Consider the following 64,026-nt stretch of genomic DNA (forward strand, 5'->3'; position numbering starts at 1 on the left):
TGAAGTGTGCCTTTCAGAGAGGCCCGGTGGAGATGGCTGGGCTCCCTTATTCTGGGCATGTTCAGGGAGCCATGTGGGAGCTATGATCTTGTAAATGGGTCCCTTTAAAAATATCTCCTGGGAGGCCTGGGTGGAGGGGGCAACGTTGGGGGGGATGCTCATCAAGGAACCTGAGGAAGCTCATCCCCTGACCATCTCAGCTGTGTCCCAGACACCAGGGGACAGGTAAGGACAGAGCCGTGGTGATCGCCGCGTGGGTGGGGACAATGGCCATTCCCCGCGCTGACCGCTTTGCTGGGCTGATCCTGAGTCATTTTGCGTCAATTAACCCCCTTAGCTACCAAGAGCCCAGGAAGGAAGGTAAGAGTATTCTCCCCATTTGACACAAGAGGGAACTGAGCCCATGGCTCAAGATCACATGTAGCCATGTTCTGCCATCTCACCTGGACATCTAGGTGCTGCGGATGCAGCCCTGGCTGGCCCACCATCCCAGAAGGAACACCTCATCTTCCCTTCCCCCATCTGCCTCTTTGCACCCTCACTGCAGTCCCGGGAGTTGGGGCTTCTCCCCCACCCCAGGCTCTCGCCCATCTGCTCCACTTTCTCCATGGGTTCTGTTCCCAGTCCCTTCCCCTCCGCTCCCTTCAGCAACCCAGCAGGCTGGGGTCCTCTGGAGGCTGCAGAAATCACTCCCCTCCCCCATGTCTCTTCACCACCAGACATCTTGAAAGGGCAGAGGGGCAGCATGAGCCTTGTGCTTCCTCTCCATCTCCTGTGTTTTTACAGGACCCTCTGGCTCCTGCAGCCGCCACTCTGTGGGCCCCTCCCCAACTGTCCCCTCCCTGTCCCTTCTTGTCCTTCCTTAGCACGTGTCCTGAGCTCCAGTCCTGGGGTCCTACCTGCTTAGGAGCCATCTCTGACCTTGTTAAAACTCAAGTTCATTACTTCCTTCCTCCATGGGTTGGTGCCCCTCCACGCCGGCTCCCAGCATAGCCTTTGTTGCTGAAAGCCCTACTCGAAATCTCTCGCAAAACCTTCACACCATCCAGCCTCTAGTGAAGCTGCCCAGGAGGAGAGGCCAGCGTCGTTCTTTCTCTTACTCATCGCGTCCAGCAGTGGATGTAGCGCCTAGGGCTCTGGTTTGCAAATGTCTCTCTGGATTCCACCCACAGCCTCTACTCTGTGTCCACTGTCCCTCTCTGACCATCACTGCTTCTAGCCTGCCCTATCAGCCCATGCCGCCCGCCACCAGCTCATCATCTGATGCATCCTCCACAACAACCTCAACTCCCCCCAGTCTGCCCTTGTCACCTCCTTCATCCTTCCAGGGCTTTCCTGTCTCCTGCAGAATGAAATCCAGACTCTCAGCCTGGCTTACGAGGCCCCTCGTGACCTGATGACTCTAGTTCCTGGGCTCTGTTTTCTGAATTGCAAAGTATCTAATGCTTACCTGAAATGTCCATTCTCCCTGCCTCTCTGCCTGGAGGGTTTGCCTCTTGTCCTTCAAGAGCCAGCCTAGACACCCCTCTGGGAAGCCTGCCAGCTCCCTGTCCTGCTCTGGACTTCTTCAACTCCTTAGAAGTGGCTCTCACCCAGACCCCTGGCCCCAGACCCATGCCCTCGGCGACATGAGCCCCATGACGACAGGGGTCTGCCATGTCCATCTCTGTGCTCCTGTGGCCCAACTCAAGGTCTAGAACATAATGGCCTTCCAGGGCCTGCTTGTTCAACCAAGCAATGCAGACTTCATGAAGGATGCAGGAATAAATCTCAGACCATCCCCAGTGATTGCAAATTCCAGATGAGAGGAGTCTGGAATCCAAATTCATGAGGCTTTTAAAAAATTTTAGAATGTCCTTTGAAGCAAAAGCCCATTCAATTAGTCATCAAAAGTTTTTTTTTAAATGACGTCTTTAGGGTCTACAGAGGTCACAGATATGGTAAGGCACAGTAGCTAGGGGTCAGCCGGGAGGGAGGAAGGGTTGAGCAAGACCCCACCACTGGCAGGATGTCCCTCAAAGACAGTGGGCTGGCAAGTCCAAGACCTGCCATGCCCCCCTCCCACCTGCCATCACCACAAACCATCCTGTTCCATTCCCGTCATTCAGAGACTCAAACAGACCAGCAGCTCCAGCAGAAAGTTCCCTTTAGGATGTTTCCAGCCAATGATCTGTAACTTTAAAGGCAAGAATTATCTGTAAATCGAGTCAGAAACAAGCACATTTTTCTTGCTCAATGTGGCCACCCAAATTGCTGTTCTTGGGTCAGAAGGTGTTGCTCTCCATAGGCTAGGAAGCAAAGCAAGTGGTTCTGTGAACTTAATTACCTGCTGGAAAAGACTACTCAATAGAGAAATTGTGAGCAATCGAAGTTTTTTTTTGCCTTTTTTTTCCCCCCAAATCACATTTTTTTTAATGCATCTGGGGAGTGTGTATTCAATAGAAAACTTTGTGGCTGAGCACTCTGGGAAAGTGGAAAATTGCTCCCAGTATAGAGTTTGGGGAAATGCAGTTATTTTTTACCTACTGGCTTTTCTCAAGGCCCAGACACACCTGCCCATCCAGGGCCATGGGGCTAGACTCACAGCAAGGTAACTCCCTCCCTCTAGGCTGCCCCTAGAAGACCAGCTAGAGCAGTCGGACAGGTCCTACCAGAGCCCTGGTGAAGCTAACCTTCGCCTTGCCCAGGCTGCCGAGGCCAAGTCTGAGGGTCTGTGCTATCTTGTGATTGTTCTCAACCACACGCTCTCGGCCTCCGTCTTCTGCATGGCTCTCCCTATCCTGTCTTTCCTGTGGGCCATGCTTTCTGTCCCCAGGCCCTCCAAACGATTCTGGATGGCAGCAATCTATTACACAGAGGTAGGTGCCAATGGGGCACCCTGGCAGACCCAGCCCCTGCCAATGGATGGACACCCCACCTGCTGCAATTGTCACCCCATATGTCTTTTTTTTTTTTTTTTTTAATTTGAGTGTATTTATTTGGCTGCTCTGAGTTTTAGTTGCACATGTGGGATCTAGTTCCCTGACCAGGGATCGAACCCAGGCTGCCTGCCTTTGGAGCACAGAGTCTCAGCCACTGGATAACAAGGAAAGTCCCCATCTCACACACTTTTGATGCAGCCTTGGGGGCAACACATCGAGTGCTGGTATCAAGTGAGTGAGGGGGCTGGGGGAACAGATGGAACCCCTAATGTTCCGCTCCGGCACTCACACCACCCCCCCAAGAGCACCGTAGCTTTCAAGAGTCGGATGCGGCTATGAACAGTGCTCCCAGGCACCGTACATGTACTAGGCACACAGTAAGCACGTGTGGATTTATCCCATTGGGCTCCATCAATGCATGTTTATATTATTTTAATTTTTTGACATCTTGGACATAATTTACCACCAGCCTTGCTCTCTGCTGCACTTTCTGACTCAGATGCAACATTTGTAAACTTGAAGACAGCCTGTCTGTGAAATTAATTAGTGCAAAAGTTAAGTACCTGTCATTAGATTGTTTCTCCCATCACATCATTTTTATCAGCCTAGGAGGGGTGTGAATTATGGCTCCCTTGCCTCCTAGAGTCCTGGACAGGGAGGGAGGAGAGCCTCCTGGCTCTGGGTTCCCCCTACAGAGTCACTGAAAACACCCCAAGGGGAGGCAGCCACCAGCCTCGGTTCTGTCTGCTAGGTCCCCTTAAGCTCTGCCACCCTAACATTTCTGAGCTAGGAAGAAAGCTTTTGGTTTTAAAAAAAAACCAATAAACACTCTTATAAAGAATGTTTTAATCCCCTGGAAGGAATACGCTTTTAAAAGTCCATGGTACATTTTGTGTATATAAGAAGATCCTCCTAATTACAAATGAAGCTGATCTCTTTGGATTTACTGCTTGTAACTGAGTCCAATAAAATTTAATCTCCCTAAAAGTCTTCTGACAATTCTGACTTTCAGTTAATACCATCTTGCACTTGAAAGGCTTAGTCTGGATAATCTACACGTTCCACTGTGGTCTCTGTGTTGGGTGTTTGTAAGGCAAGCCAGGCCTCGTCTCTGATTGTAGAGAGAGGGGCCGCCAGGCAGAGGGTGACAGGCCTGAGGTCACTGACCATCCCCCCACCTGCCTCCACGCTTCTGGGCGTCTGCTCTCTAGCAGGAAAGGACCACACTCTTTAACGTGCACGTGCCCTTTTCCTAATCCACCCGGGTAGGGCGGTCTCCCCCGTGATGCCCCTTTACTGCCCCAGATTTACCTTTCCCTCCTAGGAATCTGACGTGGTCCTCAGGGTGCAACCCAGTCGCTCCTGTCCTGGCTCTCGGAAGCACCAGCTCTTATCTGCAGGGCAGAGTCTCTGATGGCATTTCAACACAGGGTACTTGACAGAAAGATAGTCAATGGATACCAGCGTCTAATCCTGACCCCACAATGAACTGTCCAGGGGTTTCATCCGCCTAGAATTGGCTGTGGATGCTACATGGGCGCCCTTACCCACAGGACTAATTCCACCGCCCTCTTCAGATGGACTGACAAAAAAATGTGTTCCTACTTAAGGAACTATCGAGGGCCAAACTAGAAAGTGCCCAAAAGATGCTCTAGACTGGCTCCTTAATTTTACAGATGAGGAAACCAAGAGGACATTGGATCCCAGATAGCATGTTGGACCCCCTTTTCTACACTGAACGTGGAGGTGGAGGTCCTTCATCCATGGTTCTGCCACTGGCTGCCAGCAATCCTGGGACAGAAGAACAGCGGCCGATCCCTGTCCATCCCCTGAGGACAGAAGGTACCTCTCCACTTCCTCCCGTTTCCAAACAGAAACATCACTGCTCAACCCCTGAGGAGGCCCTAGGAGGCCCAAGACTGTTTTCCTGGCCGAAAAGACTGACTTTTAGAAGTCTGTGAAACAGAAACATTGGAGAGATTCTGCATGCAAAGCGACTTTCGAGCACTTGCAGCATAAAAAGACAATCTCTTAAAATCCTCTGCTACTGGCCTGCGAGAAGAGGCAGGCTGGGAGAGCCATCTTAATCTGCCTGCATGCCTAGGTGCTAAATCGCTTGTCGTGTTTGACTCTTTGCAACACCATGGACTGTAGTTCATCAGGCTCCTCTGTCCACGGGATTCTCCAGGCAAGAATACTGGAGGGGGTTATCATGGCCTTCTCTAGGGGATCTTCCTGACCCAGGGATCGATCCCGCATCTCCTGTACTGCAGGCGAATTCTTTACTTCTGAGCCACCAGGAAGCTCCTTAATCTGCCTACCATGCATCAGATTGGTTTAATAGTCAACAAATGCCAGGAGAAATTAGAAAGGGAAATTAGAAAGGGAGTAATAACTCAAAGAAATTAAAAAAAAGCTGACCAGGCTTCAGCAGGGGCACATGGGGCCACCTTATGTATTCACGGCAGTTTCTGCTTTTTTAATTTCCTTTTAATCTCAAGCCTCTGCTGATGACTAGCCAGTTCCTTACATTTGTGAAGCCTGGAAGCTTTCCTGGGTATTCACTGGTTTTATGGTGTTTGTGTGAATGGTGTGTGTTTTCAGGTCAGTCACAATGACCTCTCTCTCCTTCCCTTCTTTAGGCCACTGTTGTGGTCAAATACTTTTCACAGTTTGGACTTTTTCCATGGACCACAAAGCGCTACACTGGCATCAACAGGGAAAAGCCGTTTTCTCTGCCCAACATCCTCAGGGTGGGGAAGCGAGACGGCTTTATGTTGGGCGACCTTGTGCAGCTGCTGGCCCTGTTCTTCCATCGCTCTACCATGCAGGTGTGTCCTCCTCCTTCTCCGAGGGGCTGTAACCTTTGGCTCCACTCCCCATGAGTCCTCACTTGCTAATCACCACTGTGAGATCAGCAGGGTACCCATTCCCCTCTCCAGAACAGGAAAGGGAGCCCCCTGACCCGGACATCTCAGCTGCAGAGACTGATGATTAAATTTTGGATGCCCAGCTCAGCCTCCGGACATACTGCTGCTCTGTTCCCCATTGGAGGGTGTTTTCTTTTCCATGACTTTAAATCATTTGATTTGAGATTTTCCTGTTCCCAGTAACCCTCCCCCAACAGGAGCTGACTCTGCACCCTGGCTGCACCCTCAGGCCCTTCTCTCCTTAACCCCCACCCCCTGGACCCTCAGAGCCCCTTGCCCCTTCCCATTCTCTCCCCATCTGGCCCCGCACTGCAGAGACTTCTCCCTGACACCTTCCTGGCCTTCCTTAGAAACCTCCTTCTGCACCCTTCCCATCCCCCTGGCCTCCAGCTGGTTTTGGGTGTGTGAGTGTGTGTGTGTGTGTAGTGGTGGTGGTGCAAACTCCTCATGCCCATCTTGTCCTCCAGGGTTTGGGGCTGTGGGACCAGCCACCATGGGACCAGGCTCATTGCAAGGGGGAGAGAAAGAGCAGGAGGCAGAGAAGAAATGCCAGTGGAGAGGCTTCAGGCGGTGGGCACCTCCAGAGATGGGCCGACCTGGATCCCTCCTCCCAGGAGCTGCCATTGTCCCCGCCAGCCCCACACTGGGCCTTCTGGAGGCATTGGTGGGCCATGGGACACAGAGGTAGGCTGCATCCCACTTGCCCTGGGCCCGAAGGCCTCCAAGGTCTGGCCCAAGGAGGAATCCTCATTGGTCTCAACACAGAGACCAGTGCAGAGCCTGGGAAAGTGTAGGCCACTGGAATCCCCAAATCTGGGCCAGGAAAGGGTCTGGGGTTAGTTCTTCCTCACCCAGTGCCCGGGCCACCCTGCCAGCTTCCTCACCCCACTAGGCTTTCCTTTCTGCAGCCTGGGGTCCAGACCAGGTCCCCCAGGATCAGGGAGGCAATAGTGTGAGCCCATGCCCTGGATTCAAAGGCTGGTGGCAACCACATGGCACCTGGTTCCTTCCCTCCCAGCCCTGGGGTGGTGGGGAGCAGGGTGGTCCCAGCCAAGACAGCTTCCAGAGGAAAAGCTGAAGGGAAAGGCCTGTGTCTCTGTGTCTTGCCAGGGAGTCCCCAAGACCCAGGATCCAAGAAGAAATGGAGCCTCCTTAGGAAGCAGTCACTCAGACAAAAGCAACTCAACAGAAGCTTGTTGGAGACACTGGAGGAAACCCGGAAGCTGGATGTTAGGAGGTGATCAGGGGAGCTCTTCTGGGAGCTGGGGGCCAGCTGAGTCCTAGGAGCTCCTGTTATTCCCCCCGTCCCCACAATGAAAGCTTCCCTGCAGGCAGATCTGCCATGAAGACCTCATGGTTATTGTGGAGCCTGGTGCCTCTGAGTGAGGACCGGGGCCTGCATCTTCCTGGGCCACGGGAAAAACACCACGTGCGAGTCAGATCCCAGACTTGCATCTGGGAACGTTGCAGCATACTTTCCCACTTGCTGGTCTGTCTGTAGGACTACAACAAAGCTGTTACCATCCTTGCTTTTTGTCCAGGCATTTCTCAGTTCACACTTTGGTCTCTCCTTCTACCTGTCTGTCCCATCATCCATCCATTTACCCATCTTTCCACCTTTCTTCCTTCCATTGATCTATTGTCTCTGGATGCAAACACTCTTCCTTCCTCTTTTCCATTCATTCAACCGTCTCTCCATTTGCCCGTCCGTTGACCCACCCACCTGCCTCCCGCTTACCCATTCATCCCTCTATCCATCCACCTATCCATCCACCCACCCACTCATCCATCCATCCATTTACTCATCTGTCCATCCACACATCCACCCACTCTGCATCCATCCACCCTCTCACCCAGAGTCACCTCACTGCCCTCCTTTTGCTCATCTGTAGGACTCCCTGTACATCACAGGTAATCACACATGGACACTGTACTCTCTCTCATTCTTAGAACTGTTTCACACCGACTCCAACATTTTACCCCCACAGCCACCCCATGGCATAGTTGGGCCACGGCTTATCATCCCCACTTGGCTGATGAGGAGCCTGAAACTCAGCAGTAGAGCCCTTGCCTCATGTCACAGAGGGAGGACTTGGTGGAGAGAGGGTCCACCACCCCAAGCCCTTCTCCAGGCTGCATCTGGCTGGCCTCTGGGCAATATCCTTGAGAGCCTATGATTGGGTTAGTGATGAGGTTGGACCTCAAGCAACCAGCCTTCATGGAATTGGAGGAATTGGAGATGAAGAGAGTACAGGTGTTGGGAAAATGAACCTGTGCGTGGTCCCCAGCCTCCACATCTCCCAGCCACAACCTCCTTCCAGAACTTTCCGGCCAGTCCTGAGTGTGGTCAACCAGGAGGGCAGGCTTCAGCATCACCCTGTCTCCTGCAGGTCCCTCTGGATCTATCACTCCATCTACCGGTTCTTCTCCAACCTCCACCAGCCTCCAGCCAGCCCTGTGCGCGACGTGTACACCCTGGCTTTCCTGGTGGAGGTGCTCAACTTGGTTATCGTCCTCTTTGGCTACTGGGCCTTTGGGGGTGAGCCTGCGAGTCCCAGGCCCATACAGACTTCCAGACTGCCTGGCTGAGCCCTTGGCTTTCCTGGGAGCCTCTGCCCAGACCCCTGGGTTCTTGGGGCTGCAGTGTCCCTCCACAGTTGTGGGGGGTGGGGTGGGGTGGGTGACCGTTAGTTCCTTAATAACTGGGCAGATGACTGGCTTTCTTAATAGCAGAGGTGGTCTGTCTCCCTCTCCCCAACTCTCTCCTCTCCCTCCGTCTATTTAGAACAGCAACTCCACCAACACCATTACTGAAATCTCTAGTCTTCCGTGGCTTGTCCAGCTTATTGTTGTCTTATTGCTTCTCTGAAAAGCTTGTACTAATTAAGGTGAAAGCTGGATACTAATGGGGCAGGGGCTTCAATGGGAACACAGGGCCTCCCCCGTGTTGATGGCTCCCTTCTCTGGTCCAGAGCCTCTGTCCTCATTCCCCATCCCCAGAATTCATCAAGGGCCAGATGCAGGGTGGCCCTGGGCCTGGGGCTCCAGGCCTAGGTTTCAAGCAGCAGAGACCTGAAACCTCTCATGGACCCCAGAGCCCAGCTCTAAACTTTTCTCTCTAATAGACATTCACAGCAGCCTTGCTGGGGCTCATTTCTCCTCATTCTGTCAAGAAGCACATAAGGAGCTTGCGGAGGCCCCCTCTGATTAGATTGTCTCTGTTGGCCTGACGAGAGGATTTAAGGATTATCTTAATGATAAATCAGCAGCAGCCAGGGGTGTGGTTCTGACAGGGCAGTTGTGGCCCGGCTCTTCCATCCAGAGGCGACGAAGGGGGAATAGAAACTCACCTTTTCCAGGAAAAGTACAGGGAGCCCAAGTGTCCCCAGGGGCCACCTGCAAATCAAATCATTTGAGGAAAAACAGTTTTTGCTTTTTCTTTGTTTCTCCCCCAACTAAAAATTATTCTTGAAATAATAGTCCCAGATCTCTTGGGTTTGATGAGTCCAGAGCACAGTGTGGGTCCCTGAGGGTCCAAGACTTCTGAGGAGAGAGGCCCATGCACAGCCAGGATAACCTGCTTTTCTGGGCATTTGCAGGCGGTTTACCCTCAACCACGTGGCTCAGACCAGGTACCTAGTGAAGTGCGTCTACTTTGGCCTGTCCGCCTACCAGATCAGGCATGGCTACCCAAACTGTATCCTCGGCAACTGCCTGACCAAAAACTTCAGCCTCATCAACCTCATCTTGTTCAAAGGATGAGTGAGACATTTCAGATACACCCGGCGGGGGCCCACGGGGGACTCTTAGGACCCACCGAGGACAAATTCTGGGCCCACATCTGGGAAGACCGGGTCTCTCCAATCTGGCCACGGGCCGACAGAGGTGTCCCAGGACCTGCATGCAGCCTGAACCAGGGCAAGAGGGAACCGGCTGTGTTTGTGCACCTGTGTTTATCTCTCTTGTTTACCCACACAAGCTAGATACTTAGCGTAAGGCTGGGTAATGTGTAAGATTATTTGCTGAAAGGATGGAGAATACTTGGGGGTGCTGGGATGGAGTGGGATGAGATGGGAAGACACAGGAAAGGATGGATGAGATGGTGGATGGCACTGAACAGATGGATAGGGTAGGGAAAAGGATAGGGATTAGATAGCATCACACAGACAGGTGGGATGGATGGAAGGGCAGGACAGCTAGACAGACCAGCACCCTCCAGCTTCCCCTGGTCTTCCCTGCTCCCAGGTTCCGCGTAGTACCTTTCCTCTTAGAGCTGAGGGCTGTCATAGACTGGATGTGGACTAACACTTCCCTCAGCCCAGCTGGACATGCCTGGAGGACCTGTACGCCAACATCTGCATCATGAAATGCTACCAGGAGTCTGAGAAGGTGGGCATGCTGCAAGTTTCCTGCTCTTAACCTTATCTTCCTGGAGCAATGAGGGTCCTGCCATGAACAGCAGGCAAGGTGCTCACCTCACGGCATGGCCCTGGCCCAGCTCCACTTGGGACTCGCGAGTTTGTAGTTAAATCCTCAATAAAATGGCAGACCTTGTGCTAAGCTCTGCTACCATCACCTCATGAGTGCTCCACTCCCTGATGGAACAGGTACCATTTTATTCCCATTTCACAGAGACAGGCCGTTCAGCGTGCCTTTTTGCTCAAGGTAACGTAGCTGGGAAAATGTGGGGTCTGCACTTGGGTCCAACTCTCTCTGAGCCCAGCACTGTGGACCACTGGACATTCCCTGAATTGACCACCTTCCCTCAATTTTCAGGGGAGTTATTCACCAACCTGCCTCCCTTGAGTCCACATCTACCCGGCCCTGACCTGCCACCCTCCGCTCCTGTAGAAATACCCCCAGCCTCCTGGGTGGCTGCAGAAGAGGGCCGTGAAGTATGGGCTTGGAGGCATCACCACATTTGCTTTGGTCTTCCTCATGTGGTTCCCCCTGGTTTTCATGTCCCTGGTGAAGACGGTGGGTGGCGTGACCAACCATCCCCTGCAAGTGTCGGTCAAGATCACCATCAATGGTTATGAGGTGTCTGGAGGGGAGGGCAGGGAGACGGTGCCTGTGCTTGGATGGAGGAAGGGAATGGGCTGGCACCTGCTTCCTTGTTCCCCAAGCTGTGGTCCTGGGTGTGGGTTCAGAACTCAGACCCCAGCTTCTGACCTTCGTCCTGGTTCTTTTCCCCCTTGTGTACCCTTCCCATCTTCTCCTCCTGCTGGTTTCACAAGAGAAGAGATCTGAATCTCTTCCCCAAGTCTGACCTCTTGGCACCTTTGCTCATTGCACCTCATGTGCTTAGTTCTGACGCCCATTACCCCAGGGAGGACAGAGGTTCTTTGAGCACAACTCGGCGGTTTTGCCCCCATTTGCATCACTAGCACGGCCAGCTTTCTGAAGCCCACCTACTTCACCCTCCTCTTCTCTGCCAGGCCCTATTCTCCATGAGTGCTCAGCAGCACAACCTGGTCCCTTTGTCGGATGCAGACGACGACTGGCTGACCCAGCAATATGCTCTCTATCCCGTGAGTGTCTCGCAAGTCCAGAGGAGCCCCCAGACCCCCAGGCCCCACCCGTGCATTTCCTTCTCTCACATCCCAACCAGATATTGACACTTCATGATGCTCCAGCTATTAAAATGCAATGGACCTGGTAGGGGAAAGAGGAGGCAAGTCAACTCAACAAGCACGCAGAGATGAACCCAAATGATGGATGACCCTAGAGGTGCACTGCCTCCCGATACACGCTCCCCTTCTTCCTTTGCCCCCAGTCTGCCATACAGTTTTTAGCAGACTACAGACCCCAGGACATTGTTCTTGCCAAGATCAAAAGTCATGCCAGTCTGCTGTGGGACGTCAGCCCCACCGACCGATCAGCCATGGTCCAGGAGCTTGCCAGCACCACCGCCATCTGCATCACCACCTCCTAGGCTATTCAGAGGTAACTTGGCACCACGTAAACCCAGACCCCCATCTTAATTCTCCTCCCCAGCTGTTTGTGAGATCTTACAGATAAACCTTAGGAAAGTAATAGTCATGATGACTGACCTTGAATGAGGACCACACGAATGTCAGGCACAATGTCCTTCCTTCTTTCCTGTCTCTCTGACTCTTTGCTCTTTTCTCTTTCAAAAAAGAACCCACCCCAATTTCTACTTTAAATTTACTCATCTCTGGCCAGTCTTTCACTATGGTTAACTTTTAAGGGTTAATTTGTTTCTGTTTTTAATTTTATACAAGTACAATTGAGAAACACTGAGAAAAGTGGATGCATATATATGTACATGACCGTATATGATAAGCGCAAAGTTTGATGAATTGTTACACCGTGAATACACATGTGTAATCAGCACCCAGATCAAGAAACAGAACCTCGCCACCCCTTAGGAAGCCTGCCTCGTGCTTCCCTCTGTTGTACCCTCTTTCAAGGGAAGCCACCACCCTGACTTCTAACAATGCAGATTAGGTGTGCTTGGCTTAAAAAATCAGTCACTGTATTTTGCTTTTATTTTGTGATACAGAATACCAGAATAAAACAAAAACTATTTGTTTTATTTTTAATTGTATGGTTAGAAAGACATGTTTTTATTTTTTTGACATTGTGTTTCTTTTTCCTTTTAGCAAGTTAGCTTTTCTTTATTTTATTTGTTTTGGCCGCACGGTATGCACGTGGAACCTTAGTTTCTCAACCAGAGAAGGAAGCAGTGCCCCTGCATTGAGAGCACAGAGTCTTAACCACTGGACCACCAGAACCCAAGAACATGGTTTTAAAATGGACTTTCTAAGGGACAAACAATATGCTACTTGTCCCCCAAATATTTTGATGTGTTAATAGACTGTTTATTATCGCTTATCTTTATGGTCTCTTTTGTGTTTTGTTGTAGGTTTTTTGAGGAAGGAATTTGGAACTTTTGGGGGTATAACAACATATAACAAGGCTGAACAACAATGTATATTCATGGCCACTGCTTCACTGAGGCAAAAATTGCATACAGTAAATTCACAGATAAGAGTACAATTTGATGAGTTTTGAGTAATGCAGATGCCATGTCACCATCACCCCAGTCAGAAGACAGCATCTCTACTGGCCCAGAAAGTTCCGTCATGGTTCTTTTAGTCCATGCACCCTGCAAACCCTACTCTAGTTTCTATCACTGTTAGATGAGTTTTCCCTGTTCATGAACTCCATATACACATAATCATAGAATATGTGCTCATTTGTACAACATAATGCTTTTGAGAGTCATCTCTTTCGCTGCATGTATCAGCTGTTTATTCTTCTTTCACATGCTGAGTAATGCCTCATTGTGTGCATATATACAACAATCTAACCACTTATTCTTCTATTAGCAGACATTTGGGTTGTATCCACTTTTATAGACATATGTTCTCTTTTCTCCTGAGTGAACACTCAGGGGAGGGCAGTTGTTTTATGATGGGATGGTTATATGCTTAACCTTTAAAAAACTTAGGAACAGTTTCCGAAAAGTGTAGACTGTCTTATACTCCCACCAGCAATGCAAGTGAGTCCTCATTACTCCACATCCTTACCAACCCCAGAGAGCATCAAGCTTTTGAAACTGACCATTCTGACAAATGTAAGTGATATCTCATTGTGCTTTCAACTTGTGTTTCCCTGATTGCTAACGATATTGAGTAATTTTACATGTTCTTATTGTCCATTTGCATATCTTCTTTGTGTTTACTCAGCCTTGTTCTTTGTGTCTGTTTGATTTTTGAATTGTAGGGAATTCTTTAAATATTCTGGATATAATCCCTTTGTCAGATGTATGTATTTCAAATATTTTCTCTCAGTCTGTGATTTGCATTTTTGTATTCTCAGTGTGGAGTTTTAATGAACAGAGGTTTTCAGTTTTGAAGTCCAGTTTGTCTATATTTCCTTTTATGGTTGTGTTTTCATGAGTCCTTTCTAAGAAATCTTTGCTGGTCTCAAGTTCATGAAGATATTCTTATACTATGTATTATGCCAGGAACTTTATAGTTCTAGTTTTTGTGTCTAGATCTCCTGTCTAGCTCAAACTAATTTTAATGTGTGATGTGAAGTAAAGGACAAGGGTTATTTTTTTTTTTCTGTGCTTTTTCCTAGTTTTTGCAGCCCATTTGCTGAAAAGATGTTTCTTTCTCATTGAAGGTGCCATTGCCTTGATACCTTTGTAAAAAATCAATTGACTGAATATGGATAGATCTATCTCGGGATTTTTCATTATGATCCATTGATCTATTTCTCTGGGATACCTTCTTGATCACTGTAGCTTTTGACACACTTTGAAATCAGGATGTGTGAGTTCTCCCACTAGGCTGTTTATTTTGAAAACTGGCTATTTTAGCTACTCTGTATTTCTGTTTAAATCTTAGAAACAACTTGTCAGTTCTGAAAAAAAAAAAGTCTTGTTGATATTTAGGTTGGAATTGTGTTGAAACTATAAACATTCGTAGTTCAACCTGGAGAGAATTTGCTTTGTAACAATATTTAGTCCAAGCCATGAACATGGTTTATTTATTCATTTAGTTCTTTAATTTCTCTTCACATTACTTTCTACTTTCTATTCATTTATTTTTGGCAATGATTTTTTGGGAAACATTTAATTTCATATAGCCAGTTAACAAACAATCTTGTGGTAGTTTCAGGTGAACAGTGAAGGGATTCAGCCATACATAGACATGTACCCATTCTCCCCCAAGCTCCCCTCCCATCCAGGCTGCCACATAACATCAAGCAGAGTTCCATGTGCTAGGCAGCAGGTCCTTGTTGGTTACACATTTTAAATATAGCAGTGAACTTACTTGTAAAAACAGGAAGAGACTCACAGACTTAGAGAACAAACTTATGGTTGCCGGGGGGAAAGGATGAGGGAAAAGGATAGTTAGGAAGTTTGGGATAAACACATACATTCTACTTTCTAAGATACAGGTCTTGTACACATTTAGTTATCTTTAAATATTTCATGTTTTTTATACTATTATCAATGAAATTGTTTAGAAATTCATTTCCAACTATTTGCTGCTAGAATTGATTTTACATATTGACTTTGTATCCTATGATCTTATTAAAGGTATTTATGAGTCCCAGTAGTTATTTTCATATAAAACAATCTTCACATAAATAATCATCAACTCTTTGAGACCCTATTAACTATACAGTCCATGGAATTCTCCAGGCCAGAATACTGGAGTGGTAGCCTTTCCCTCTCCATGGGATCTTCCCAACCCAGTGATGGAACCCAGGTCTCCCACATTGCAGGCGGATTCTTTACCAGCTGAGCCGCAAGGGAAGCCCTTACATAAATAATCATGGCATCTGTAAGTTTAGGGAGTCTCGTTCTTTCTTTCTATGCAACTTTTTCTTTTCCTTGCTCTATTATACTAGCCAGGAATTTTAGTACAGTGGAGAAGGCGATGGCACCCCGCTCCAGCACTCTTGCCTGGAAAATCCCATGGACGGAGGAGGCTGGTGGGCTGCAGTCCATGGGGTTGCTGGGAGTCAGACACGACTGAGTGACTTCACTTTCACTTTTCATTTTCATGCATTGGAGAGGGAAATGGCAACCCACTCCAGTATTCTTGCCTGGAGAATCCCAGGGACGGGGGAGCCTGGTGGGCTGCCTTCTATGGGGTCACACAGAGTCGGACACGACTGAAGTGACTTAGCAGCAGTGAAGAAGAAAGGTGAAGGCAGACATTCTTGCCTAGTTCGCAGTCTCAGGAGAAAAGCCTTCAATGTTTCGGCAATAAATATGGCGTTAACTAGCATTTTCAGTTTTCTCTTCTCAGATTCGGAGAAGGCAATTGGACCCCACTCCAGTACTCTTGCCTAGAAAATCCCATGGATGGAGGAGCCTGGTAGGCTGCAGTCCATGGGGTCCCTGAGGGTCGGACACGACTGAGCAACTTCACTTTCACTTTTCACTTTCATGCATTGGAGAAGGAAATGGCAACCCACTCCAGCGTTCTTGCCTAGAGAATCCCAGGGACAGGGGAGCCTGGTGGGCTGCCGTCTATGGGGTCACACAGAGTTGGAATACGACTGAAGTGACTTAGCATCTTAGCAGCTTCTCGCATTGAAAAGGTGCTCTTCTCATTCAAGTTTTCTGGCAGTTTTGGTCACAAATGGGCACTGAGTTTTGTCAGATCTTTTGAAATGATCATATTATTTTACCCACTTATTTTGTCAATATGGTCAGTTATGTTGGCTGATTTTTAAATGTTATACCATCTTTGCGTTCCTTGGGAAAACTCTACTTAATTATGAGGTATTATCATTTTATATATCACTGGATTTCATTTGTTAGTATTATATTAGGGATTTTTGCATCTATTTCATGAGGAATATTGGTCTGTACTTTTGTTTTTTAACAATACTTCTGTCAGGTTTTGGTTTCAGGATTATGCTGACTTCCTAAGATAATTTGAGAAACATTTTCTTCTCAGTTTTTGGAAAGAGTTTGTGTAAGAGTTGTATTATTTCTTCTTCGTGTGTTTAATAATACCTCCCCCCTGCAGAAAAGCACTCTGGGCCTGGAAATTCTTTTCATGGAAACAATAACCAACTCAGTTGTATTAATAGATATTGGACCATTCAGAGCATCTGTTTCAAGCTGTATCAGTTTTGATACGTTTCTTTTTCAAGGAATTTGTTCACTTCATGTATGTAGCTGAGTTTATTGGCATAGAGTCTCATAAAATTTCCTTTTTTGTTTTTTGGTGTCTGTAGGATCTGTAACAATATCCTCTCTTTTATTTCTGATCCTGATTATCTGCGACTTTTCCTCTTTTCTCTCACTCAGCTCTGCTAGGGATTTTAAAAGATTTATTGAGGTAAAAAAAAAAAAGATTTATTGAGGTATAATGGACATAATAAAATGAACAAATTTAAAGTATATGATTGGATGAGTACTGACATTCATGTACATCTGTGAAATGAATAGCACAATCAAGGGTGGGAGGAACTGGGAGACACATATACACTATTGATACTATGTATAAAATAGATAACTAATGAGAACCTACTGTATAGTACAGAGAACTCTGCTTAATGAAATGTGGTGATCTGAATGGGAAGGAAGTCCAAAAGGGGAAGGATATATGTTTATGTAAAGCTGATTCATTTTGCTGTACAGTAGAAACTAGCACAATATTGTAAAGCAACTATTCTCCAATAAAAATCAATTTAAAAGACCCTCACAATCAAGATAATGAGCACTTCCATTGCCCACAAAAGTCTACTCATGACTCAGCTCAACTCCTCTCTCCCTCCATTCTCATCTCTAGGCAACCATTGATTTGCTCTCTGTAACTAGGGATTAGTTTGCATGTTCTAGGAGTTTCTATGTTTTCATACACGAGCTTTAAGAGTTCCTTCTGCATTTTGGAGAACAATCTTTCATCAAATATGCCTTTTGCATATATTTTCTCTTGGTCTGTGGCTTGACTTTTTATTCTCTTGATGGTGTCTTTCACAGAGCAGAATTTTTTTAATTTTAATAACATACAGCCTGTCAGTTCTTTCTTTTCATGGATTGTGCCTTTGGTGAGCTTTGCACATGCTCTGAATTTCCCCTGACTCCTTAAGTGGGCCAGGATGGCTGTTGTGGACTGGGGTTGTGTATTTCTTGTCCCCCAGGTCAGCTGCTGCTAAGTCACTTTAGTCGTGTCCGACTCTGTGCGACCCCAAAGATGGCAGCCCACCAGGCTCCCCCGTCCCTGGGATTCTCCAGGCAAGAACACTGGAGTGGGTTGCCATTTCCTTCTCCAATGCATGAAAGTGAAAAGTCAAAGTGAAGTCGCTCAGTCGAGTCCGACCCTCAGGGACCCCATGGACTGCAGCCTACCAGGCTTCTCCATCCATGGGATTTTCCAGGCAAGAGTCCTGGAGTGGGGTGCCTTTGCCTTCTCCCCTGCCCAAGTCAGTTAGGCTCTGGTAAAAGCCCACCAGGTTAAGCTCTGGTTAACTAGTTTCTTCGGAGGTTGTTGTTAGTTACTAGGTCCAGTCCTACTCTTCTGTGACCCCATGGACTGTATCCATCTAGGCTCCTCTGTCCATGGGATCTCCCAGTCAAGAATACTGGAGTGGGTTGCCATTTCCTCCTCCAGGGGATCTCCCAATCCAGGGATCAAACCCGCGTCTCCTGCATTGGCAGATGGGTTCTTTACAATCTGAGCCACCTGGGAAGCCCCGGCAAACTGCCCCCTCTGTTACAAGCAGCATGCTCTTTCATATTTCAGAACAATTCCTTTTCCCTTATTCCTGCCAAGAGCACAAGGTGGGGTTTTCTCCATTTGCTGTGAGGACCTGGTCTACCTCCAGGACGTAAAAGCCACATAAGTGTGGGTCCCCTTGGCATTTCTGTCCTTGAGACTTGTCCCCACTGAGCCTTCCATAGTTCGTCATTTACAGCCCAGCTTTCCTTACTTTATCACTGATTCCCACCAGGTTTGTGCTTGTGGATTTCAACTCCAGTAAGCTGTGATTCTCTGTATTTGCCTCTTGGTCTTTGCAGTTTTGAGGGGCCATAGTTTGCCCTGTGACCTCACCTCTCTGACAGGTCTAAGACGACTTATTGGTTTTTCAGTATGCTCATCTTTGTACTTGTTTAAGTACAAAGAGCGACCAGTTCCAGCTTCTCACATGCCAGACTGGAAACTGGAAGTCCACATTGTTTTTCAAATGTTGGTTCCCTATGTTCATTGCCGGCATATACAGATGTGGTCAAAGTTTGCATGCCAGTCTTGCAACATTGCTAAATTCATTTATGACTACTAGGAGGGTTATTTGAAGATGCCTTTGGATTTTATATGTAGATAATCATGTCATGTGCAAATGCAGTTTTATTTCATTTATTTCATTCTTTCTAATCTCTATGCCTTTAATTTCTTTTCCTTCCTGATTTTTATGTTTTTGCCTTGTTTTTTGTTTTTGGCTTGCAGGATCTTCGTTCCCCAACCATGGCCTGAACTTGGGCCCTTGGCAGTGAAAGAGAGAAGTCCTAACCACTGGACCACCAGGGAATTTCCTTTTTCTTGTCTTATTAAAGTAGCTGGAACTTTTAGTTCTATGGTAGCAGCGGTGAGTTGGACATTCTTGCTTTGCTCTCAATCTTAAGAAGAAAGCATTCCTTCCCATGAATTATGTTAGCTAAAGATTTTTGAAACATTTATTAAAGGTTTAACATCTCTTCTATTCCTAGTTTGCTGAGAGTTTTTATTGTGAGTGGATACTGAATTTTGTTAAAGGTGAGATGATCCTACACCTACACCTGGTGAGATGATCCTTTGCTTCTCTTCTATGGTCTGCAGACAGAAATTACATTGATTTATTTCCCAATGTTAAACCAGTCTTAGTTCCAGGATAAACTCCCACTTCACGAGTATGAGTATTATACATATGTGTATATATCGTTGGATGCAACTGGGAAGTATTCTGTCTAGGAATTTTGCATTTGTGCTTATGAGGGATACTGTGCTATAGCTCTCCATCCCTATGTTAATCTCAGAGTAATGCTGGTTTCTTAAAATGAGTCTGGAAGTGTACTCTCCGGTTTTCTGGAATTTTGCATAGAATTTGTATTCTTTCTTCCTTAAATATTTTGTAGAAGTCACCAGCACAGCCATTTTGGCCTGGAGTTGTCTTTGCAAGTTTTATCTCAGTTGAATTTATTGACAAATCGTTATATTCACTTAATATCCTTTTCTTGCCTATAGGCTCTTTAATGATGTCTCTAATTCTGCTGTGGTAATTTATATCTTCTTTCTATTCCCCCCTGATAAATCTGACCAGGAGTTTATAAATTTTATTGACATTTTTAATGAGTTTTTTGCTTTCATTGATTTTACTATATTGTTTTTCAGTTTTCTCTTATACTTTGGGCTTATTTTACCTTCATTTATTTATTTTTTATTTTTATGGTGGAACTTTAGGTCTTTTGAGTTTTTCCCTACTTTCCTGATATAAGCATTTAATGCTTGAGATTTCCCTTAAAGCATTAACTGCATCCCATATGTTTTAAGTCATGTTTTAATTTTGATTCAATTCAAATATTTTGTTATTTTTATTTAGATTTCTTATTTAACCCATGGGTTATTTAAAAGTATATACTTTAGTTTCAAAATCTGTAATTTTTCAGATATTCCGATACTGATTTCTAGTTTAATTCCGTTGTGGTGAGAGAATATTATTTGTGGAATTTTTAGTCTTTTTAAATTTATTGAGTTATTTTAGGGTCCATAATATGACCTATCTTAATGAATGTTTCATCTGTCCTTGGTAAGAATTGTGTTCTGCCATTGTTCTTGATAGTATTGTTAATTCTCTATCTTTACTGATTTTCCATCTACCTATTTTTATCAATTATTGAGAGAAGGCCATCAAAAACTGTAATTAACTCTGGATTTGTCTGTTTCTCCTTTGAAATCTGTCAGTTTTTGCTTCATATATTTTGAATTTCTATTACTTGGTGAATAAATACTTAGTACGATTAGGTCATTTTGATGAACTGTCCCCTTTATTGTTATGAAATGATTCTCTTAATTTTTTTAAAAAAGCTTTCAACTCTGTGTTGTTAAAAAAGTGAACGTGTTAGTTGCTCAGTCGTGTCCAACACTTTGCAATCCCATGGGCTCCTCTGTCCACGGGATTCTCCAGGCAAGCATACTGGAGTGGGTTGCCATGCCCTCCTTCAGGGGATCTTTCCAACCCAGAAACTGAACCCAGGTCTCCTGCATTGCAGGCAGATTCTTTACCATCTGAGCCACCAGGGAAGTCCAAGGAGTATAGCCAATTAACGGACTTTACACATACACATAGCTAGTTAACACTTTTGTGATAGTTTCAGGTGAACAGCAAAGGGATTCGGCCATACATATACATGTATCCATTCTCCCCCCAGTCTCCCCTCCTATCCAGGCTGCCCCATAACTTTGAGCAGAGTTGCCTGTGCTATACAATAGGTCCTTGTTGGATATGAAATCGTACTCTTTAACCTTGTAATTGTCATTGTCCTTAAATCCACTTTGATCTATTCAATATAGCAGCTCCAGCTGCTTTATTCTGGTTAGTGTTAGTAACGTATCTTTTCCCATCCTTTTACAAGTTTAGAAGTGGGTTTATAGACAGCACAGAGTTGGTTATTGTTTTCATATCCAATATTACAGTCACTTCCTTGGTGCATCTAGACTATCTGCAGTTAATGTGATCATTGACACGGTTGAGTTTGAATTTTCTTGTTGCATTTGTTAATATGTTCCATTTGTTTTCCCTTTCCCTTTCCTGCTTTTTTTCTGTGGTTGGAAATAGTTTCAAGGCCGCAGCACAGGTAGTAGAACTGCAAACAAAGTCTAATGGTCCCCATGAGTTGAGCAGAGTTTGGGGACTCTGGAGGCCATGATGGTGAGAGTTTGCAAGTCAGCGTAGGGAGGAAAGAATGCTGAAGACAGGAAAAGTATTGGACATCTGTGGAGTGTTCCTCTGAGTCTGTAGCTGAGTGTTGATCAAGGAAGTCATCAAGGTAGTAAGCAAAAAACACTGGAAAGCAACAGGGAGCATAGTATCTGGAGCTCCAAATGGTCAGAAATAATTTATAATCCTGTGACCCATAGTGGAAAGACTTCATAGAACGTGGGGTATAGAGTATGGTCCCTGAGCAGGGACCGCTGTCTCAGGTGTTGTTTGTTCTTTATTTAATTGGTTTCTGCTTTTATCTTTCTTATTTCCTTTATTCTCTTACTTGGGCTTAATTTGCTCTTTTTTTTCCAGCTTTTTAAATGGTAAATTATATCATTGATTTTAAACCTTTCTCTCTTTTCCAAAATGAATTAAAATCTATAAATCTAAGCACTGCTTCAACTGCGTTTGACAGCTCTTGTTGAATTTTCATTGTCATTCAGTTGAACTATTTAAAAATGTTTCTTTGTGATTCCATCTCTGGGTCATGGGTTATTTAAACATGTGTTGCTTAATTTACAAATATTTGGGAGCTTTCCTATATGTCTTTTTTGATTTCCAATTTAATTCTATTCTGTTTGCGCATGCTCAGTCACTTCCGTTGTGTCTGATTCTTTGTGACCCAGTGATCTGTAGCTGGTCTGGCTCTTCTGTCCATGGGATTTTTCAGGCAAGAATACTGGAGTGGGTTGCCGCGCCCTCCTTCAGGGGATCTTCCTGACCCAGGTATCAAACCCGCATCTCCTGCACTGAAGGCGGATTCTTTACTGCTGAGCCACTATTCTGTTCTCAAGGGAAAAGAAACCTGTATAATTTTCAATCTTTTGAAATGTATTGAAACATTTTATGACCCAGCACATGGTCTATCTGGATACATATTATATGTTTACATGAAGGAATCTATATTCTGTAGCTGCTAGGTATGGTGTACTGGCTATGTCATAAGGAAAAATAGTCGATAATGTTGAAATCTTTTGTATATTTAATTTTGAGGGTCCCCAGTTTTACTATCGATTTCAGAAAGCAAGTGTTAGAATCCATCTATGATTATGGAATTTTCTATCCCTTTGATTCTATCAAGTTTTTATGTCATGCATTTTGAAACTTCAGCTTTAAGACACATATACATTTATGGTTGTCACGTTTTCTTGATGGACTGTGAAATATTTTCATTATTGTTATGAAATGTTTTATCATTATGAAATGTTCCTTTTTGTCTCTGGTGATACGTTTCTTGTAAGTAAGAAAACTTAACCCTATCATTTTGCTATTTGTTTTTAATCTTTTTTTCTTCTGCTTTTTGCCTTCTCTTAGATTAACAGAAATTCTTTTTTGTATTTTTAATATTCCATTTTAATTCCTTATTTTCTTTTCAAATATGCATCTTTATGCTTCATTTTTAATGTCTGTTCCAGGGATTATAATAGGCATTATTTTTCCCCTAATTTTTTTGTTTTGGTAAAACAGGCCTAAAATTTACCATCTAATCACTTCAGCTATTTTCAGTGGTCTTAACTACATTCATTACCCATTGCCATCACCACCATCCATCTCTCGGACTCTTTCTCTATCTTGTAAACCTGAAACTCTGTCCCCCTTAAGCATTAACTCTGCATTCTTCCCTTTTCCCAGCATCTAGCAATTAGCACTATTTCTGTCTCTGTGATTTTGACTACTCTAAAAACCTCACATGTAGGTGGGATCATACAGTGTTTTTGTAAATAGATTATTTTATTTGGCATAATGGTCCCAAGAGTCATTCATGTTGCAGCAGGTATCAGAATTTCCTGCCTTTTTAAAGCTGAATAAGTCTAGCATATGTATATACCACATCTTGCTTATCTGTTCATCCATTGATGGACACGTGGGTTGCCTCCACGTTTTGTGAATAATGCTGCTAGTGACACGTTTATACCAATCTCTCTGAGACACTGTTTTCAATTTCTTTGGGTATAAACCTAGAAGTGGAATTGTTGGTTCATAGGGTGATTCTATTTAAAAAATTTTCAGGAATCACCAAAATGTTATGTACAGAGGTTGTATCCTTTTACATTCCCACCAACAGTGCACTAGAGTTCCAATGTCTTTACGTTCACACCAATAGTATTACTTTCTGATTTTTTTTTTTTATACTAGTCATCCTAATGGGAGGCTTCCCTGGTAGTTCAGCTGGTAAAGAATCCGCCTGCAAAGTGTGAGACCTGGGTTTGATCCCTGGGTTGGGAAGATCCCCTGGAGGAGGGCATGGCAGCCCACTCCAGTATTCTTGCCTAGAGAATCCCCACAGACCGAGGAGCCTGGGGTGCTACAGTCCAAGGGGTCACAAAGAGTCGGACGCCACTAAACACAGCATCCTAATGGGTATTAGGGTAGTTAGTTCATTGTAGTTTTGATAGCGTTTTTCAAATAATTATTGAGATTGAGAATCTTTTTATATGCTTATTGGTCATTCATTTATCTTCTTTTGAGAAATATCTGTTCAAATCCCTTGCCCATTTTTAAAAAAATCGAATTGTTTGGGGTGTTTTGGTAAGTTTTATAAATTCTCTCTGTTTTCTGGATATTAATTCCTTATCAGTTATACAATTTGCAAATATTTTCTCCATTCTATGAGTTGCTCTTTTATTCTGTGGATGGCGCATGTTTTTAAAATTTTAATGAAATGTTTTTGTTTCATGTGTCTTTGGTGCCATGCCCAAGGAATTATTGCCACATCTAATATCATGAAGCTTTTGCCCAGTGTTTTCCATTAAGAATGTTATAATTTGAAGTCTTGCTTTAAGTCTTTTGAGTTAGTTGGTGGACATGTTTTTAGATTAGGGTTCAACGTCAATCTTTTGCGTGTGAGTGTCCAGTTTTCCAAGCATCCTTTGTTGAAAGACTGTCCTTTCCCCATTGAACAGTTTTGACATCTTCATCGAAAGTCATTTGACCATGTATGCATGACTTTGTGTTGTTGTTCAGTCACTAAACCATGTCTGACTCTTTGCAATCCCATGGACTGCAGCACACCAGGCTTCCCTGTCCTTCACTATCTCCCAGAGTTGGCCCAAATTCATGTCCATTGAGTCTGTGATGCCATCCAATCCATTGGTCTATATATCTGTTTTCATGCCAATACCACATTGTTTAAATTACTAGAGTTTTGTAGGAAATGTTGAATCAGGAAGTATGAGTCTTCTGGTTTTTTTCTCCTTTTTCAAGATTGTTTTGGCTATTTGGGAGGGCCTGTGAAATTCCATATGAATTTTAGAATGGGTTTTTCCATTTCTGCAAAAAATGATACTGGGGTTTTGGATCCATTGTGACTCCATTGACTCTATAGGTTGTTTAAGGTGGCATTGACATTGTAACAATATTTAGTCTTCCAGCCTGTGAGCATGGGATGTGTTTCCCTTCACTTATGTCTTCCAGAATTCCTTTCATTTTGTGGCTTTCATTGTACCATCCTTCTCTTTGGCTAATTTAACTCCAAAATATTTTATCCTTTTTGGCACTATTATAAATGAAATTATTTTTAAAATTTCTTCTTTGTTCACTATTAGTATATAGGATGCAACTGCTTTTTGTGTCTTGACTCTAAACGCCACTACTCTGTGGAGTTCACTCATTGGTTCCAATAATTGTTTTGTGGAATCTTGAGAATATTTTACATACAAGATGAATAAATCTGTGGACAAATATACGTTTACTTCTTCCTTTCCAATTTGGAAGTCTTTTCTTTCTTTTTCTTTCCTAATTGCTTGGGCTAGAACTTTCTGTACTATGTTGAATAGAAATGGTGAAAATGGCTTATCCTTTCCTTGTTCCTGATCTCAGAGGGAAATCTTACAGTCTTTTCCTATTGAACATGATGCGGTTTATCAAGTCATCTGTGATGGACACTTGCTCTGTGTTCACCTTTGGTTATTGCAAATAATGCTGCTGTGAACATGGGTATGGCATGTCATCCAATGTCTTTAGTTTTCGTATCAGGGGAATGCTGGCCTCATGAAGTGAGTTCAAAAGCGTGCTCTCTTTACCTGTTTTCTGGAAGAGCCTGGGCATTATCGGTATTATTACCTCATAAAATGTCTGGTAGAACTTGCCTTGGAAACAATCTGGGCCAAGTTTTCTTTGTTGGAAGATTTCAAGGTAAGAATTCAATTTCTTCAGTAAGTTTAGGCATATTTAGGTTATCTCTTCCTTGAGTTTTGGTGTTTGTGTCTTCCAATAATTTGTCCATTTCATCTAAATTGTTGAATTTATGTCATAGAGATCACCTTAGCATTCTTGTGTGTGTGTGTGTGTTGCAGGGGGTGGGGGTTGGGCGGCAGGGGGTCTTAGTTGCAGCATGTGGGATCTAGTTGCCTGACCGGGGATCGAACCCAGGCCTCCTGCATTGGGAGCACAGAGTCTTAGCCACTGGACCATCAGGGAAGTCTCATCATAACATCTTTTTAATTTCTGTAGCTTCTGTCATGATAGTCCATTTTCCATTTCTGATATTTATAATTTGTGTCTTTTCTCTGTTTATTTTGGTCAGTCTGCCTAGAGTTTTGTCAAGTATATAGGTTTTTTAAATAACTAACTTTAAAAAATTATTTTCTCTATTTTCAGTTATACTAATTTCTGCTCTTTATTGTTTCATTCCTTCTGCTTTCTTTGGGTTTAATTTACTCTTTGTTTCTAAAGTGGATTTCTAGATTGTTTATTTGATACTTCCTCTCTGACCTCTCTGTGATTTAGAAATGGGTTGCTTAATTTAAGAATATCTGTGGATTTTCCAGATATCTGTTATTGATTTCTAGTTTAAGTCCGTCATGGTCTGAGAAAATACACTGTATAATTTTAATTCCTTTAAGGTTGTTAACTTTTTAATGGCCCAGAATGTTCTTCATTTTGGTGAATGTTCCACTTACATTTGAAAAGAATCAATGTTCTGTTACCATTGGCTGAAGAGGTCTATAAATGTCAACTAAGTCAAGTTGATGGTGTTGTTCAGCTTTTCTATATCTTTGCTGATTTTCTGTCTGCTTATTCTGCTGATTGCTGAGAAAGTGGTGATGAGGTTTCCAGAAATAATTGTGGGTTTGTCTACTTCTTCTTCAATCAGGTTTTATCTTGTAGAGTTTGGTCCCTGGCCACTGGGGCACTCATATTTGGGATTGTTATATCTTTTTGGTAAATTCTTCTCCTTATGTAATGGTCCTATTTATGCCTGATAGTTTTTTTTCCTACTGAAGTCTTCTTTGTCTTATTTAATATAGCCACTTCTGTTTTGTTGTTGTTGTTGTTGTTGTTTGTTTGTTTAAGATTTGTTGTTATGTGGATCATTTTTAAATCTGTATTGAATTTGTTACAACACTCCTTGTTTTATGTTTTGGTTTTCTGACTATGGGATGTGTGGGATCTGAGCTCCCCAACCAGGGATTGAACCTGCCTGCCCCTGCACTCAAAGGTGAAGTCTTTAGCCAGGGTACTCCTTTTCAGCTTTGATTTGTGTTAACTGTGTATTTTTTCCCCCATCCTTTTACTTTTAGTGTGAGCAGCCAGCAAGCTTTTTCTGTAAAGGGCTAGTAAGTGAATATCTTAGCCTTTGTGACCACATATGGCCTCTCTCTCCTTTTCTTCCTCCTCTGCTTCACAACCCTCAGCAATTGTACGTAAAAACTATTCTCTAATATAGGTCATTCGCGGGATTTGTCCTGTGAGCAAGTTTGTTGGTTAAATTTAAGATGCATTTCTTAGAGACAACGTCTAATTGGATCATTTCTTCCCCCAATCCAATTTCTGTTTTTAATTGCTGTATTTGAACCATTCAGGTTTAATGCAATTATTGCTACAGTTGGATTTAGGCCTACCATTTTATTATTTCTCTATCTTTCTCATTTTTTTCTCTGTTCCCTTTTCTGACTTCTTTTGAATTACTTGAAGCCCCTTATTTTTAGTATTCCATTTATTTTGTCTATTTGATTTTTGGCTGTATTTCTATGTTACTTTTGAGTTGTTGCTTTAGATAATATTTATCTCTCCAACTTTTCACCATCTGTTCAGTGTTAATATGTTACTACTGTATGTAAAATATAGAAATCTTATAATCATCTTTATCATCTCGATCCTATACTTCACCTTCTAATTATTACATATCTTACATCTACATACATTGAATCTCCCGGACTGTGTCACCAAGATTGCTTTGTAAAGTCATACATTTTTAAAAGTACTCAAGAGAAGAAACGTGTCCATTATATTTACCCAGATATTTATCTGTTCTGTTGCGCTTCCTCCATTCCTGATGTTCTGAGTTTTCCTCTGATATCATTTCCCCTTTGCCTGGAGAACACTCTTCCAGATTTCTTTTTGAGCAAGTCTGTTGGTGATGAATTCTTTCCGTTTTTATTTTTTTTCCTCCTTCTGACTAGGTCTCTATTTTGCCTTCACTCTTAAGAAAAATATTTTTGCTGGATTTAGAATTCTGAGCTGACAGTTCCTTTGTTGTGAATTTTCAAGGATGCTATATTATTTCCTTGTCGTCTGACCACCATTGTTTCTGCTGAATGGTCTCCAGGCGTTACCTTCAGGGAAGGCATTATTTTTCTCTGTCTGCTTTCAATCTTTATCTGTGGCTTTCAATCACTTGATTCTGATGTGTCTGGGTGTGGTTTTCTTGGAGTTTATCCTGTTTGGAGGTCTTAAAGCCTTTTGAACCTGTAAAATTTATGTCTTTTGACATATTTGGGAAAGTTTAGCCATTATTCTTTGAAAAAATTGTTTTGCTTGGATTCCAGTGGAAATTGCGAATGTTTGGCCACTCAAAATACATAAGTTCTGGAGATCTACTGTAAAACACAGGGCCTAGGATTAATAATACTGTATTGTATGCTTTATTTTTTTGGCCATGCCACATGGCATGTGGGATCTTAGCTCCCCAACCAGGGATTGAACCTGCATCTCCTGCGTTGGAAGCACAGAGTTAACCACTGGACTTCAAGGGAAGTCCTTGTATGCTTTAAAAAGCACAAATTGTATACTTTAAAAAAAAAATAGTGACGAGGGTAGATCTTGTGTTAAAAGTTCCTACCACAAAAGAAAAAAAAAAAAAAACAAAAACAAAGCAACCAGAAGCAGAAGGCTTCTTTGCAAGGTGATGGGTAAGGTTACAGCATTGATAGTGATCTGATAGTGACGATGGTATCCCAGGGCATGTTGTTAGCCCCAGACACAATTATCTATAATTTGTAATGTAAATTACAATTAAATCTGTAATTTGCTGCATCAGCTATCTATAAAGTTTTATGCCAGTCATATTTTCCTAAAGTAGTTAAAAAAAACTTTTTTCCTGACCCTGTCTCTTCTTCTATTAGGAATTTCAATGACATATTAGGTCTTACAATATTGACTAACAAGTCCCCGAGGCCCTCATTTTTAAAAACCCTGTCTTTTGGTTCTAAGATTAGATCATTTCCATCGATCTGTTTTAAAGTTTACTGACTCTGTCCTCTGTCATCTCCGTTCTTCTCTTAGCCTATTCAGTGAAATGTTTATATCTTCTACTTTGCTTCTCAGATCTAAAAGTTTTATTTCTTTTTAAATAAATGTTTTCTTTAATAAAATTTTACATTTACAGGAGGCTGTGAAGATAATAGATGGTGTTTACAAATACCCCTCACCTAGTTTCTTGGCATTTTTGAAACTGAACCCAAGTACTGCATTTCGGATTCTTTTGTTGACTATAAGGGCTACTCTATTTCTTCTCAGGGACATGGTGAAGGACAGGAAAAACCTGGCATGCTGCAGTCCATGGGGTCGCAAAGAGTTGGCCATGACTGAGCGACTGAGCAACAACAATTTTCCCTAATGTTAACATCTTTCATTGCCACGTGGCATGTTTGTCAAAACTAAGATACCAACGTGGGTACATTATTAAGCTAAACTCCAGACTGTACTCAGATTTCACCAGTTTTTACATGAATGTCTTTTTTTTTGCTGGGGACGGGGGAGTAGATTTCCAAAATTCAATCCAGGATACAAAACCACATCACATTTAGTGATTCTTCGTTATAGTTTGTCTCTCTTTGCCAAAACTTCTGTTTTTCCCATTCATTTCGAGCCTGTCCGGCTTTACCTCAGAGAGGATAACTAGCACAGCCACTTCTCAGGCCTTGTCTGATAATCCCAGCAACTGGGTCGTCTCAGGGTTGTCATCTTTTGATGGTCTTTCCCTTGAGATTTGATCAGATGCTCCTGGTTTTTGGCATGCTCAGTAACGCGGGATTTTTATTCTGGACATCTTGTTTGTTTGTGTTATGTGAGAAGACTGGATCCTGTTAAAAACGCCCTGAAGAATGCGGGCTTCCTTCTTTTTTTTCCATTTACCCCTCCCCTATCCTTTTTCTGCTCTTCCCTTGTGGCCCAGCTGGTAAAGAATCCGCCTGGAATGCGGGAGACCTTTAGCAGCAAGTTCTATCTCTTTCTGTGGGTGCGGGCTCCTGCCCATTCAGCCTGCCAAGCTCCAGTGGTGCTGTTTTCCAATGCCCACGTGCATCCCTCTTGGAGGTCAGCGTGGACTTGAGTGCTGGTGTCTTAGGCCTCAGCTCTGAGGACCTCCCGAAGCCCCTGGCCCTGGGACGGGAGCCTGTGCACCTGTGCTCCCACAGGCACCCCTGTCCCTCCACCCATAGGCCCTGCAGGACTCAGCTGCTGCCTCGGGGAACCTCTGCTGACTCTGCAGTTCTCTCTCTGTGGGCACTTCTCTGCTTTCCAGGCGTCCACCTGGCAACCCTGGTCACCTCAGCCTACCCGAATCCTCAGCTCTGTCCCCCTGCCGCTCAGGGGGCCCCCTCTGACTGGGGTCCTGTGGGATGCGATGCAGCCGAGGGTGAAGGGTACTCTGGGCCATCAGCTGGGGCATCTGCGCTAATCATCGCATTTGCCCCACCCCCACCCACCCCAGGACAGTCCTCTCATGCACCCATTTTCTAGTGTCAGAAAAGAGTTGCTTTTGGCACATTTGTCTACTTTTCTTACTTGCTTAGGGCAGGAGGGTGAATCCAGTTCCCCTCCTTCATGGTGGTTGGAAACGTGTATCAGACCCCCTTGGGGAGGCTGGCTTAAACATGGGCTTTTTGCTTCTTTCCAGGCAGAACACCCAGCCCTCCCTCCCCCCAAAGCCCCATCACCATGACCCTGAGCTCCTCTCATGCATCCCTGCCCACAAGACAGTGGCTTTCTGATGGAATTCCTGCCACCCCCAGGCTTGAGGGACTTCTCATTGTTTGTCATCCTCCAGTGTCTTCAAATAGCTGTCTTTCCTCTTTGTTAAAGTTTAGACTTGCCCACCGTGGGTCTTTCATGACACCATTTGACCCTCTCAAGATGAATGTTGGACCCTGGTCTGTTTTTCACCAATGGAGGGACTCAAGTGTGGCCCATTAGGACACTGGGGTCAGGTCACATGACAAGGAAATGGCAAGGCCTCTAAGCCTGTCCCACTCGTGCCATGCATGGGACTGGAACAGGCGTCCATGACTGCAGAGGTGGCAAACAGCTCTTAGGACCGTAGGCTCTATGATGCTGGTTCTCACCGGCCGTTCTTAAACAGTGAACTTTACTGCAGCCTGGATGACCCCAGCCACCCCTGGGTGTTGAAGTGGGTTCCCTTTGCACATGGGAGGCAGGGGGCAGGTATCTGGTGATGTGCAGCAGAGGACTGTCCCAAAGGTTCAACCTGCCTCTGCTGCTGCTGCTAAGTCACTTCATAGTCTGCATGAAACTCATCCACAGCTCCCCTTGTGCTTAGAATAAAAACTTGGCTCCCGCCTGTGGCCTACAAGGCTGTCCTGCTCACATCCCAGCCCCACCCTCATGCCCATACCCCTCTCTCCTTTCCAGCCCCACTGGCCTTCTTCCTGTGCCTCTGGTTTGTCACGGCCTTGGCCACCCGAGGAGCTTTGCACAGGCCATTCCCTCTGCCTGAAATTGGTTTCCTCCATCATCTGCGCCATCTCACGCTCACTCATCCTTGCAATCTCAGCTCAGACAGCACTTCCTCTGGGCAAGCCTTCCCACCTGGCCCTCTCCTCAGACCCCTCTCTGAGCTGGACCATCCCCTCTGCCATGACTCTCATCTGTGGGCTGATTATTTATAGCACATTTCCTTACCAGAACTGGGGAGGAAGTGGGGCTGCCTTGTCTTCCATTCACAGGAGGAAATGACGCCTTCCTTGGGGCCCAGCAGGCCTGCGGGACTGTGCTCACCAGGTCCAACCCAAGGCGTGTTTGCTTGCTTGCTGACAACTCCCTCATGCACCCCCAAGAGCTGAGGCTGGAGGGCCCTGCACTCAGAACCTTCTCCCCAGGGCTCCCAGGACGGCTGGCTAGAGGGAGGGATGCAGGGCGTCTGAGTTTTGTGCTGTCTCTTGCTCTGGGCCCGGAGGATAGCAGCTCCCACACATGATGGGGTCCTTTTGCTGAGGACATTCGTGTCTTGTAAAATGTGGCCAGGCCACCTCCTGTGGTCTAAATGCCAGGAAACCCTCATTTCAGAGCACCTGCTCTGCTTCTGCCTCCCCCGCCTTCAGACAAAGTGGAAACCTAGGCTTAGGGGCCAGCGAGGGGCCGAGGCAGGCAGCCTGGCCGTGTCCACTGTCCTTCTGCATAGAGTGCCCACCTGGCATCTTCCCAGCAGCCTCTGGGCAGAGGGAGCAGGAGGATGTGAGCCTGATACCTGCCAGCCTCCTGGGCCTTCAGTGATGCTCAGCTGTGCAGAGCCACGGTGCCCGCCCAGGTGCAAGTCCAGGGCCGGGTGAGGCCCAGATGGAAGATGGATGCATAGAGGGTGAGGGGCGGGTGTTGCCTGATGAAGACCCCAGACTCCCCGATGGCAGGGCCCTTTGTCGCCCTCTCCTTTGGCTTCAGGGCCTGAGATGAACACGGTGGTTACTCAATGCATCTTAGTGGTGGGAGAGGGGTCACTCAGTGCATGTTAATGGGGAGCACAGGCAGCCGGGCTGGAGGGAAGCTGCCCCACATGCCCACCAGTTTGTTTCTCAGCCTCCTGTCTCCTTTCCCTCCACCCTCAGGAATGGGTCTCTGGTCAAGAATGTGGAAGCATCTGGCAAACACATGGTGTTTTACACAGACGCGGAGATACAGGACCAACTGGTGTACACACTCAGCCTCGTCCGGGAAGAGCCTGTGTAGGTGTCCCCTCTGTGCATACACACACACACACACACACACGTGTGTGCACACACACACTAGCTTCTGCACCCCTGGGTGGGAACAAGATAATTTGCCCTGCACGAGGCAAATTGCTTACAAAACGCTAGTCTATTAGTCGCTAATGACATCTCCATGGATGGTATAAGGAAGCAGAGTGTTTGGGGTTGGCCTGGAGGCCTCTTCTGGACTCATGCAGCCCAGCCCCCTCCCACAAGCTGGCTCTGGCTTGTCAGTCAGGAAAAGACTGAGCTTCTCAGGGGTACATACAAGTGGTGCTTAATAAATACTTTTGGGAGAGGAAGCTGGCTTCCTGTGGTCCCCCCACTGGACCAACTTTGTGGACGCCACAGAAACTCACCCAGCCCCTTAGCAAAGCGGGGGAGTCAGGCATGATAAAAAAGCCCAAGGTCATAGAGTTGGGGGAAGTAAGTTGACTCAGGGGAGGGGGAGGAGGAGGTGTCTGAGCCACAGAGTTCCCCACGCAGCCAATAGGAAGACATGCTTTCAGATAGCAGCCCCCCTCACCATGTTTGAATTGCACTAAATGTAGGTGAATGTAAACCAGACCTCTGAGTTTTTCTGACTTTGTTTTCCTGCCTGAAGAATGCTCCCTGGCCTTGTTCCCAAAGCCCTGAGGACCACAGAGGGGACTGAAGTGAAAATGGCCCACTGGTTAGAAGTTGGTAAGGACCGACCCCCACCTTGCATCCCTGCCCCCAGATGGTGCTGCCAGGGAAGGCGGGGGAGGGCAGCTCCCCCCCCAACCCCGTTCTGAGTCCTGCAGGTGGGCCTAAGCAGGGCCCCCCATGAGCCTGCCTGGCTGGGGTGCAGGGCTGAGCCAGCCGCTGGCAGGTCGACACTGTCTCCAATGTGCGTGGGACCTGGTACTTTTCCAAGGGCTTTTAAATGCATTATCTCGCTGGAGGCTCATTTGAGGCGAGGCCTCGAAGCCGACTGGAAAACAGCTAATTTACTGAATCCTGAATGGAGAGGAAGCAGAAGGCGGCGTGTGTTTTTGCTGAATCTCAAACCAAAACAACCTTTTGTTAAAGAACAAACAAATAAACAAAACCGCTGAAATCAATTCACCCGGGAACAGTACGAACAGAGGTTCTGGGCAGAGCATCTCAGCAGCAAATTCCAGCTCAACCAGTGTGGACTGAGGGAGGGGCTGCTGGGGTGACGGATGTGCTCATGGGGTGGGGGAAGGCTGTGGGGGCAGAGTCCCTTGAGGGAGGGGCATCAGTGTGCACCAGGGGACCAGGCTGACCCTCCCAGGGAGACCTTGAACGCTGGCTCCTCGGGAGGTGCTGCTGGGGAGGGGGCCTCCAGATGAGGGCCCCTGAATAAGGCAGAAAGAAGGGGTGCGTTGGGGGCAAGGGGCCAGGCTGCGTCTAAGCAGAGGTTGCATTGCCTGCAGGGAGGGCGGGAGAGTGTCAGAGGTTTTGCTCAATCATCATCCATCCCAGCCCCTTGGAGGCAAGTCCCCTGACGTGGTCGCCATGGGTGACATGGGGTCTTCCCAGACTGCAGGCATCCCCAGGGCCTGACACTGCCTCTCCTACACAGCCCACTCCCATAGGCCACGGAACGTGGACTGCCTGGCCTTCTTCGGCAATACCACCATCCAGCTGCAGCAGCTGAGGCCAGTGGAGGCCCCCATGGCCAGCCCAGCAGCCGAGTGGTGGGTGGTCCAGGAGTGGCGGCCAGGCTGTGACCAGAGCCAGGGCTGCAGTCAGGACCTGGAGCTCGTCATCTTTAATGACAAAGTCAGCCCCCGGAGCCTGGGCTTCCTGGCAGGATATGGGTAAGGCTCCCCCGGCCCCAAGAACCTGCCTTGCGGCCCAGAGGCTTCAGAACTTTCCGCCCCTTCTTGTCCCTGCTAACCAGAACTGCCTGGGACGGGGGGTTGCGGGGGGAGCACAAGTCCCTCTTCCCTTGGCCCCAGAAATATACCAGGATGGTGACTTACTGTCATACAAGCTGCTAGCAGAAATGGGCATTCCCACTGTCCCATTCCTCATTTCTGTCTGTAGGGTCACGTGTCACCTGGCCCTCCAACCCCAGGTTGGGACTGGAACCCCAGCCCCACCCACAAGAGGTCATGAGGGCTGCAAGTGGTCAGCACTTGCACTTCTATCCCACCAGGCTGAGTGAGGGCTGTGCTCTCCTCTCCTGGGACAGCAGTGCTGAAGCCCCGTCATCCCCCCAGCATTGTCGGGCTCTACGTGTTGGTGGTGATGGTTGCAGCCAAGTTCATCCGGGACCGCTTCCTCAGCATTGCCTACTCCATCATGTATGACCAGCTGCCTGATGTGGACCTCATGCTGGGGCTCTGCATGGACATCTTCCTGGTCCGTGAGCTGGGTGAGCTGCAGCTGGAGCAGGAGCTATTCTCCAGACTCACCTTCCTGTACCGCTCACCTGAGACCATGATCAAGTGGAGGTGCCAGCGCCCACCCACTCCCTGCCTGCCCCCCGCCGACCCTGTTGCTGGGGCTTCAGTGGAGTGTCTGGAAGCAGCCGTCGTGTCCTCAAGCCCTTTAGCCTCAGAGAAGTAGGGTCTTTGCCTCAGCCTTGCTTCCCTCCAGTGCCAGGCCCTCGGCCTGCAGCTGCTGCCCAGCTGGGTCCCCAGGCCTGAGGCCCCCTTTGTGCCCGCACAAGGGACACTCAGTCCCCCGGATCCCTGTAGCCCCTGCAGGGGGTGTGGACAGTGCCAGCTGCCAGGAGAAGGAGCTGGGCCACCTCAGTGACCTCTGGCTCCTTCAGGGCTTCTCAGGGAGAAGCTGGATTGAACTGCCAACACCAAGGCCATTAAGCATGCTAATGACCCATGAAGGCTCCTGGCCCCTCCGGCCCCCGTGCCTCCCTGAGCCCACTGACCGCCTCGTGACCATGATTACTGCAATTTAACACGTCGGGCCAGGGCTTTCCCAGACGGGGCGGAGGCCCTGGGACTGCCGCCTGCCTCTTCCAGCCCCAGCCTGGGGCTGTGCACACAGCAGGCACTTAATAAATACATGCTTGGGATCATGCCCAGAAAGAGTCACCTTGATTTCAGGGCAGGGGAAGGGGCCTGAAGTTTAGGGAGCCTTGGGCAGGGGTGCAAGGTCAAGGAGCCCAGACACAGCCAGGAGATGTGTGGCCTGCAGGCATGTTCTCGCCCTCCCGTCGCCTGCAGAGGAGGTGCCGGCTCTATGCCAGGTGGAGCCTGAGTCCCGGACCTCTTCTGTGGGGCCCAGGCTGGGGGTCTCCCTGACACCTGGCCAGGCTATGCCCTTCAGCTCCTAGGATCCTGCCCAGGGGGCTTTCAGTTGACCCTGTGTAACACTTGCCTTGTGCCCTGCTTGGGGATCAGGACACCCTCCCTGCAGACCGAGGGTCGTGGGAAAGTCCGAGGTGTCTGCCCTCCAGAGCCTGCACTCGAAACCTCAGAGCCCAGCTAGCCCCAGGCTCTCATCTGCAGCAGTGAGGTTGGCAAATTTCACCTCAAAGTTGGGTGCTGCTTTGGGAGGAGATGGTGGCACCCGGAGCCTCAGACCCACGGGCAGGTTGTTGGGCTGCTTGCTAAAACGGGCTGGAGAAAGACAGAGACAGAGGCAGAGGTGTGATGTGGTTTAGCCATGTTTAATTCAACTTGCAGTGAACTCAGAGGGGCCCGAGTAGACATTCCTCTTGCTCCATAAAACCTGAACCAAGTCGCCCCATCCTTTCAAAGGGGTGGTCTGTTGGAGGCAGGGACTGTCCCAGCTGGAGTGGGACCTGGGTGCTCTGCAATGCAGGTGCCATGTGTGGGGCCTGGGGCTGCAGATGGGGCCACTGGCACCCACCATGGGCCCAGGCAGGGGCGAGTGTCTTAAGGGCAACGTGGACAAGAGCATCAGGGCCGCGCATGCGTCCCGGAGCCCGGGGGTCGTGCAGGGGCCCCAGGGAGGGGCATGGTCTGCAGAAGCTGGCGGGGAATCAAACATAAAACAAACCCAGTGCTGCCCACTCACCCCTCCCTGGGCCCCCCAAACCCTGAGCTATCTCCTAAGACACAAAAAGGAGCTGTTTCCGTCACCATGACAACTAAAAACAAAACAAACCGCAGTTCATCTCAAGGTATAATCTTCCAATTGCTTAGAATTAATCAGTGCAAAGTGAGGTAAAGCGCCCAGTATCACTGGGCAGGGCGGCTGCGTCACACAAGCCTGCGCCTCTTGGAGTCCCTCTCCGCGTCCCCCTCCTGGGCGTCCACCTCGCAGCCAAGTGGGGACACCAGGTTCAGCAGAGGGTCCTCAGAGGCCTGGCCGAAGAGCGCCAGCAGAAGGGCCACACCGAAGCCCGTGGCACGCTCGCCCTGTGGGTGAAGACAGTGGAAACCTGTGTAGCCGAGCCCCCCACCCCAGCAAACCCACCGCCATGGGAGGGCTCTCGGACCAGGGCGTCTGACCCCCCATGCACCCCCCCAGCCCCCTTCCCTGTCCTGTTCCACTCAGAGCCGGTGGAGAACGAGCTGTGGACACAGCCCTGGGTTTTCCTCCCCTCCCCTCTCCTGGCTCCTCGGGGAGGGAAAGGGTGAGACCAGGGCCCCTGGGCCTCCGGCCGAGGACAGGCGGGTTGGGAAGGACTGCACACAGCAGCCACACTGTTCCCAGGGATGAGGAGACCAGAGGTCAGGGGGGACCACAGCTGGCCGTGTGACCCTCACACAGAATATTTCCGATGAGCTCAGCCTGTGCTCTGGAGCCAGAGAGGGGCTCTGGATGCAAGAGAGAGCGGGAGCAGCCAGACCCGTGGGGAGGGGCCGGCAAGGGAAGCAGAGTGGCTGGCCGGCCAAGGAAGGCCTAACGGTGGGGTGGGCAGGGGCACCCCCAGGGCCCGGACTCACGGCGTGCACAGGCGCGGCAATATCCAGGTGGACCCAGACCCCAGGCCAGTCAAAGCCGATGTGTGAGGCGATGAAGAGGCCAGCGCAGGAGCTGGGGCTGTTGTCCCGGTCCTGGGGTAGAAGGCAGTCATGAGCTTCCACTCCAGCCGTGGTGGGGGTGGCCACGGTGGATACCCTGCGCCCTCCTGACCCCTATCCTCAGCGACCACCTCTCTCAGTGTCTGCAAGAAGGGGCCTGGGGTGGAGGGCCCAGTGTGGAGAGCAGCAGACAGGGTCCCCGTGGGCCTGGCAGCTGGGCTAGGGGGTCTACCTTCACCCTGGGGGTAAAAGGGGGAGCCAGCGATAGACCCAATGGGGACTCCAGAGCAGGCAGCATGCCCCACTTCCTGCTGAATGGACATGCTGCGGGGAGACCAGTGAGAGTGCCATCCCCTCCCCGTTTTTCTCCCCTCCCCTGCTCAGAGCCCAGATTTGGGGCCTCACAGGGGACCTAAGTCCACCCTGCTCCACACCTACCGCCACTGAGTTCTTCATGTCGGCCACAGCCGAGGTGAACTCGCTGAAGTGCAGCTCCGGGCAGTAGACCAGCGGGTGCACCAGGTCCCCGCACTGTCGCCCGGCCTTCACGCAGGCTGCCTCCCACTCGGCACTGTTGGTGAGCACAGCTGCATGGTACTTGCCTGTGGCGATGCCCTGGGGATGCAGGAGAGATGTAGAGAGCATCACCTGGCGGGCTGGGGGACACCGAGGACAGAAGAGGGGCTGACAGAAAACAAGGCAGAGAGAGAGACCGAGAAAGAGGCCCCCCACGGGGGCCCTGTGCCAGCGTTCCCTCCAGGGTCCATGGGCCCTGGGCGCCTGTGCCCTCACAGAGGAACTCTGACCTGGTGGAGAAGCAGGAGGGACAGTGGGGCCCACCTGAGCTCCGGTCAGCGTGGCTATGTCCAGGATGATGTCAGCGCCCAGGTCCTTGCAGGCATAGGACACGCCGTCTGCCAGTACCAGCCTGCCCTCAGCATCTGTATTGTTGATTTCCACAGTCCTGGGGACAGCAGACACTCCATTCAGAGCCCCTCCTCCCTGTCCTCAACTGCAATGCAGTGCCTAACGTGGGCCCCCGACATCTCAAAAGGGGACCCAGCCCCCATCGCAGGCACCCAGGGCTCCGGGACAGCACAATGGGGTGGGTGCTGTGAGGCGGGCGGGCGGGCGGGGTTGGCCTTACTTTCCAGAGTACAGCAGGTGGATGTCATCCGGCCTCGTGGCATTGGGGCCCACGGAGTTCTCGGCCAAGCAGAATATCGCGTGGAGGGTGTCTTTGAAACCCTGGAGGTGGCAGACGAATGGATAAGAAAGCTGTGGTACATGTACACAATGGAGTATTACTCACTATTAAAAAGAATGCATTTGAATCGGTTATAATGAGGTGGATGAAACTGGAGCCTATTATAGAGAGTGAAGTAAGTCAGAAAGAAAAACGAAATACAGTATATTAACACATATATATGGAATTTAGAAAAATGGTAACGATGTCCCTATATGCGAGACAGCAAGAGAGACACAGATGTAAAGAATAGACTTTTGGACTCTGTGGGAGAAGGCGAGGGTGAGATGATTTGAGAGAATAGCATTGAAATATGTATACTATTATATGTGAAATAGATCGCCAGTCCAGGTTCCATGCCTGAGACAGGGTGCTCAGGGCTGGTGCACTGGGATGACCCTGAGGGATGGGACAGGGAGGGAGGTGGGAGGAAGGGTCAGGATGGGGAACACATGTACACCCATGGCTAATTCATGTTAATGTATGGCAAAAACCACTACAATACTGTAAAGTAATTAGCCTCCAATTAAAATAAATAAATTAAAAAAAAAAAACAACCCTGGAGGGACCAGGGCAGAGGCTCTAGTTATAGGCTGGGAGCATCAGGGGCAGAAAGGATGGTGACAGGCTGGAGCTCTCTGACCCACAACAGAGAGACAGACAGACGGGTCCAAGGAGCAGGGATCACAGCCCCCTGCACTCCCCACCATCCTAGTGGGCCCTAGGACATGGTCCCAACAGAGGCCAGGCGATGCAGCATGCATCCCAGAAGTGGAGCTGCCTGCTGGGTTCGAGTCCATGCTCAGCTCCCACCTCCTATCCATACAATGCGGTCAGCGGTCACAGTCCCTAACCTCACAAACCTGCTGATCTTTAGCTTTTGAGGTCGGGCTTTCGACTTTGATGACCTTGACCCTTTGCTGTTTCCCTGTACCCACACTCAGGTTGACTGCACTAAGTCCCCGGAGGCACAGTGACCCCCCTACCCCCCAGTGTCCCTCAGGACAGCCACAGAAACCTCTGGGTGGGTGCTCCTCCTCACTCCCATGCTCCCACACTCAACTCTGACGTTAGCATCTGTTGGTCACTCTCACCTGAGACAATTACTATGCTGTTGTTTGCCAAAAGGTGGGTTCCCACCTCTCCCTCGTACTGTTAGCAACTGGGAGGCCACTGTGAGGAGATGACTTGCTCCTCTTGGTGTGAGTGTGGACTCTTACTTCATTCTGTGAGCGATGACCCTCATTATGTACTTTGGGCCTCAAATTGAGGCACATTCCTTTTCTCAAAAAATGAGTTACAAACAGGAGGAATCCGAGGACCACTTCCAACCACTAGCTGATGAACCAGCCTTAATTGCCAAGTGGTTCCTCGCCCATAGGAAGGGTCTATCTGCTGGGGCACCAGCCACCTGTCCAGATGCCAGGACGGACCCTCCATGGGTGCAGTCACCCCAAACCCATAGCTGAGACACCAGGTAGTGCAGCTGCGTGGGCCCTCTGGACACTTTCCCGTGAGCCCTTCCCAGAGCACCCCCCAGCCCCCGAGGCCGGGTATGTCCCTTGCATACTTGACGAGCTCATTAATGGAGTAGGTAGCGCAGGCCTGGCTGAATCTGGTCAGGCGGGCTGGGTGCTGCTGAACGAGGGCTGCATGACACTCCCCAGTACAGTTGAGACACCCCACCACCAGCACCCCTTAGGCTGAGCCCCTCCTCCCCTCCAGGCTTTCTGCTCCCCTCATGGGTGTGGCTGGGCAGAAATCATTTGCCAAGATCTTTTTGCTTTTGTTTTCTCTGGAAGTTTCCCCCATGCTGCTCAGGCGGTGCCTTTGAGGAAGAGGAGCCTATGCTTGGTGACCGGAAGGGCTGGGCTTTTCAGAGGTGCCTGAAGCAGCCATGCTGAGAGGTGAGTGGCCCTGGATGGCCAGGGCGCCCCGTGCCTCTGCTCCATATACATGCTCTATGGGTTTCCCTAGTGGCTCAGATGGTAAAGCGTCTGTCTGCAATGCAGAAGACCCGGGTTCGATCCTTGGGTTGGGAAGATCCCCTGGCGAAGGAAATGGCAGCCCACTCCAGTATTCTTGCCTGGAAAATCCCATGGACCACGGAGCCTGGTAGGTTACCGTCCATGGGGTCGCAAAGAGTCGGACACGACTGAGTGACTTCACTTCACTTCACTTCTCAGTGTCAAAGGGCAAACGCGGGGAATAGCCACGGCACTGCTTATCGACCAGGCCCCCAGCTCGGGAATTTGGCTCCAATTGTTGGGCTCTCTGGCGCCTGTGTGTCCTGAGTGGGGAGCACAGAGGCCTCTGGCTGCCTTGGTGTCTGGGCTCGGTGTGGCCACTCCTGGTATTCCAGGACAGACCCCATACCTCTTCCACCAAACAGCAGCCAGCCCCTCCAAAGACCCCTGCCCTGAGTGCCAGAGCCCAGGGGTGAGAGGGCAGGCAGCCTGCTCCAAAGCACCCTTCCCATTTCGGTCAGGGCGGGCGGGGTCTAAGGACTTAGCGGAGGGCCCATGATGCCAGCGGGCGCCAGGCAGAGAGGTGACATGCCCGGGTGGGGTGACACTCTTGGCCAGAGGAGCTCTGACTGAAGCAAGGAGCCCTGGGGGCCCCAGGGACCCAGCGCAGGAGTGTGGAGGGGGACAGTGCCAGCCACGCAGACTCAGGGGGCTCTGGGGAGGAGAACCAGGGAAGAAGACAGGGCCCACCTCACCTGCTTGATGGCGGCTCTGAAGGCCCCCAGGACAGCCGCGGCACCCCCGCAGTCCCTCTTCATCCCCGGCATGGTGGTCTGTAGGGGCAGGAAGGGGCGAGAGAGAGGTAAGCAGATGCTGACCCCTCAGCAACAATGCTCCCCACCCCGGTGCCCACACGAGGGGCCCAGAGGCACAGGAGCTGGCGCCAAGTCACCTGAGTGGCTACAGAACCCAGGAAATGCCACTAGTCACCCGGGGATCCTCTAGAAGCAATGAGAAGCCAGAGTTAAATTTACCGGCTTGGGGGGCACGTCCAGCTTGAGCAGAGCTTTGGGGGTTACTGAATAGAACTGTGTGAGGTTCAGTGGGGACTTCCAGAGCGGCCTGGCTCAGAGGCTGAGCTGTGCCCAAGTCAGCCTGGGGGTCTGTCTGCAGCTCCTCCATGTCACGACCTTGACCACCCATCCAGCTCTTCCCAAATGTCATTAGTCACTGTGACACCATCAATCCCACTCCTGCCCCAAGGGCACCTGCCACCTGTCTGCATTCACGTTTCCTGGGTGACGGGGTCTAGTGAGGGAGTCGCTAGAGACCCAGGGGCCCTCCTGCCACAGAAGTAAACACCATTTCCTATACACTTGTTGAGGGCAGCTAGGCACTTTTACGGTTTATAGGCTCCCAATGCTAATTGACAGGCTTATATTTTAAATTAACAACAGGTCATCGGATGTAAGGATTCGGGACCGAAATGTACCGACTTTTCTGAGCCCTTATTGGATTACACGAGCCGAGAGTTTTAATGGAAAGTATTTTTAGATATAAACTGAGCTGTTTTTACAATTAAGTTGAGCAAAAATGACTCAGCTAGCACTATTGGAAATAAGCTGTTTTGACCTAACCTGCGAGAAACCACGAGATTGTTTAAATGGAATAACAGGGCCTCAAACCGAGAATCAAACCCCCTGCAGAATGGCCACGTGGAAAATGGCTGGAGATGGCCACTGAATCCCCATGTTCCTGGACGCAGAACAAATGTTGCACCACAAACGCAGCTCCATAGGCTGAGTCAGCCTCAGGGACCCCACCTGGCATTCCTGTTTCCATAAAAGAAACTGTTTCCACAGGAATGCCTTCGTCACCGTTGGCTTGCTGTTTGTACCGATGGGGCAGTGGCGACCTGGGGCCTGTGGGAACTGGTGGTCGCTGGGTTTATTTCCAGGCCTTTAGGAAACAAGGTGCTGCCAACTTCACTCAAGTCTTCTTGCCGAAGCAGTGAAATGATTAGCTTTTCAGAAACCTCAACAGTAGAGAAGCGTCATTCCCAACACTGTCTCAGTGGCATGGAAGGGGTGGAGGAGGCCCCGCGCGTGCTCCCTGATGCCCAGCGCTCGGCTGTGGTCAGTCTGCTGGAGCCCAAGCAAGAGTGGGTGCCAAGTCCTGAGCTCAGTGAGCCTCTGTTCTCCCAATACCACTGTCTTGGAGGTGGGGTGGGGGGAACCACTGACAGACTCTGGGGATCCAGACGCAGGTATATGCAGATATTTTCTCGAAAATGGCCAGAGTGAGCCTCTCACCTCCAGGACAGCTGGCATTACTTGGTAAAACTGGAGTTTTCAGGCAAAAAAAAAAAAATCAGGGTTTTGGAAAACTTGTATCTGCTTCCATGATGGCTTCTTAATACTCAACTTCCTACATGAGATAGATGATGATATTAATGAATGTAACTTTTAAAAATATTGTATACTGAAAAGCGTCAAAATCTGGAGGCTTGGCATAACTCTTTAAACAGTATTTTCCAAATGGCACATATGTGATATCATAAAACCATGCATTCAGACTTCAGGGTGGACCCACAGATTTCAATGTGGCAGAGCTCACAGGCGTGGCTTCAGATCCCCCGTTGTAACTTACCTTTTAAAAACTCCCACTTGTTGAGTTTTGGTGTAACAGCAAAGAAGGTGGTCCTGAGTTACCTGAAGAGGGTATTAAAACGCTTCTCCTTTTTCTAACTGCTGAAGGACTGGGGCCAGATTTTCTTTTTTATATTTCAACTAAAACATATCGCAACAGACTAAATGCAGAAGCAGATATGTGGTCACAGCTGTCGTCCACAAAGGCAGACAGTAAAGAGAGCTGCAGAAATGTAAAACGGTACCACTTTCCTGGTTAATTTCTTTTTTTCATTTTGGAAAATACAGTCCTATTCATAAGACTGCATTATTTACAGTGGCATGCAATGGGGTCATATTGGTCTTTTTAATGAATTAATAACTATCTTTAAATTTTCCCAATTTTAATTTCTAGTAGACAGCTAGCAGACATTGCCCTTTAAATACAAACTCTTTCGAGATCAGTATTTTTTAAGAGTAGAAGAAGTCCTGAGATGAACACATCTGAGGCCCCTTAATTCACACTGATCCTGATTTGCCTTGAAAATCTTTGAAAACAGCCAGGACTGTTCCTGCAAAATTGGGAGAGGGTGCCCCCAGCAAAATGACTAACCCTCAGGAAGCCTTACTTCTTACTTCACCCTCTAACAAGCCAACGTCTGAATGAGCCCACAGGTCCATCCCCCAAAACACACCTGCTAATGGGGCAAGAGCCCCTATCAAGGGTGTGGAGGGAGGGTCAACACCAGGTGTTAAGAGTTTAAGAACAATAATAAACTGACTAAAAGCTGAGTTGGATCAGAAAGAATGCTGATCACTGAAGAACTGATGCTTTTAAATTGTGGGGCTGGAGAAAACTCTTGGGTGTCCATTGGACTACAAGGAGATCTAACCAGTCAATCCTAAAGAAAATCAACCCTGAATATTCATTGGAAGGCCTAATGCTGAAGCTCCAATATTTTGGCCACTTGATGTGAAGAGCTGGCTCATTGGAAAAGACCCTGATGCTAGGAAAGATTGAAGGTAGGAGGAGAAGGGGATGACAGAAGATGAGATGATTTGAAGGCATCACTGATTCAATGGACATGAATATGAGCAAACTCCAGGAGATAGTGGAGAACAGAGGTGCCTGGCGTGCTGCAGTCCCTGGGGTCGCAAAGAGTAGGACACGACTTAGCAGCTGAACAACAACAACAAAAGCTTGTTTGCTTGTTGTCATCAGTGGTGAAAGTATTCCTCCAGAAAAAAACCCCGTTGTTGGTTGAAGTGATTCCTTACCACATAAATAAAAGCTTTAGACCTGACTGTCTTTCAGAAACATTATCCTACGTGGACACTAATCACTGCCAGGGGCACAGACTCCTCAAGGCACTCTGGTTCTGAGGCAGGCAAGCTCTGGAGGTGGCTGGTGTCCACGGCACCTCTGACACTGAGTTCCTGCCTTCGGAAGGTGGATTCGGCATAAACACCAGGAGCAGTGAGCCATGCTGCTGCCCACTGTCTAGGGGACCACCGGGGTTGTGCTGTATAAGACATTTTTACTCCACAGATGTTTGAAAGCTGCTGGAGTCCATCTCAAAGATTCAGAAACATGGACACTGACGATTCGGGGAGCTTCTTGGGAAGTGGGGTCTTTCTTGGTCTCTGCCGAGGGACCCTTCTGTTAGAGACTTTCCCTGGGTGTATCAGTTGCTTCATGTGACAGAAAGCCTTCAAAATTAAAGTTAATTGTGCTCTTTTGGATCAACTATGAGTGCAGAGACTGACAAACCTGCATCTCCATCTAGCGAACACAAACATGTGAAGAAGACCAATGTGATAGAGTCACCGACAAGTCGGCCGAACTGAAGGCTGGACGGCAGGGCTGTGATGCTGGCGTACGTCACCACAAGAGAAGGACGTGGAGGCGTCAGCTTTTTCTGTCAGAAATTACTAAATACTATTTATAAGTGTTAACCGATGACTGTTTTCTTTATCTGTACTATAATACTCATAATATTTTACTGCAGATGGTCATGGAAACATTGGGCATCACCCTAGGGCCTTTTCTTCTTCTTCTCCAGATTTTCTGTGTCCTGACTCAGTGCAGGCGCGAACAGTCTGCCCCTTGGAGGGGAAGGGGCCCCAGGGCCTCCCTCCTGGATGCCCCAACAACTTGCTCTTTCCTCTGACACCTGATAAGGAGCCACCCTTCCCCTCCACGTCCCCCAGCCCCAGTCCTGCACCTCACCTTCCCCTTCATGCTGAGACCCCCAGTATCGTAGACGATGCCCTTGCCCACCCAAGCGATGGTCTGGGTGGCTCCATCTGGGGTGTGGCTGAGGATGGCCAGGGCCGGAGGATGGATGGCGGCTTTGCCAACACCGTAGATTCCTAAGGAAAGCACAGCACTTGTCAATGAGGCTCAGGCCGGGCCAAGTGGAGGACTCCTGGGAGTCCCCCAGAAACACTGCTCTCCCCACAAACAGCTGCTGGCCTGTGGGTGTTCCTCTGGGCCACAGAGCCTGGCCATGTGAACCAAGTTCCCCGCCCTCTCCTGCCCCTGGCCACTGTGGGATTGGGGGATGCAATTGCATTCTATGTGAAGTAGTGTTAGGCAAGAAGACTCCCTAGAGGAAAAAAAAAAAAAAGAAATTGTATCATTCCCAGAAAGCAGTGAACGGGACTGCAGAATGAAGAGATTTTGGATAATGCTTCAAGGCCATTCCAGCCCCGCTCGCTCTCCCATCACTGACCCCTCCATGCACTCAGCAGGCACCTCCCTTTCCCAGCTCACCCCTGCTGCTGCCTTGCTGTCAGTTTACACGCCCCAACTTCTTGAGAAAACCATGGCTTGCTGTGGGCAGAGGCCACACCTCAAGGTCCCCTGATAATCTAACCGAACAATTGTAGCAACCAGGACAAGGGCCAGTAATGGTTGCCTGACAAGCTCCTACTCACCCTGCAGACCTGCTGCAAGTGTTACCTCCTCTGAAGCATTCCCTGACAGGACTGCCTCCAGCTGCAGCTGGCTTACATGACTGTGATAGGCAGCTCGAACAAGCCCCCACGGATCCCCTCTGGGCATTCATGATCATGCGGATCCTCTCCCCTCCCCCACGAGGGCAGGACTGCGCGTCTCAGTTTCTCGGGACGTGGCAGGAATCGTCCAAGATGAGGTTACAGAAACAGAACTGGCCTCTGGCTTGTGTGCTCTTTCTTGTCTCTTGCTCAGAGACCTCACTCTGAGAGGAGCAGCTGCCATGTTGCAAGCTGCTCAAGGACAGGCCCACACGACAAGGAGCAGCCAGCTAGGCCCCCTGATGGCAGGGCCATGAGTGAGCCTTGCTGGGAGCCCGTCTTGGGCCCCAGTTGAGCCTTCAGATGACCGCAGCCCCAGTTAACACAGGCATCATGGCCTGGAGAGACCCTGGGCCGGACCCAGCTAAGCCACGCCCAGTTCCCCACCCACAGACCTGCATTGGAAGGGCCGTGTTGCTGTCGGCTGCTGCCTTCTGGGATAACTGGTTTTGCAGCCACAGATAACAACCACAGTGACCTTCCCAACCCTGTTCTAGTTGTCACTGCACCTTGGTGCCTGGGAGGTGGGAAGGATGGGCCTGGCAGTCAGGGAGGGCTCTCTGAAGAGGTGGTCTGTGAGATCATATTGGGGGAGAGTATCCCAGGGAGAAAGAGCCATGAGAGCAGGTCTTGATGGGGACGTGAGCTTGTGTATTCGAGGAACAGAAAGGCCCTGCTGGGCTGGCCTGGGGAGCAAGAGAGCAGTGCGGGGGAGGCTGCAGAGGGGGCGGACGGGGAAGGACTTGGACCCTGTGGCTTCCAGGATCTGAATCAGGATCTGAATCGCTGCCTCCTCTTTCCCCCGGGGATGGGCTGCTTCCCAGGGTCTGGCCTGGGGGCTGGACACAGGCTGGTTTCCTGTGGGGTGAAGCTTGGGACAGCATGACATGTGGCCTGGCAGCCCCCCAGCCCCCCAAGTACCCCAGGCCTCTGCTGAGGCCAGGACCCAGGAGGACTGGCCCCCACCCACCTCCAAATCCTCTCGCCTTCAGCTCCTCATCCCGGATAACGGTTGGGACAATCCCCAGTTCTTTTCCAACTTTCTTAATCTCCTGGATGTGTTCATGGAAAAAACAACAACATACAACACGTGAAGACGGCTTAAAATGAGGGTGAGGCCAGGGACAGGGGTGAGCAGATGCCTTGTGGTGGGAGAGGGGTGGGCTGGGAAGCTGAGGCCCTGACTCTCGGCTCTAAGCATGATTAAACCCAGGAGAGGAGGTTTAATCACCTCCAAACTCTGCGATTTCCTGTGGCTCATGGCTCGAGTCCTGCATGGGGGCCTCGAGGAAGAGGCTGTGTCCTCCTTCCACCCCTGGCTGAGGCCCGGGGGCCCCTCGGCTCCGGGTGGATGGCAGGACTCTGTCTGCAGCGGCCCGTGGCTTCCCCAGATGAGGTGCAGAGACTGTGGACCGTCCCCTGGCAGCCCTGGGATTCCTGACTGTCCCTGGGGTCGATCAACACCATCCCAACCCAGCTGGACCCCAGGGCCACGAACCTCAAGGAAGGTGTCTGTGTTCATCTCATTGCAGGGCGTGTCCACGATTCGGGCTGCCAGCCGCACACCTTCTGTGGCGCTCGTTAAACACTAGGAGAAACAAAAGGCTGTCACTGGGGTCCTGGGACAAGGTGGAAGGTGTTCCTCATTGCCAACAGCCAGGACCCACAAGTGTTAGAGGCACACATCTCCCAGGGGAGGCTGGGCAACGAGGGCAGGTGGAAGGGAAGCAAGAGTTGTACCCATGACCCCAGCCGTCTACAGAAAGACCCCTATGGCTGCAGAACCACAGAGGAGCCCTTTGGCCTAGCATCCTCTCCTGATCTACAGGGGCCCCTCCTTGCTTTCTGAGCCTCGTCTCCTGTTCTGCCCCCTACTCTGGTGGCGGGTGGCCTCCTGCCTAGCCCTGAGTGCACACCTCGTCCAGCCTCTGCCAACCCCATCCCCCTCTCCCAGGAGGAGGTGATACCCTCTGTTATGGGAATCTGAAGCCCTGACCACCAGGGGAGGGTAACAGGAGGGTTTCAGGAGGTGCTCAGGCTTTGGTGAGGTCAAGAGGATGGGACCCCATGATGGGATTAGTGCCCTTGTAAGAAAAGGACGCAGCTGCGGAAGCCACCCTGATCTGGGATGGCTAGGCTCTGAGATGGCCAGCCTCTGGGAGTTTGAGAAACAAGCATCTGTGGGTTAAACCCCTGTTGAGGAGCTGCTGTCATGGTTGCCCAGGCAGACCAAACACCCCTGCTTCCCTAGCCAGGGTCCCAGCCACCCTTCGAGGTACTTCTCTCAAAGACCACATGCTCCAGGAGCCTCTTGGAGCCTTGCAATGGAGAAGAGGCTCCTGGACCCGCTGGGGAGGCATTTTTCTTGTGTCCCAGACCCTCACCCTTCTTCCTGGGCACCTGATGCAACACTGCTCTGGCCATGGGGCAAGAAGGGAAGGACACAGACAGCTGGGCCTTGTGCAGAGGGCATGCTCATGTCTCTCTCCCCTCAAAGCTTCTGCCAAGAGCTCCCATGCACCCGACGCAGCCCTGATGCTCAGCTCTGCCTCCCTGCTCTGTCCCACCTGGCCCCCCAGCACCCACCCCAGGGCCTGGCTGCCTTAAGAGAGAAATGGAGTGTGGGTTTGGCAGGGATGTGGACAGCGTCCAGTTTCTTGTTGCCTCTTCCAGGCCCACAGGAGTGGGGAGGGCACCTCCGGGTCCCTAACGCCAGCCCAGCCGCCTCCCAGGTTCCTGCCTGTTCCCAGGTAATTAACCCCTAAACCTCAGAGGCAGAGACTTGACAGCTCACATCTGAGGCGTGCCATGTGATCCCCACAGCCTGGCAGCAGGCCCTCCCCAGGGAGGGTGAGGGTCCCCACCTGTGGGCATCAGAGACCCTTGGCTGCTGTTTGGGGAGTGCATCAGCACCCTGAGGGTTGTCTCAAGGGAGGCAGGGTGCCAGCCTCATGACCTTGTGAATGCAGGGCTCCTCCATGCGGCGTAGCAGTGGCTCAGGTGAGAGGGCGCACCTGCAGGGAGGGACCTGCACCTCACTGTGCCTTGATCTCGTCAGAAAGCAGCAGCATTCATTCACTCACTCACTCATTCATCCACGTCTATGTGAGTGCCTGCCTTGCACCAGGCTCCACACTAGTCTGAATCCAAAGAGGTCCAAGGACGTGAGTCCAGCAGAGACTCATGACATTGTTCCATTAAATGCTACGGAGGAGGGTATGAGAGGCCACAGGGACCCAGGTGGGAGGGAAAGGCCACACATGGTGTCAGAACCTCACACTTACAATCCCAGACAGGAGGGAAAGAGGGCTGATGGATGGCAGCTGGGGTTAAGGCCCGGGTCTACCCCTTGCTGGTGTGGCTGTGCTCAATCATTTAGTGTCTCTGAGCCTCAGTTTGTTCAGCTCTCAAGCAGGGAGAATAACAGGACCCATCTCATGGGGCAGTTGTGGAAATCAGGTGTTTGTGCACAGGTGTGTTCAGAGCAGAGCCCGACATCTGACAAGCACCTGGGAAGCACTGGCCCTCCCCTGGTCATGAGGTGACAGGAAGCAGGAACCAGAGGGGGACATCTTGAGGCAGCCAGGCCATTAGGAGGCTGCTGTCTGGTCCCAGAGAACAAGGCAGGCACCATAGGATGGGTGGGGTGTCAGAGCCAGGAAGACCCACCAGCCCACTGGCTCCATCACACACAAGAGGACTATTATGCACAGTACCAAGTTCCCCCCCTCCAATTGGAGGTGGGCATGGGGCTCCCACACCAGTGAGAGGCACAGAGGCTAAACTCAGATGTACAATCTCAAGTGAGGATGGCTCTCAGCTGGCAGGTGGGAAGGGTGTGGAGAGGAGAGAGGGCGCCAGGTGGGTGGGGGCCCTTCAAGGAAGGATGACAAGTGCTTGAGTCTGGCAGGTTTGCCCCCTAGAAGACAGTGTCAGGAAGGGAATGGGTGAACGCCATCCTGGTGAGCTGAGTGAGGAAGGGAGTTAAGACAAGCCAAGCAATCAGACCATGTTATTAAAAGTTTGAAGAGCAAGGTGGTGAGAGAGTGGATGAGGGGGTGCTAACAGGCCCTGAGACAGAGTGAAGGGTGAGGGAGCGGAAAGGACCACCTGAGTCTGGCATTTGGAAATGGGGCTGCAGATGGGAGGGCAAAATCACAGCCACAGGTCTGGGAGGGTCACCTGGTAGCCAGCCCACACACGGACTCAAAGCTGGAAATTACCTCCAGCCTTGCCTCGCTTCAAAAGGATTATTCGAAGGACCAAATGAAATAACATATGTAAAAGCGCACCATGAAGGGTAATGTGATATATACACAGGCGAGATTATTAGTATTAAAACATGAAAGCGCCTGGTGCGAGGTAGGTGCTCATAAACACTGGCTGAATGGAACTGAATCCTGAGAACAAGACCACCTTGTGGGAGGGAGCATGTGGACTGGCTTTGGAAAGGCCCCGGGGGCCTGCTCTCTCCAGCAGCAAGCAGCCCTGTCCTGTCCTCCCAGGGAGTGTGGGGGAGAGAGCACTGCCCAAGCTGGGGGTGGAGGGGGCATGGCCTGAGCTTCCAGACACCCACTTGCAAAGTGGACACTTCCACTGGCCCGTTGTCTTGTCCAACCAGGAAAAACTCCACCGTGACGGTCTTCTTCTCTGGGCGCCGAGATGCCCCTGAGCGGTGGGTGAAGAGGGGGAAAGCGCGGGCCAGGGCGCAGGCGGAGGCGAAGGCATCAGACCGCTCACAGACCATCTGCAGCACCAGAGAGCAGAGCTGTGGTGAGGGGAGCGGAGTGGGGGAGGGGACCTCGGGGTCGCCCCATGGGAGCCCCTGTCAGGAAGTGCTTGGGCCCCACAGCCGGGTCAGAGGCCACTGTGGAAACAATCTGGCCAGAGATGCCCCAGCAGGGCCTGCATCCCAGGGGCCTTCCTCGGAACCATGGGCCCATGATGCGAGAAAGAAAATGTCAGCCGCCAGATGTGGTCCACCGCCTCCCGAGACCCAACAGCCGGACGTGCAGGGCCGCACGGTGTACGTGGGCTCAGGAGGTCTGGGTCGGAGTCTCAGATCTGCCACCCACACTGGTCTGGGGTGCTTACGTCTCTGGGACCTCAGTTTCCCTGTCTGTAAAGCTGGGGTGGCAATGTCCAGCTGTGGAGCAACGTCCACTTCTGAAGATACTGTGGCCAGAGTGCTCTGCGGTCCCAAGGACTGAGCCGTGGGAGGTACAGGTCAGGGCCAGCACAGCCAGCACACTGCACGTGACCTGCAGCCTGGGTGGGGGTCTTGCGGGGCCAGCCTCTCAGGAGCACTCACCAGAATGCACCGATGGGTCCCCGGTGGCAGGCAGGTCCGCACCAGGCGGGTGATGAAGTGGGCGGCCGAGGGGCTGTTGTGGCGGCTCACCCTGGAGGGCAGGGCGGCCACGGTGGCATAGTTCAGGTAGAGGGGACAGCTGTCCGTGGGGTTGGGGTTGAGCGTGCTTAGCGCGGCCTGCCAGAGCTGGATCAGAAGGGGAGACACAAGACAGACACCAGACTTCAAACGGCTGCCTGCCAGGAGCACTGCATGTGGACACCGGCCCCACTCGCTAACTGGGCACTTTTGCAGCTTCCCTGGCACCCTGGATCCCTAATTACGACGTGTCACATCTCACTAGGTGAGCGTGTGTGCGTCTGCTGGCACATGTCCACCCTGGTGGGATTAAGCACTGGGGACTTAAACGGCCAGTTTGGGGGCTGCTTTGCCACAAAGGCACTGGGGTGAGACCAGTCAGGGGTCTTGGAAAGGGGCGGATGTCACCACCACGAGGGTTCCGGAAGGAGGGTTCGGAAGGCGGTGTCAGGGCCCCTCGAGGGCACTTCCTTCGCACCTAGTGGGCTCTGCCAGCTCTGCCCACGAGCCTGAGGCCCGGGTGGGTGCAGGGCACGAGTGGCCTCCGGGCAGGGCTGCTGGACGGGAGCCCAAGCCTCGGGCTCTCGGGAGGCGGGCGGCCCCTGGCCTCGCCGGCAGGCCTAGTCCGCCAGGCGCACCCGGCTGGCTGACGGGCGGGCTGGGGGCGCCGGGCTGCCGAGGCGGGGCCTCCGCGGCCTCCTCGCCGGCCCAGCCCCGCCCGGGCTCCGCTGGCCGGCGGGGCGGTGCATGGCGGCCGGCGCGGCCCGCTCACCTCCTCGGTGACCCGGGGCTGCAGCTTCCCGCGGACGTGGCTCCAGGGCACGCGGTGCAAGTGGTGCAGCTGGCCCAGCAGCAGCAGCGGCCGGCTCTGCGGGTCCGCGTCCCCGGCGCTGGCCTGGAACTGCAGCCCCACGTTCGCCATCTTCGCCGGCCCGCGCCCCCCGTCCCGGCCGCCGCGCCCGCCGCGCTCGGGCTCCCGCTCCGGCCGGGCCTCGGCGCCGCCCCGGCCCTGCCCGGCAGCCGGCCCCGCCTCCCCCGCCGCTCCGGGCCGCTCGCGAGACGTGCAGGGCCCGCCCGGGGCGCGAGGGGGCGCCGGGGCGGCGGGGCGGAGGGCAGGCCCCGGCCTGGAGCGGGCCCCGAGTTCCGCCAGGCCCCGGACCGCGCGGGGCAGGCCCGGCCCGACCAGGCCCTGTCCCCGGCAGGCCCCAGGCCCGGCTAGGCCTCAGACCGCTGCAGGCCGGCCCGCCCCGGCCCTGACCCCCTGGTCCTCCCGCTGCCAGGGAGGAAGCACTGCACTTCCGGGATGGGGCTCCGGCCTTGGCAGGCTGCCAGTGGACCCTGGTGGCTCTGACCTCCAGCGGGTGGGGCCAACATCAAGTCTGCCCCAGCCCTGTCCACCAGACCAGAGTCTCGGTGAGGCCTGAGCCAGCCCAGCCCCAAGGAGAGGCGCGCCCCGTCCCTGGGTCTCTGAGCAGCGGTGGTGGTCCAGGGGAACCCACCCCACACCTCTGTTCACCACACACTGTCAGTTTGGACTGGCCTGGGGATTCTTGGACTCCACGGTCCCCTCTCCTCACTGAGTTCCTTAACCTTTCTCAGACCCCCACTATTTGCTGGGCACTGACCTTGATGTGAGAGGGCATGGGGGTCTGGGTTTCCATCCAGGTCGCTGCTTCTGGGATGGCCAATTATAAAGCCAGGCGTCATCTGTGGGTGAGTGTGTGGGGCCTTTCCAGCCCACCCTAGGCTGAAAGCTGTCCCTGCAGCCTCCCACTCACTTAGGGAGAGAGGAGGGGTACCTGGTAGCTTACAAGACCCCTGAGCCCACCTCACTGAGGATCTAAGGCTAGTGGAGGTCCCCTGGACTGGGCTGGTGGACCTGGATGAAGTTAGCAGGCGTCTGGTGAATAGTGGGTACGTCCAGCTCCCCGCTTAGATACGAGGGTCAGTGGGTGAGGACGCAGTTGAGGAAGTTCCTCCACCAGGAGTCATTTAAAAAAACCTGTTGCCCCATGGTGTCCACATCCTCATTGCTCAAGGGCCCCTCATTGGCACCCCTCTCTGTAACCTCAGCTAGTTCCATGAACCCATCCTCATATTTAGAATTTCCTCTTCATAATCAGCTTGAAAGAACAGCAAAGCCAACTCTCTAGTGTGGCAGTCAAGGCCACTGACCTCCCAGCGTGTCCCCAGCTCCATGAACTGCCACTCACCCTCAAGCCACACTCTCATCTTCCCTGTCTGCTCCCTCCATGTCTGTCCCTGGGCTTTGAGCCATGGCCCCAAGCATCGCCCTGGACCAGAGCTCCAGCCTTCTGAAGGTAGGCCTTTGTGTCTGCTTTTTCTCCAGGGCCTTGGCACTCAGTTTCTGACGGAGTGTAAGGAATTCCTTCGAAACCCTCAGCTTTCCTGACACAAAAGTCGGTGCTAATTGGATCCTATTTTCCTCAAAAGATTTTACAGCAGCTGAATGTTTTCACACATTTGTAAAGGGTACGAAGAGCATGTATGAAGACCCATCACTCTTCTGTTTGCAAATACACTGCAGACAGGCAGTCCGCGCTCTGCAGGGGAGTTGATTTCCTAGAAGGTGAGGGACATAAGCCCTGCCCAAATGGGTGAATCAGGACTTACAGGCTAACAAGACAGACCCAGTGTCCACAGGGCTCTGAAACCAGAGCTCAGAGACTAGGGAACAGGAAGGGTGTGGGGGGTGGGGAGGGAACACGAGGAGTCTGATTCAATCCACAGACTTTTGCAAACTGAGGGAGGATCCAAGCCACATTTTAAAAAGCTGGATCTGGCAGTTTTTGTGTACAGGGAGTTGGAGGGGGAGAGAAACTGTTGGTAGAGAGAGCACCTTTCCCTTTAGAATTCTTCTGTATTTAAGAATACACTGAATAACCCGCATGACCCCAAGAAAGGGTGAACAAGATGATTCAATTCAACCAACATTTATTGAACACTTATGTACACAATGCAAGAGAAAATGGGAGACTCTTGTTAGAGGCAGATATTCCTGATTCTGGTTTTAAGCCACCCCTGAATTGAAGAGATCCAAACTAAACAGACACTGAGGAATGACTCCATTTCACATGCCTGCCAATTTCCTCAAGATGTAGCCTGTGACAGATGTAACTATATTCCAGGAAAGTACTTTCCCCCCTTTTCACTGTGGACTTTGCAGACTTTAGCATAAATAAGGCCGGCCCCACTTTGTTTAGATAAGTTTTTATGAAGGTATTAATCCATGGCTTAGTATATACTTCACTGTCAATGAAAAATTCACCTAAATTTAATTTTCTTAAAAAAATGAAAATTTAAAACAACTTACCAGGCTCTTTAATGTAACCCAAGAAGTAACTCATGTTTCTGACGACTTGAAACTGACTCCAAACTCAACTGCGTCTTCAGACTTAATTTAGGAATTGAGGAAAAGACTAAAAACTTCTGGAAGAAATCAGAATAAAGTTCCCAGGACATATTAGGAAGATTTTGGTACAGGTCACATTCTAAAACATTTTTTGTTGTTGTTGTTCTCATTAGTTATGTATTTTTTATACATTTGTGGTTGTTCAGTTGCTAAGTCATGTCTGATTTTCTGCAACCCCTGACTACAGGAATCCCAGGCTTCACTGTCCTTCACTATCTCTCTGAGTTTGCTCAAACTCATGTCCATTGAGTCAGTGATGCCATCCAACTATCTCATCCTCTGTCACCCACGTCTTTTCTTAACCTCAGTCTTTCCTAGTGTCACAGTCTTTTCCAATGTAGGACATATATGTCAATCCCAATCTCCCAATCCATCACAACCCTCCTCTCCACCTTGATGTCCATACCTTTGTTCTCTATGTCTGTGTCTCTATTTCTCCTTTGCAAATAAGTTCCTTTAGACCATAGAACATATTTCTTTAGTAATATCATATTAGATGGCTGTGTATGACATGTGCATTTTTGCGTTAATTTCATGCCAGAGTATCTGTATAAAATCAAAATATATAAGTATCAGTTCTGAAGAGCTTCAGGCCAGATCAGGCATTGGGGATGGTGTGTGTGTGTGTGCGTGTGTGTGTGTCTTGAAGGCAGATGTGGGGCATTCTGGAACCACTGTGGCTCCCATGGCTGCACATACAGTGTGCCTTGAGATGTATGCTAAGCTCTGGTCTTTGGACTTGACCTTGTGGCCACTGAAAGCCAGTGAACGTGCCTCAGTCAGGACCAACCTGAAGTCAAAGGAGGGCTTGTTCCTGGTTGAGAATGACCTGCTACTTCCTATGTCCAGAGGACATGGAGGAAGGCTTAGCTCCAACCACTCTCCATGGGGCAGGTGGCCTGGAAGTGACCCATCCAAGAAAGGCAGTGGGAGACCTGTTCATGACCTCCCCAAAGGCTGCCTGTATCCAGTGTGTGCCCTTCATCACACCTGGAGCTCCAGGAGCCTCCCTGTAACATTTAGTAAATACTGCATCTGACTTGCCAGCTGGAAGATTTGCAATCCTCAAAGGATTAAAAATTAACTAATTGCCATAGACATCACATTTCCCTAAACACTTTTATTGAAAAATGCATGAACTTATGGCAAAGTTGAGAAACCAGTACAATAAACTTGTATACCCTTTACCTAGGTTCATATATATATATATGTGTGTGTGTATGTGTATTTGTGTACATATAGGTATTTTTCTCTGCATCATTTAAAGTTAGCTGCATACGCTTAACTCTAAATGCTTGTGTGTATCTCTTAGAAACAGGGGACTCTAGCCCTCATGATGACAAGAGCCATGGAAATTTAACATTGAGGCCATTCTAAATGTTATCTAATATACAGTCCACATTGAAATTTCTTTAACTGTCCCCAAAATGTCCTTCATGGCCTTTTCTTTTTAAATCCAGGATCCAAATAAGGATCAGGCGTTCTGCTGGGTTGTCAAGTTTCTTTGGTCTCCTTTAATCCAGAACAATCCCTGCCTTTGTCTTTTCTGACATTGACTCGACTCCCAGAAGGTCCCACCGCCTGGATTCGCCTGATTGCTTCCTTATGATTAGATTCGGGTTAAACGTTTTTGGCAACTATGCCCACTGCGTTTCCCACGGCACCCCATCAGGAGCCACATAACCTAGGCGTCTCGCCTTACTGGCCAAGGCTGTTTACTTGGCTTAAGTGGGGTCAGCCAGATCTCTTCACGGTAAAGGTAAACGTGCCTCTTTGTAACTGATAGAGTGGAAATCAGCTTCCTCTTTATAATGCATGGAGTGACACTCTGAGACTATTAGAATGTTCTGTTTCCTGACAACCTCTCCCCCACGGCTTTCAAATCCAATAATGATCTCTGCCTGAATCAAGGATTGGTTGCAATGTGGTTATTTTCCAGCTATCTCATCCCTTCTACACTTACTGCCTGGTATTCTTGAGTAAAGAACACCATCATTTGTGGGGACCAGGGCAAAAATAAAAAAGCAGAGCCTCTTTTTCAAAAATGAGTTTCAAGATGGTGACAGAGCATTGAATCCAAAACGGGGTCTATGTGACTACAGGGCCTGCAAACCCAGGACGCTGGCCTTGCCCCTGCCATGAAAAGTGGAAGTGTTAGTTGCCCAATCCTGTCCCACTCTTTTGCAAGCCCATGGACTATATCCCATCAGGCTCCTCCATCTATGGGATTTCCCAGGCAAGAATACTGGTGTGGGTTACCATTCCCTTCTCCAGGGGATCTTCCTGAACTAGGAATAGGGATTGAAGCTGGGTCTCTGGCACAGCAGGCAGATTTTCTACTGTCTGAGCCACCAAGGAAGCCCAATGGATGCAGTTAAGTGTGTTATCTCTCAGTGTCTCTGCTCAAGCATCTCCATTTAGGCAAGTGATCGCCTATCAGGCAGGCTCCTATGTGTTTTTCACATTTTCCTATCGGGTGTTGTGTACTTTTGCCCTTTCGGGAACAATAAGACAGTCTCCAGACTCATATTATCCCTTCCGTGCCCCACGTTTAGTCAGTCATTTCTCCAAACAGCCGTTACCTTTTGGTTGGGATAACTGCTGTTAAGAAAGTAAGAGCTTCTATTTAGAAACCCAGAACTGCATACCAGAGGTGCTCACAGTTCCCTGGGTGTCACTGCTTCTGATCCTCCTAGAGGAGGGCAGTAGGATTTGCTTTATAGGGATTATCAGTTGTTCATTTCTACAATTCTCACCAAATAGCCTCCACTCTGACGATAAAGCTCAAGATTTTTTCCTTCTTTCCTTGCTCCTCTCTCCCTTCCTTGTCCTTAGAATGCATCCCATGGATATATCCAAATTTCCTTCATGTGTGTGTGGTCTATCTGATGTACATCAAGATTCCTGTTTCTGTCTATTCAACATAAGGGTTTGCTGGGTCAACTGAAATAATGCACAACATGAGCGCCGTGAGCTAGGTTCTACCTGGGGACCTACTGAGGACTCCAGCCCAGGACACAGCCTCTCAGCTCTGAGAAGTGCTCCCTACAGGTGAGGGCAGGGAGGTCAGTATACATGGCATTTCAGAGAAGGGGTAGGTGCAATCAAGCACTCTTATTAGTGGTAGGTTACTGTTAGTCACGAGGCACAGATATCTCAGTTCAAGATTTTAGTGCTTTTTTAAGTATATAAAAATCTATGCTCGTGAAATTTTCTCCTGACAGTATCTATCTGAGGGGCAGTTCTGCTTGCTTTCTCAGTACACAGAGGGCCTCATTCCTGATTTCCACCCTGAGTTCCTCTCAGGCTGTACAGTAGCTAGAATTGGATGGTGGGCAACATTCTTGTTTTACAGCTGTTTTGTGTATGTATGGTTTTTTACATTTTCAGTTTTTCAATATGTAAAACATTTGTATGGTTCCAGAGATGAAGCTATGAAAAGAAATGCTCAAAGAAGTCCATCCCTTTTCACATTCTCCCACGGAAACCATTTTTATTACTTTTTAGTTTATAAACTGTTTTTGAAAAATAAAAACAACAAGATTATGTATATTCATGGATCTTACGCAAAAGACAGCACATTGCACAAAATCTTTTGCACTTTGCTTTAAAAGCACATTTTGTAATCTCATCTAAACCGTGTTTTTTACCTTTCAGGATCAGTTAGATGACAGAATGTGTTAATAAAAATGTTACTAGTGGAATCATTTATTAACAACCGAAAGCATTCCTTCTAACATCAGTTTTTAGGGCTTCTAGATAAAATGAGGGGCTGAATGAGTTCTCTGAGGTCCCCTGCTGTGCTAGCAGCCAAAATTATTCTCCCAGGAAGGGCAGAGTGTCAGACAGTAATAACCCTCACGTCTTGGGAACTAAATTTCTATTTACTTCTCAACACCAGCAAAATTATTTTCATGGTTGCAAAAGTTTTCAAGGGCATACTGAAAACCTGGAGCCTGGGGACAAGGGGGCTGAAGAAAGTAAGAGAGAAATCATTAACAGACCAAACGTGGTTCTACATTCCTTGAAGCAAACCTAGCGTATAAAATGAAGACGTATAGGAAAGTAAAATGAGGGGTCTGTGTTTATTTTTGATCAAGAAATCGTTTCTTCAGAAAAAGACCCACAGACAGAGAGTGAACTTATGGTTGTGGGGGCGGGCAGGGGAGCTAGGGATAGTTAGGCAGTTTGGGATAGACATGTACACACTGCTGTGTTTAAAATGGATAACCAACAAAGACCTGTTGTATAGCACAGGCAACTCTCTGCTCAGTGTTATGCAGCAGCCTGGATGGGAGGGGAGTTTGGGGGAGAATGGGTACACGTATATGTATGGCTGAGCCCCTTCACTGTCCACTTGAGACTATCACGAAACTGTTAACTGGCTATATACCCCAATACAAAATTAAAAGTTACAAAAACCAGACCAAAACAAAAGAAATAGTTTAAGAAAATCTTCATTTATTGGATCCTTTGAGATAGTAGGCTTCGCAAGTACCTTGAAAATGACTCAATCTTCAAAAACCTGAGTCACATTTTTCCCGGAAACGCTTTTGTGGAAAGCAGCACATCTATCTTAGTAACTAAATGTGAATCTCTTAAAAAGTGAAAAAGAACCCTGAATCTGTTGCTCATGATTTTGGGAGCTGAGCAGGGTGGGGGAAGGGAAAACTAACCAGATATTGTTGGTTTTTTGGTTTTTTTTTTAAAGGCCCATGAGAAAGAAATTCAGTACTTTTTTCCTCACTGAATCTGGAAGGCTGCCTATTTTGGGCCAATTCCTAGTTGTGGATGGGACGTACAAAGATGGAGCAACCTTGCCTGTATCACCATGCAGGTTAAAATGCTAGGTTTAAAATAAGCTCACTTATTCCTTCTCAGTGATTTATAAAACTTGAGTGATACTAGAACCCAAACAGAGTAAAAAGCATTCCAATCAGGTCTGTGGTTCTCTTAACATCTTCATAAATTCAGTAACACTTAAATATCACCTACGAGGACCATAAAAGACATTCTCAAGTCTTTTTCTTAATACATTAGGGAATGCATAGTAAATATGTACTATAAAGTGCTATTTTTAAAACATGATTGATTTGTTATGTTATAAATTCAGCAGCACATGAAACCAAGGACCATATATACCAAGAGCTGCACCCCCCTTTTTTTTCGATGAGTGGCTACTTCTCATCTTTCAGTACTCTTGGAGGCATAAACTAAGGAGGGGAGGTGGGTGGGGAGCAGTGTCTGGTGTGGGGGACTTGGCAGTTGGAGGGGAAGGAGTGACAAGGGCTGGGTGGCAACCAGCTAGTTCTGGAACTCACCAAGTTAGGTACCATGATCTGCCCTGTGTCTGCACCCCCAGTGAAGTTTTTTTCCTGGCATTATTGTGCAGAAACAGACAACATGGGCCTCCACAAGGCACTGTGTAAGTGCTGAAGTCCTGTGTAAATTTAATTATTAGCATGAACTAAAGGTACTGTCATCGTTTAACTCAGCCGACCTTTTAAATGGATAACCAACCTTGAGGCTTAATTGGATTTAAAAAAATCAATTTCTAGCCACTGCCTAGCGTGGAAATGAAGCGCTACATTCTCAGGCAATTGTAAAATCAGTTCTGCTCAGGACTATTTTTTATTATTTACAACATGAACACGACACGATCCATCTCGGCAAGCATTTTGTGTAGATGCACACCTTTTATATAAACAAGCACAGACGGACACGTATGCACACTGAGGCAGGTCACCAAAGCAGCGTTGCTGTCTGCTCAGTGGCAGCCTGAGTCATCGGCAGCAATCTCTTCGCATCAATTACACAAAAAACTGAACTCCGGGTAATGACATACCACTGTTTGCAAATCTCTTAGCCTTAGTCTGCTCTAATCTCTGTAACAAGAAAAAAAAAAAAAAAAAGAATCCTTGAAGCTTTTCCCAAATCACATCTTGACCATTAAGTCTTTCTGGAAGAAGGTCATTTAATTTTATGGAAAGAAATGAACAATTAAAAAGGCATAAGCAAAAAGAGTGCTGGTCTGGAAATGACAAAGTTGAAGATGCGAGTTCCCGCCGTGGGTTTCGCTGGTCATGTGACCTTGGCGAGCCCTCTGTTGGCTGTCAGTTTCCCCATCTGGAAAAGGGGGAAGTTTCTGGGGGAGAAGGGGAGTTGCTCTATCTCCCTGATCGCTGATGAAAAGGGAGGTCTGTTATGGTGTCCTGAGTCAGAGCACCAAGTTAAAACACACACAAATACATTTGATTCCCTCAGCACTTTCTCTGAGAAAAAGAGATGAAATGATGCTAACCAGAGCCCTTCTGCCTCCACCTCCATTACAATATCTACAAAACGAGAGAAACAGTGATTGCTGATGGCGGAGTTTGGACAATTAGCTAAAAGCAGTTGTAGAATAACAGTTAACAAACAGAAACCGCTAAGCCCAGGAGTCTGTGTTAACTAAGCCCTATTTAAATGTGCATTGTGTTGAAGGCCATCTCACTTAAGGGATCCATTTTAGGCAGATTATGGAGGTAAGATAGGGACCTGTGCAGTTATCCTTAACATTCAGGACAGGCCAGAAAGCTCATTTGGACAACTGGACAAACGATTATTTTCTTTCGCCTCAACTGACCAGATAATTGTACACAAGTCCTTGCCATCTGATGCTGTGGAATGTCCCTTTGTGTTGTAAGAAGGCTGGTAGACTGCCGGCGGTGGCGTGGAGTCAGGGAGGGGTCTGCATACAGCTGATGCCCACTGTTCAACTCCAGGTCCTGAGTCGGAGGCATTTTCAGACCTTATCTTCTTTGGAAATGATCTATCATTCCCCATCATTCCACTTAGCCAAACTCTACCGTTTCAAGGGACCCAAAAGATCTAGAGAAACTGTTTTTAAGTAGACATACCCTAAAATGTCACCCAAGAGTGCCCCCACCTAGAGCTCTCTAAATCTCTTGTTCCCAACCAGCAGGATGGGAGGACCTGTGAAAGCTTCCTGAGACTTGAGAGGAAATCAGCCATCACCCACCCCCAAACTTTTTTTTTTGCTGAGGAATCTGGCCACTAAGATCACATCCGTGAACTTACAGGATTGGGGTGGGGGTGGGGTGGTCAGTGTAGGACTCAGGAAAGTTTGACATCGACACGTGGAGGTTCCACATGCCCACTCAGCACCCTCATTACTTTTATTACCCATCATTTTGAAGGGGGGTGTTTTCCCTCAATTTGAAAACAAAACTAAACAAAAACATCAGGCAGCAAGGTGAGAGGTGGCGTTTGGGTGGTCAAGGGAATTTGGAGAGGAAATTAGGTATTTTAGGCTCACACACACAGGAATCTACAACTTGGGCCCACATGTCCACAGGGCTGAGTTTCAAAGTGTGACTGACATTAAACATACCAAGTCCTCTAAGTCCGAGAAGAGGACACTTAGGAAAACTAATTAATGGATAAGAGTACCAAAGGACTGTCCCATCCTCCCTACACCCAACTAATGAATGTTTCCTCTGTGGAGACAGGGAGCTGGTTTCTCCAGATGGTGCCCACATTTTGACTAGAATAGGGGATCCTGGTGATCAAAATTAAGCATGTAGAGTAACATGCTGCTAAAATGAGAAACAAATGAAGCCAGCCCAGGTGAGTCATTCTGTTGGTGCTACACGACTTAAGACAGACAAACCAAGAGGAGTTCTAGGCTCCAACTCTGGGTTAGGATCAGAGTCCTGAGAGGATGTTCAGGGCAACAACAGGGTCAACTGAACGCAGCCTGTCCTACCACCAATGTGGGTCCTTGCAGCACAGTCACGCCTGAGGGCCAGCGCTCAGGGAGCTCACTGCCCAGCAGGCAATGTTTCCAGTCACTGTACCCGCAGATGCCTGGAGGGCCACCTCAAGAGAAAGCCACCCCAACCTCAGTGGGAAGATGACCCACAAGGTCATCTCTTGAGAACATGAGCCCAACAGGGCACACATGCGCGGCTAATCCTCCTGCAGCCCATCAGGATGGAGGGTTTCTTTAATGTCTTGTGTTCATTGTTCAGATGTGTCCAACTCTTTGCAACCCCATGGACTGTAGGCCGCCAGACTCCACTGTCCAAGGGATTTTCCAGGCAAGAATACTGGAGTGGGTTGTTATTCCCTTCTCCAGGGGATCTTCCTGACCTACGGACTGAACCCGGGTCTCCTACACGGCAGGCGGATTCTTTACTGTTTGAGCCGCCAGGTAAGCCCTTGGAGAGCAGAACTGACAGTGGACAGAGCCAACGGCTGACAAGCAAGCTGGGGGCTGCAGTTCTAGTCCAGAAACAAGGTGAGCGCACAGAAGAGGTGGTTGTTTCTTTCACATTGTTCAATGGGCTCTGACGATACTGCATTGCCCTGAGCACGGGGCAACCTCCAAGGACTGAAAGCCTAGCTGGCCCACAGGACCGCCTGCAATCAGCTCACACATCCGTATGTACAGCCCCTGGGGTGTACCCAAAGACAGATGCCTGGTGCACCCCATCCCCCGATGGCACCTCCCACCAGGCACACATGGGTGAGAGTTAGCACTGAGTTAACACAGAACCATCCTGGCCTTTGAGAAGAAATATAGTCCTGGCTTTAAGTAATACTGGCAAACACTACCCCTGAAATTTTCAGATTAGCAGGGCAGGAGGACTTCAAAGAAGTTCAAGTCTCTGGGAGCCCGTGTGCAAGAATTACTTCTAAACAAGGCACACGTAACTAGTTTTCCTTGAAGATCTCCAGTGCTTCTTGGTGTGTACATAAAGCACATATTTTTCTAAGAAATGTAATTATATGCTGTTTTTGTACGAAAGTCAAAGTGTTAGTCACTCAGTC

At 49.1% G+C, this 64,026-nt stretch overlaps 1 protein-coding gene across 1 annotated transcript; it reads right to left on the reverse strand.

The window, feature by feature from the left end:
- On the reverse strand, positions 36,125-52,757 carry NPEPL1 (aminopeptidase-like 1). Its single transcript, XM_018057619.1, has 12 exons — positions 52,531-52,757; positions 51,681-51,866; positions 50,946-51,116; positions 47,868-47,957; positions 47,340-47,421; positions 45,540-45,682; positions 41,438-41,515; positions 38,617-38,717; positions 38,310-38,433; positions 37,908-38,084; positions 37,392-37,502; positions 36,125-36,860 (listed from the first exon to the last, which is right to left on the reverse strand). Exons 1-12 carry the CDS (start codon positions 52,678-52,680, stop codon positions 36,702-36,704), a joined length of 1,572 nt encoding a protein of 523 aa, XP_017913108.1. The 5' UTR covers positions 52,681-52,757; the 3' UTR covers positions 36,125-36,701.

This window comes from Capra hircus, chromosome 13 (assembly GCF_001704415.2).
Source record: "Capra hircus breed San Clemente chromosome 13, ASM170441v1, whole genome shotgun sequence".
NCBI lineage: Eukaryota > Metazoa > Chordata > Mammalia > Artiodactyla > Bovidae > Capra > Capra hircus.

What these genes read in the sequence shown, in the direction of transcription:
- NPEPL1 (XM_018057619.1), bottom strand. Translation starts at nt 52,680, where the DNA reads ATGGCGAACGTGGGGCTGCAGTTCCAGGCCAGCGCCGGGGACGCGGAC. An exon ending in GAAGGCGAGAGGATTTGGAG is followed by an intron (nt 45,683 to 47,339) that starts GTGGGTGGGGGC and finishes TGCTTTCCTTAG; the next exon opens with GAATCTACGGTGTTGGCAAA. An exon ending in CCACGCTGACCGGAGCTCAG is followed by an intron (nt 38,085 to 38,309) that starts GTGGGCCCCACT and finishes CTGCATCCCCAG; the next exon opens with GGCATCGCCACAGGCAAGTA.